Source organism: Rhyacophila brunnea, unplaced genomic scaffold (assembly GCF_057557595.1).
Source record: "Rhyacophila brunnea isolate RB1 unplaced genomic scaffold, BYU_Rbru_1.0 scaffold_4, whole genome shotgun sequence".
Classification (NCBI taxonomy): Eukaryota; Metazoa; Arthropoda; class Insecta; order Trichoptera; family Rhyacophilidae; genus Rhyacophila; species Rhyacophila brunnea.
In genome coordinates, this window is record NW_028233068.1 from 25,841,077 (window position 1) to 25,913,165 (window position 72,089).

Genomic DNA, 72,089 nt, shown 5'->3' on the forward strand with positions numbered 1-72,089 from the left:
TATTCAGAAAAAGGTTCTATCTCAAAGATTTTGAATAAAAAATAGTTGAAGCTTTTCTTATTTTATAACTATTGTGAAGTCACCAACAAATGCGTTGTGTGGCCCATGTCAGCCAAATATTTTCCGTACTTGGACGCAGTGTTGGTGTTTCTGCACCAATAAAATTTGGCGTTCTCTCCCATTGGCCGGCTCAGAATATTATGATCATTGTTGCCATATCTACTGAAATTTCAGTCAGGAAAAGAAGAAAATAATTTTGTTAAAAAAACAAAGGTTAGTGGTTACACGGTCACATGATGCATACCATTGTGAAATGGCTAACATATCAGCCGTACTTCAATACCATGTCACCGTGTCGGGTGTTTTTACATGCATTAAAAGACTAATTTGTTGTGTTCAATAGATTAAATTATTCAACCTGAAAGAGTAACTTCAGAAAAACTTCATTCGGTCTTGCAGAACATTGGCAAGTCATGGGGATTTTATGTTCGAGCGGGGCCCTGTTTGGAAAAATTTCAAGGTTGTTAAGTTCCATTTCTATAGAAGGAGGTTTTCTACAACATCTTTGCTCCATCTCCACAAGTTTTTTCCACATCTAACATTGACGCATTTTAACTATCTGATTTCTTCTGTTGCTGATTTTCATCAAAAAATGCGCTGAAATAAATGGAATACCTTTAAAGTAAAATATGGTTTTTCTTTTAGTACTTGGGTTTCTGTGCGCTGTGTATTTCCATTGGTGCTCTCATTCCCGCAAACCCTGGCATGGGATTATACAAATGGGCCGGAGGTTATTATGCATATTGCTCGCCCGAACACGCTTCACAATTTGGATGCACCCCTGATAGGTCTATATTTTCTATTGAGATTGAATACGAATAATATTGAGAGTAATACTTCATCTTTTGATGTTGGTGTATTCTTGTTTTATAGCACCGTGTGAAAGCAAAATGAGTTTTTTTTTATAATCTACACAACACCAATACATATTAACAAAACATTTCAGGTATGTAAAAGAGACGCTTGAATATGTGAGAAACAATCCTGAGATGATTAATTTTCTTCAAATATATGAAGAGGTTTATGCCGTACGTAACATCACATCTCTAGTTACACGGCTAGTCGATATAGGTAATTATTTTTGGATAAAACAATTCTACAACAAATAATCGATAGAAAATAACGTAAAGGTTGTTACCTCCGAAAGGGGGGGGGGTGTAGGTAAATGCGCTGGACCCCCCTGATGATGAATGTCACGGTGATATCGTCTGCTTATGCTTCGGTCGGCTGCGGTAGTATCCCGGGGGATACCTTTATCTGGTATCAAGGTAATATTATGTAAAAATTTTATCTTGTAACCAGTGGATGCTTAGTGGTCGACCATTAATATCTTTAACGATAAAATGATTGTGACCAAAAAGTGTAAATGTTGCAGTATAATAATATGTAAAGAGGTATTTTTCAAATATCTCCGATAGCTTCACTTATATTATTTGCTAAACTAATAAGAATGATTACTCTTAATTACAATTTGATATCAGGTAAATGCGTAACAGTTTTTTTGTAACTATTGGGCAGTGACGATTTTAGTTTAAAACTTATTCATAACTTTATTTTCCATTTCTTTTTATAAAATCATTGCGGTGATATATTATTACGTATGTTACCAATTATTGCTGAACTAATTTTATCTTCGAATTAAAAAAATTGCTGGGTTGATTTATTTTTTCAGTTTAATATAATTATCATATTAAATTAATCCACTGTTTTTATAGCTAAGACTGAAGAAAAAGAAACACAAACCGAACTGCATCCGATTCCATCGAACATAGACAAGGACTATATATGGAATATTTGGGATTATAAAAAGAAAGCATGTCAACTGGTAAGAACGATTGTTTTCTTATACAAAAATATGTATACAACAGGCCATTAGGCAATGACAGTTAGGGATTGCAATACCGAATGAAAATATCAATACCGGTATTTCCTATTGAATACCGGTATTGTATATTCCAATATATGGAAAAACATATCTACCAATAAATATACCTAGATATAAAGATGTCTTTAAAACAATTAATATTTTATAGCAAAAATATCTAAATATGTAAACCTTTAAAAATAGGTAAAGAGATGTTGATGTTTACAAATACATACCTAGTAGTTGAACTATTGGCACTTTCTTCTTCGAATGATCTTTCAATAAATTTATATTATGTAGTGTTCTTAGATGTATATGTGCCCCACTGGTAATCCCACGTAACGTTTTATTATTTTATTGCACTTAATAATTTCTTTACTTTTATTCCGTAAGAAGTAAAACCAAACACAATATTGCCCACTGCTTTGTTCAAAAAAAATATATTTCTCCATTATTGTATAAGTTACTTCTTCCGTAGAAAACATCAAAAAATTAGATACCTACTTACGCAAGTCCATTATATATTATAGTGTATAATTATTATTTTATAGTGAAACCTCTCTACTTTCAATACCGAATATATCGGTATTGTCTGATTTTTAAAACCGGTATTTCGGTATCGAAAAATACTGGAATACCGGTATTGCAATCCCTAATGACAGTAGTGTCATTAGTAATAGAAGTGAAACAATTACAAATGCCCAGAATTTGAGAAAATCACATAAATATACTGTGACCTCACTGGGGTCGAACCCAGAGACCTCGGATGAAAGGCCAGCGTTTTACGCACTGGACCAAGAGGGCCGCCATATTATGTGAATTACATTAAAATTACTATTCAAAAAGACAGCCAATTGTTCAAGTAGAAAAATGTGCATTGATCAAAACAAAAGCAGTCTCTTGCACTGTTGCATGAATACTGCTAATTTTAGCAATGATTGATTTACAAATAATATGTATAAATATTAAATCTTTTTAGGCGAATATTGTGAACTGTAAAACACACTCAACGCAAACCCATTATAGTATGAACAAGTTGGAATTTGGGTGTCAGACTGACAACATGAGAGACAAGAATTTGCAAACCGTCAAAGACGAAGGGACGTCCATGCCTGCCATACAAAACCTATTCTTGTTTGAAGAGGAATTGCCTGAATAATTAAGTATTAGAAATACCTTCAGTGGCATCTGAATCAATTAACACTTATGAGTATTATCGTGAATTATGTTAAGATGCAGGCTGGGGAATAGAATTATTTTATTTGATGGATGCGAAACCGTAATTTTTGAATAATTTACAATATGGAATTATCAATAATAATCATTAAACGCCCTTCATACAACTGAAAGCATTTATTTTTATTAGTAGGTACCAGTGGCACCACATATCACCGAAAATTTGCATTCTTTCAAACACAAATTTGACCATTTTCCATGCAAAATTCCAAATATTAGCGAAATCCCATGTACCTAAACAACGTCTTTAATGATAGGAAGTACTAACTTCTAACTCCAGCATGATGAAATATTATCTCAAAAAAAAAACAATTACAGTCGAACTTGGTTATTACGAGGAAGATGGGAATGACTGAATTTGCTCATTATAACAGAGAATAGGTATTTTTAAATGAGCGGTCACATAACACAAAAAGTCGCAATTCAAACAAAAATACACGATTAGAATTTTTCCCCAAAACAAGCATGGCATTCATATACTATAAAAGAAGTTGTTTATTGTAATGAACGCTGGTAGGTACCTACTAACACTACCCAATTGGAACGCACTACGATCAGCTAGCTCAAGAAAAAAACTGCACGGCCAAAAAGAAATGTTAATCAATTTGTATAATTTTAATTTTACTTCGTGGGCTTATTTGTTTGGTATAGATCCAGGACTGTAGTGGTAGGTAAGTTGAAGAGAAGAAAAATACTGTCTAGGTTAAGAAGATATAGAATAGTCTTAGTTTTATTTATATTTCTGCACAATTATTATTTTATCTCGTATAAAAAAGTTCAATAGTTGGTTAAAATATCCCTTATAGATTACGTATATTTAGTTCGAGCAGTACTTAATTTAAATTTAGTTATTGTTTAGTTGGACGTTTACAAAATTACTCTTTATTGGTACACTTATCTACCCGTCACTCTTTACATTTTGTTTTCCATAATTATTGTCGAGCAAGCTCTGTTCGGTTTCACAAAAAGGACGCTTCCCCTAGCTACCGGGGTTCCCTTTTTAAAATTCTTCCGAACCCACGCCGACTCACGAAAGAACTCCCGTGATTGGCGAAATCCAATCGGATGATCTTTTGATTTGGCGAATCATGAGGTAACTTCGGCACTGACATGCAACGATTTTAGCATTGCGCGGCAAAATTATAATATTTGAATTTACAATTATAGGCAGTTTCTTCATTTAAACTTATAACCAGTGGTGATCCATTCTTCTGTTTTTCATCGACACAAATTCATTCTTTTTAGGATACTGAGCATATATAATGCCTTCAATCTTGGTTGCGTGATGGTGTTTCTGCTAAAACACTTGATCCGTTTGAGTGTGGAAAAACATCTTTCACTTTCCACTGATGTCATCGGAATAGTGCAAATAATCAGTAAAACCGTTTTCATAAATGTGTCAATAAGATTTTTTTCTATTAAAATCTTTAATAATGCTGAGGCAATATCAGCATTATAAAAAATATCCAAGCTGTAAATAACAGACAATAATTACTAATAATATGAATCCGCTTTCGGGAGGTTTTACTGGGCGTCTTACGTGCCTTGAGCGGCTCGCGCAACTCAAACGTATAAATGTGTGTGAAAATGTTCATAGACAAAGTCTTTTTTTGGTTATACGTTTATGCGGTTAGAGTACGGAACGCGCCTTGGCGACAGTGAGTGGCGCTGAAAGAAGTATTGCTATCTCACGCTATCACATACAGACGAATATTATTGCTGTCGCACTCATTCTCATTACAAGACATGATTGCTTGAGCGATCGACGGAACGCGCTCCTGGCGAGGTATTTGGCAAAGCGAAACCTACACGGGCGATGCCGGCACGTCGCGTAAACATGAACATTGTATGTATTTAAAATAGCCGGTTAAAAATACATACTTATTAGAATTTGTTTTTGTATATGAATTAATGGCTACGGTAATAGATCAGAACACTTTTATAAATGAAATACTTATTTAAAAAAAAAATCTTTTCGCATAAATTGAGTGGGTAGGTGTTCACCGCTCCAGCGCTCTCAAGGGCGCATCGCCACTGCTTATAACTAAGCATTTTATTTCTTAAACTATTGATTGCATACATCATCTTTCATACTTTAATGTTACCTTAGTGTTTACTTTTCATCTTCGTCCGGCATGTTACTTCCATATACCGGACGAAGGACTTTACGTAAGAATAAAATATTAAGCAGTTGAGCAAGGTGTTTTATAAAGCCGTTTCTAGAGGTCAGGGTTACGTTTCAGCTTATAATTACTAAATGATTATTTTACACCGGGAGAAGCCCGCCTGTAACAGGGATGTGTCACTACTGAGTTCACAAACCTTGGATTTTTTACATGCAATTTCAACCATATGTGTGGAAACTTTTTCAATATTGTCGGCATGTAATCAAATCCCGGCGGCATCCTGTCCGGTCGGATTTTATTGCTTAAGGTCGAAATGTTTTTAAACGATCGACACATGAACAGTTTGAAGAAAATTTTTGACGATATTTTAGCTCGGTATATCCAATAAGTAGCTCGTTATAAAAGTGAATAAATGAATGGAGAAAATCATACACTAAAATGTCAACGAATGTTTCCTCATTACATCTGAGATCTCGCTATATTCGTGATCGTAATAACCGAGCTCGACTGTATATTCATCGCACTAGTACAAAATTTAACCAGTTCTACGTAATATACTACGTTTGTTAATACTTACATGGAAATATTTTATTTGTTTTTTGTGTTATTCTTAGTGCCGGCATGTGCAAAACAAATTGAACCTATTGTTTGTTTGTTGCTCTATGAGTAGAATTACCCATGTAAATATGTTAGAGGTTGCTACCTGGCTCGCTGAGCCTAAAAATTTTACCTGGCCCTTTAAAAGTTTCCAGACCCCTGCTCTATAATGACAAATAGCAATAACTATCTTTTAATATATCTTTTAATAACAAAAGACATTAACCCTTTTACTCCCATTCGGCCGATATTTCGGCCACCATACCTATGCGAAAACTCTATCTGGGCCGATCCATTGGCCGAAAGTTTGGAACCAAATTTACGATTTATTCCAAATTTTTTCCTGGCATATTTCGTCTGGTGTAGACAAAGCACTATATTCACTCTGTGTCGGGTGTGACTAATATTTATTTTAGTGTCACACTTGTTTATAATTGTCATACCCTAATAACTCACAAGTCATAATTGCTCTTGCTGGCAAACTCGAGACCAAAGAGGGTCATAAAAATAATAAAACATTATTTTTATGACACATTTTAAATTCTGATATTTCTTTTAGTTGTTTTATGATTCATATATCACATTACAAAATGAATTTTGTAATTTTTATGAACTGACAGAACAAACAATGGAAATTGGTAGATGGTGAAAAAATACATGAATAAATATTATTATAAATGATTTAATGCTTTGAAATTTATTTTTGAAATTACTTCATTCCCATATCAGTTAGTCCTCGATACTGTATCGAATTCTCTTGCGATTTCGTGAATTGAATAATATTCTTGAATACCTTGACACTATACGATTTTTTTTGATTACTTTATAAAAATTCTATTTCATAGAGAAATAATATGTTTATTTTTTTCTGTTACTAGATAAGAATAGATTATATTATAAAATTTGATATATCAATTATAAATAAAAAAATGTTGTCACACTTGTTTTGTAGTTCAAACATAGTTTTATCCGTTCATTTCTAAATAAATATTGATTTTATTGTTTACATTATTTTTTTCTTTTGTTTTATTGATGTAAACTATCAATATTATTACTTATTATTGCTTTATACACCCACCATTGAGAACACAAAAAAAAAGTTTCAAATTTTTAAAACATGTCTAGAATTATTTATTTAAAAAAAACTAAATTAACGATTTTTTTGGCAAAAAACGCTTGGGAGTTTTCACATATATGCTAGGCTAAATCAGCTGGGAGTAAAAGGGTTAAAATGTCTGAGCCCCCCACTCCTTTCTGGCAATAAAAAAAACTAAAACCTAAAATATATTAAACTAGAAAGACCATAAACCCAAAAACAAATATGTAGGTAGGTACGAGGGTGGGTCAATAATTCCTTAGAAAAAAGCATTAAAACAGTTTTTATTTTTGTATTTTTTTTTTATTTCTCAACATAATCTCCTTGGAGCTCAATACACTTGGTTAGACGTTTCTCAATTTTTTTTAAACCGTCAGAAAAATAAGTTTTCGGAAGGTCCTCAAAATAAGCATTTGTCCGATCGATGACTTCTTCATTTGAAAAAAAACGTTGTCCACTTAGCCATTTTTTTAAGTTTGGGAAAAGGAAAAAGTCACTGGGGGCTAAATCTGGCGAATACGGTGGGTGGTCGACCAATTCGAACTTCAATTCTTCAATTTTAGCCATTGATCGTAAACATGTGTGAACACGGGCATTGTCCTGATGAAAGAGGATTTTTTTCCTGTTTAAATGAGGCCGTTTTTCTTCAATTTTGTTTTTTAGCTGGTCCAATAAAGATGCATAATAATCCCGTTATTGTTTTTCCTTTTTCCAAATAGTCAACGAAAATAATTCCACGTGCATCCCAAAATACAGTAGCCATAGCCTTACCAGCTGATTTTACGGTTTTCGCCTTCTTTGGACATGGTTCGCCTTTCGCAATCCACTGCTTTGACTGTTCTTTCGTCTCGGGAGTATAGTGGTGTATCCATGTTTCATCTACAGTCACAAAGCGACGAAAAAATTCATCCGGATTGCGTTGCATGAGCGACAACAGGGCTTTAGAGGCCACCACCCTATTGCGTTTATTGTCGACTGTGAGCAAACGCGGCACCCATCTTGCAGAAACTTTTTTCATGCCCAATTTGTCATGTAAAATAGAAATGACGCTACCTTTTGAGATCCCTGTAACCTCAATTATCTCACTCAACTTTAATCTTCGGTCACTTAACACCATATCGTGGATTTTATTGATCATTTCTGGTGTAGTCACCTCTACAGGACGTCCTGAGCGTGGTTCATCCTTTGTTGATGTACGACCACGTTTAAATTCATTTAACCAGTTATAAATAGTTGCAAGTGAAGGAGCAGATATGCCGTGAACTAAATACAACTCATTTTTTATTTCCTTTGCTGTTAACCCTTTTATATTAAAAATGTTTAATAACAGCTCTAAACTCAATTTTCTCCATTTTTGTAAACAAGCAAATTGTTTTTTTAAATGTACGAAAATAAAAAACAACAACCCGACCAATCTGATTGAAACTTCGCAGCATACTGAATCGGTAGTGCCGCTGCATGAAAACAAACCGCTTACAGTACTAGTCGCGCCACCTGTCGGCTTTTCTAAGGACTTATTGACCCACCCTCGTACCTTAAATCCTATCACATTTTTTTTTTTGTATATTATTTATTATTATTTTTGGTTGGAGGTTCACACCTCCTGTGCTTCAATGGAGTACCACCATTGTGCTGGGTGATAAAAATGAGAATTCTGCAAGTGCCATAATAATTATTAAAATATGTACATAATGTGATTCTTGTATTATTTCACCAAATACCAAAAGAAGTTTTCTTATTTATGACAAAGCTATTTATTATTTGTTAAATAAAATTTTCAATTATGCAGGATGTAGAAGCACAGTTTATTTATCAGATTCAATTGATATATTTTTAAGTTTCAAAAGATCTTTCTTGGCTGTTCTAATCATAGTTATGTTTTCAGCCGTTCCTTTAGCTTGATCTCGCTCCAATTTTAAAGCTGCTAATTCATCGATCAAAACCTTTAATGATTCAGGTGTGATCTCCGGTTTGATATTGAGTCGGGCTAATTTAATCTGCAAAAAAAAATCATTTAAAATAAATTGTGTGAAATCAACATACAGTATCGTGTGCAGTCATTGCCATAAATACCTTTCCTTCCTGAAGGTTCTGTTCGTAACTAGAAATCTTGCTTTGCAGAATAGATATTTCCTTTTGCATCATCTCTGGGCTGGGTAATTTTTCCATTGTGTTTCTCACTAATTTTAGTTCTTCCTTAAATTTCTCCAGTTCCTTAGCATGTTTTACATTCTCTCTATTCCTCTTTTTAATATCTTGGCGCAGCATCAGTATATATTCTTCATATTTCATACTTCTACAAATTTCATCGGCATACCAAAGAGACACACTTCCTTCTTCCATATTTTTCACATCAATAATTTTTTGGTACATTGCCATTTTAGAAAGTAATCTATCAGCCTGAGGGGATAAATCTTCGATGTTGATGCCAAGCTTTGATAGTAGAATGTCAATCCGGTTCACTAAAATGAAATTTCATACATATAACATTATAAGTATGTATTCTACTTGCTTACTTCGTTGCGAGTGGAATATTAGAAATGCAAAATATTTTCATAGGAAAAGATTTACAGCTTGTAAATTAAAACTAAATAACTTCTTTTCTTATTCCATCTGGCATATTTTTGTTTATGAGTATTGGCAACACTGATACCAAAATCCAAATTTAAAACGGTTTTTTGGATTGGTAATATTTTTTTAGAAAATAGCCCGATACTGCATTGGAACAGCCTTTCACCAAGTGCTTTAAAACCAATGACATTAATATATGGACGAATCATGTGGAAAAGAAAATGACACACAGTTTATTGTCGGGTCTGCCGAATGGCATAATCTGTTCTAACGCCATTACAATAAAGGTGATATTGCTATAAATTCCTGATGCTTTTTGTTGGGTCTGCCGAATGGTTCGGTTCGAACAGGTTCGCTAAAATGAACATTGACATTAGAAAGACTGCTCTAACGCCATTACAATAAATGTGATATTGCTATAAATTCCCGATGCGTGATATCGCATAATGGAAATTGCGTCACGCCTACCTAAACATACGAATGCGCGAATTTATTTGCTAGCTACTGTATTGAGTGCGTCGTCCATTAATAATGTCATTGTTTAAAACACTAATCCTGTGAAATTAAGCAACATAGTAACCAAGAAGTTCCTTTATTTTTATCTCCTATTTGACAAAATTTTTCAAGCTCTATTCATTAAAAGCTGATTTATAGGTACACTATAAGTGTCGCTAAATTTCAAAACCCGCTATAACACTTTTTAGAAATAATTAAGATATATATATCGTTGGATTCGTTATTAAAATCTCTACATGAAAATTTCATCGCCTCTTTCAAAATCCGCTACGATTAACTGTCATTTATGAAACAAAATCAATGTGTCTATCAAATTCCGCTATAACACTACTGAAACATTCAAAAACCTTTTTAGTTCAAAAAGTTTTTACTAATTTTCTCAACATAGAGCCGATAAAAAACATTTTCGAAAAGTTTTCACATGCATGTAGCAATATGTACTCACCTGGATCTAATTTAACCGTAGACGAAAGATTAGCTGCCTTTAGAGGTAACTGTTCATTTCGTGTATACATGAAAAGTAAACCTGGAAAGTATGGTATTAAAATATGGACTGTTGCAGATTCGGCTGTTTCATATATTTTAGATATGCAGGTATACACAGGTATGATGAATAACGTAAGGGAGGTAAATCAAGGACAACGAGTAGTAACAGATTTAGTACGGAAATATTACGGTTCAAACCGGGGAGTTACCACTGACAATTTTTTCACGTCGATTCCATTGACGGAAAATTTATTGGAAAATAGCATCACTTTGACAGGAACCTTGAGAAAAAATAAATGGGAAATTCCAGCTAATTTTTTGCCAAATAAATTAAGAGAGGTATTTAGTAGTACTTTTGGATTTACCAGCAGGTTAACTTTAGTTTCGTATGTTCCGAAGAAAAATAAAGCAGTATGTTTATTATCTAGTCAATTTCACGATGCTTCAGTTAGTGCGTCAAATGAAAAAAAACCCGAAATTATACTCCATTATAATAGAACAAAAGGAGCAGTTGATACAGGTGATAAAATGACCGCAGGATATTCTTGTGCGAGACCCACCAGAAGATGGCCATTCAGGCTTTTTATGGAAATGATAGATATAGCGGCTTTAAATGCTTATTATTTGTGGGTTTTAAAATATCCAAATTGGAAGAAAAATGATAGAAGTAGACGAAAACGATTTAACCGAATTTTAGCTGATGAGTTAGCAAGATCTAACGTAGAAAATAGAAAAAACAGTACAATAAAATTTCACATTCAACAGCAGGATGCTATTAATTTTTATTTGTCAGAAATTAGTTCAAGTAGCACAAATTTGGCCCCCACAAACGTAATAGAACCCAATCCTCCTGTGGCACCAAAGTCAGGATGTTGTAGATATTGTACGACCTCTAGAAGAAGTCGAATATTTTGCGAAACATGTGAAAAACCTGTATGTGTGGTACATAGGGTTGAAAGTTTTAATTGCCTTAGCTGTAATGAATCTAATAAAAAACAACATTCAAATTAGAGTAGCATTATGAAAGATTTTTAGATACTGGGGATATTATGTGTGGTGGCGTATTTATATATTTGTATATAATTAATTATTATGAAAAATAGTATGTGCATGGCTTACGTGTATTTTTAGATACCTTTGTATTTTGTTTTAACAATTTACATACTTTCATTACAATAAAATATTAAGAATTCATATCATATCAATTATAAATAAATTTCATAATCTTGTACCTACCCATTCAAATGTTACATGCAAAACCAAAGATGAAATCCATTTATAAGTATTCCACATTGAAATCAGATAGCTACATAAGTAATATTATGTTCTAATGAGTTTTAAACTATGTAACTTATGGTGCACCAAGGCTTTTAGTACGATATTCTAAAATATCCTTTTATGACGATATTAGGGTAAATAATACATACATATTATATTAGTTTTACTAAGAAGAATTAAAAAAAGATTCCAAATATTATTTTATTTAGTTTGTCCGTAATAAATTATATTGTAGTCATAAATAATTACTAATAGTTTTCGCCCGAAAATAATATTGAGTTCGGACGTGCTGACTGCAATGTTAACTGACTTTCCCTAATGGGTATGGAAAAATATGGGATATACTTGAACACATGTTAAATATTATGTTTTTTTCAATAGTTGTCTATGATAATAATATGCCTTAAAGTTTGTCACGTACATTTAAAGTGCATTCAATATTGAGGGCTGTCGGTATGCTTTGTTATATTTGGGTTTTATGGCCATAAAAGTACCCTACTTCAAAAGCTTAACCCATGGTGATGGCTTTTACATTTATATTTATTATTCTGCTCTGTGTATGTGTATACGAACCGCTATGATATCTTTCAGTAGGTCTCGTACAAAGAATAATAATTACTTACTTATATTTATTTTTATCTTTTCATTTTATACCAAATAATATTAAGTAGGTACCTAACTATGTAAATAAATAAATATAGTAAACCTGTTGCATTTATATATATTATGATATAATTTTAACTCCATGTGTCCCTAAAATCGGTGATTTTTAGGTAGGTACGAGTAATACATTTTAATATTACTAATTAATCATGTTGCTTTTAATTTCAGTTAAATAATGTTGTTTTATTTTTAAAATGTTATCATACTATATCTGATGTAGGTATAAACATAATATTATATTATTTCTCTGCACCCATGTCTGTAAAATCAATTCATTTTATGTAGGTTTACCATTTTAAATGGAAATCGTCCATACACAATGGTATTGACTAAATATGTAAATAGCATAAAATATCCTAATCCCCTGCGTAACATGTTTTTATGTACATATTATTATGTAATTTTTTTTTTTCTTAATATTTTTCGTTTAAGAGAATGAGTATTATTCTTAGAAATATAATAGTAGGTAGTTTTATTATTTAGGTTGTTTTATATTATATAAAGTTTTGAGTCTCCAGTTAAAATTTAAGTAGTTACTAATATGTAGATACCTATAGTCATTTTTAGTTTGTATAATATGTTATACTTAGAAGATTGAGTTAAAATTTAGTACTGTGGAATAGGCCTAAAGGGGAAACCACAGATTAAAAAAAACGCGCCATTGTACTGTACCTCCACGGTGGTGTGGAAATTAGTACAATTTTCCGTAAGTACGGGATCTTTCCCACCGTGATCTCCTGATTAAATCTAATGATTGGCTTATTATAATGTTGAGTATCTACGAAAATATATAAGTATTAAATTACGGTACCTATCATATATATAATATGTATAAAAGTAGTTTTTCTGGGGATACAATATTATATTAAATATATGTTTATGTATTTTATTATTGACTATAAAACCTCTTGTTATGAACTTATCTAAAAGTAGGTGTGATATATCTATAGTCTAAGAGGTATAGACTTAATACGTGCATATAAGTTCAAGTAGCGTAGTGATTTAATTTTTTTAATGTGTATTATTTCAACATAATAAACATAATATTAAAATATATTTAGTGGAAACTATACGATCGGAGTATTTTTGTTGTTTAATTATTCATATGTAAGTATATTTTTAATGTGTTTTAAAATCCGATTTTTAAATGATGGTGGTGTGATGAACGTGATGACGCAAGTCCACACAGATGTTATCCTACCTAATAACATCCCTCGTTCGCTTCGGATGAATTAGCCACCCCCACTCTTCGTGAAATGACAGCGTGTGTTGGTTGTTCCATTTAAAACAGATCGAGACATGCCGTGGTTTGGTTATGACGTACATTTATCGATGTTCGATTATTATACACGATTATAAGATAATTGCATGTGATATACACAGAATATCATGTTAAACGATGACTAAATAGTATTTAAAAACATACTTTACCTTTTGAAGCAATCAATTAGCTTTTAAAATGCCTTAAAATGCCAAATTTCTATCGGGACACTGAGTGGACAGCATGGGATCGGGCGTAATTTTTTTACCATGGTAAGGGAAAGGTTAAAATATGGTAGCCGTACTGATAAGCAAGAAGATGGTATTACGTTTCATAGGTAAGTTGATACATGTTCGTGACAATTTATTTGTATATTATTATTTATTTTAATATCAGTGACCTAGTGTTTCTTTAAAATAACTTAAATTATGGATATATTTACCTAATTGGTTGCATTTTGACCGCTTAAAAATACTATATAATGTAAAAAAACAGAAAATTATATTTTAATTCTGAGCGTTTAGTGCGAGCACTTTGGGCGAGCACTAGCGAAATGGTCTATGGTCTCGAACATTTATAGGCGAATGCGTTCGCTCACCCACAAACCAAACGCACGGCACGTAGCTTCATTTAGCAATGCAACGGGTGGCGTCTATATGTATCTATAGTCTATGGGTATACACTATTCTGACCTCAATTATCTACATTTATTTTTGACCATCAGTTTCATGATTATAAGAAAATGGTACAATTTAAGGGGGATCCTATATGCCAACAGAAAACCTAGCGTAAAAAGCTTGCAATTTTAGATTTTTTTTTTGATAATTTACAATTTCAACTGTATTAATTAATAAATATGTATCTGAAAACATTAAAAAGATTTTTTTTTAAGTTAAAGATAAACTTACAATTGTAAAAAAAATTTAAATTTGTCACATATTTGGTACATAGGTTACGTTATTATTACATTATTTTTATGGCTATATTTATTAAGTTTTCAATTTTTTACGGTTTAGATTTTTGACTAATTCATTTAATATTTTTTATATTTATTTTAGAAAACATTGATTTTTATAAAAAATGTAAATGTGTATAACTTGAAATCCTTTAAAAATGGACTCATTCTTTGTCATCAAAGGGGGGGGAGTGCGGGTAAAATTTATGTCAATAAAGCGTCACTTACATTGAGCTTCTTTACGAGCTGTTTGTTGGCGAATTTATAATCTGCCCGTAAAGTCGCCCAGTGTAATCATCGAACAAGCTAACAAGCAGGTTGTAAACACTCTACCGAGAAAAGTTGAAAGCCGGTCAACTTTACACGCTACACGCCGGCTTACTGCGTCTGCGCAGTAGCAACCTCCTGGTAAAAAAACGAACTACATTCTGTCAAAATAGTCGCTGGCTCGTGGCTTCTCAGCGAATGGAAAGTTTTGTGTGTAACCATCAAATCGCAGTAGCTGAATCGCCCGCTTTTAAATTCGCCAACAAACAGCTCGTAAAGAAGCTCAATGTAATTGACGCTTAAAGGGATAGTATCGTGTTGTAAGTTTGTGAAATACTGGGAAAAGAGGTAGTAGTATGTTTCGGAAACACTAGGAAGTTGAAGTGTGAATTCAAAATATTATAATAAAATATACAGCTAAATCAATTTATTTAATTAAAAATTCTGTTCAGTTTTAAATAACAATTTGTTGTCTAGAAAAATCAACCAGTGCTTCGATTTTTTTAGCAACTGAAAACAGTAACTTCTCTGATAAACTGGGTCCCATTAACTGGAGTGATAGCGGAAGATTTCTTTCTGACAACGTGATCGGCAAAGACAATGCCAGCACGCCGGCCATGTTCGCTGGCTGAGTGCAGAAGTCGTGAAACGCGCACTGGTCCCTATTGTTCTTCGTCATAAAATCGCTGTACAACGGAGCATCGCCCAATGTAGTAGGAGTCAAAAGAATGTCAATATTATCAACACTCTGTCTGTCAAAGACTCTTTCAAAATCTTCACTGATTAGCCGTCTAATTTTTAAAGCTTTAATAAAATATTTTTCATAATTCCTTGAGAGTAAGAAGTAATTTCCGGCCAATATCCTATTCCGTACGACTTCATTAAATCCTAGGGAGCGAGCAGTCGCGTACAGTTTATTAGTCGACTCGCAATCGGGTGGTCGAAGTCCATACTCCAGTCCATCGTATCTAGCCATATTGCTGGCCACCTCACATTGGTTTAGGACTGAATACACGGCAATGGAAGCAGACGTATATGGCATTGAAACCTTTTTAATCTCTGCACCCTCTTTTTCAAGCAGATCGGCAACATGCATCCACGTTTTGACAACTTCCTTTGACATATTTTCGCAATGATATTCTTGCGGTATTCCAATTTTAACACCTTTGAGATTAATTTTATCTGCATGTTCAGGAATTTCAATGTTATTAAACTTGTCTTTTATTGTGGTCGAATCTAGATTGTCCGGACCGGCTATACAATTGTATATTTTTAGGCAGTCATCAATGTTTCTGGTGAGTATTCCAGGTACGTCCATAGAATTTACTAAAGGTATGAGACCGTGTCGTGATACTGTTCCGTAGGTAGGCTTAAAGCCAACTAATCCACAAAGAGATGCCGGGTTTCTTGTAGACCCCCCAGTGTCCGAACCGATAGCGGCGAGACAGCTTCCCGAAGCGACTGCGACAGCGCAGCCCCCCGAACTGCCACCGGCGATCCTCCAATCAGAGCGGTTGTCCTTTAACACTTGTTTATCAAAATTTGAGCCCCATATATTTTTAGTAGGCCCATGTATAGAGTCCACAGTACCTGACCCCATTCCGAACTGATCCAAATTGCATTTACCCATTAGAATAGCACCTGATGCTTTTAATTTAGAAACAACAGTGGCGTCGTACGTCGGAATGAAGTTCTCTAGCATTTTGGAGGCGCAGGTTGTCGGAATACCATTCGTACAGAAGTTATCTTTGATTGCTATTGGAATTCCTGTCAGCGATCTCCTGGTTTTGTTTAGAATTTCTTCGTCACTTTGGCGACTAGTTTCCTCTGCAATCGACGAAGTAACAATAGTAAACGCATTAAGGGAATTAGTTTTTTCAATTCTTTTTAATGAAATATTCACGAATTCCGACGGTAAGAGTTTCAAATCATAATAAAGCTTCTGAACTTGTCGAATATTTAACGATATCAATTTATCCATTATTTTACGATCTATTTAAAGAGCATCTATATGCAGACGTTTGACTAAAATTTATTATTATTTTGAATTTGACAGTAAATTAATTTTTTAGGTTAGAGTTTTGGTTTAGTCCAAGCACCGGTAAGGTAAAACAGAAACCTACTATCCGTAAAAATTCAATAGCAATATTATTGTATTTTGAAATACACTCACCATACGCCTTATTTTCTGCTGCTATTGTATTGCTGTAATACTCCATAACTGATTTCGTCGATTCATTTTGTTCCATTTTATCTGTATGAGTATTTTTATTAGGCAAAAAAAACAATTTTTAATTCAATTTAAAAAATATACAAACGTCACACAGTGAAACCGAACCGATGAAATGGCTCCAGGGGGATGAAAGTTCCATACAGCGAACGTGACCACCTAATACTCAGTTTTCAGAATAGATGGTAGCACGGTCACACACGAAGTCGCATGATACAAGGCCATTTCAATGACCAATCAGAGCTCACCCATGGTCCAGCCAATCAACATTCGAGCTTTCGATCAGTCTTTTCAAATTTCATGTCAATTCTACATGATATTTTCAAAACAAAAGCAGTCGTCCAAGTGTCAAGTGTCAGAATAATATTGCTGTTCGGCGTTTTTAAACCATATTGATAAAAAGGTTTTGCAATCTGATAGCTGATAAAATAAGTTAATGGGTAAGTCTACTTTTATTATATTATGTTTATAGGTATATACAATTGTATGCCCCTTGAAATTTCTTTGCAGTCGTGGTATCGAAATAATGATAGTACCTTCCTATTGTAATTTTCACGTTTGCAAATCTACCAAGGCAAACATAAAAAATAGGTAGGTATATAAAGAAGATTATGTTTGAGTAAATTACGTACCTACCTATATAAAATGTCTATATTATATTTGCGCATTCGTACAAAAGTGTAAATGGCGACCATTGTCATTTTATATTTTGAGATTAAGTAGATTTTAAAATTATTGTTTCAGAATCTACATCAATATGTTGTTGATCGTCAAGCGATGAAAATTTATAAAGAAATCTTCAAGCTACACAACATATGAAATAATTAACGAAGTCATCAATCTGACAGGAAGTGCTGACAAATAATTTCCATGGTGGGAGTGCGTTACTATTATTATTATAACATAATTATGTCCTCATAAATTTATATTGTTACTCATAATTTGTCAATATGATTATCATTGCAATAAAGTGTACCTATCTGAATTGAAATATCGAATTTTATTCATTTTTGTCACAATTTCGTTTTTATAATTATAAATACTTTTTTGGGTTCGGATCTATGGTTCTGTCATAGCCAAAACTTCTAGTCACGCCAATAGATGGTGCCAATTATAGGGGGCATCTTCTTGTATGGAACTTACGAATCTATATATATATATATACGTCTGTTATCTATGAATGGCTCGCTCTATTGGTTAGAAATAATAGTTATGCTATTGGTTAATATTTGTATCCATAAAAGCATATATTGCAACATTAAGTACCGATTTAGATCGAAATGAAAATATTATTCATTAATTATTACAAAATCATAAAAAATAGGTTCCATGATTCCAAAGCATGAATCGCAATTTTGTTAATTCTTCAACTATTTTTTAGCCACAGATTTAAATATTATGTAATGCTTATAAATTTATAAATGGTTTAAGTACCTACATAAACATTACAATATATTTCAACACGCAAGCAAATTTAAAATTTTTCTCAATAATAATTTAGTTTAATGATATTTAAAGTAAATCTAGTATGTCATTGATTTGTTTTAATTTTACTAGGTACCTACTGATATTTTCAAATCCATCTTCATGCAATCTAGTTCACAAATTGTAATAAATTTATTGAATCAAAAAATATAGCTCTTGTGAATTTAGATCCAAAAATTTAAAATTGCAATTTTTGGAATACCTACCTACTACCTAGGTACCTACCTACTTGACGTGGCAAATTCATCCGGTTCGATTACCGTTGGCGGTATATAGAACAAAATTGTTGTCTTTGATTAAAAGTATATTAGTCCAGTGTTGCCATGTCTACTGAAATTTGAGTAGATCAATTGATATTTTTTGCCAATATACTGATTTTTTGTTTTTTTTCGTAATTCAAGAAATCTACTGATATTTGTGTTTCTCCATAATTGTAAATTAACTGATGATTCTTTTAATAATAAACTTGAAATGATTTACGCATGACCTTTTTTTTATGTTATACACTTCTAAAATGACATAAAAAGCATTGTAACTCTACCCAAGAGCGCCATTTTACCCATTAATATCATCATTGTTTACAATAAATTAATATTATTAGTTATTGTTATTCTTATTAGTTTTAAATCATATCTAATAAACCACATTTTTCAAAATCTACTAATATTTTATAAAAGAGTGGGAATTAATCGCACAATGCAATAATCAAAATTCACACAAAAAAATTACTTTAACATTTGGAAAGTAGTTTTCACATATATTAAATGATTTCACAAATAAATAGATGAAATCACATAAAATTGTTTGTTTCACAAAACAAAAATCATAAATCACTCATTGTAAATATAAATTCACTCAATTTTGACAACTGCACACATTTGTAAAATTGTTTTCACCGACAAATAATATATCGCACAAAGATAAGGTAGAAATTCACAAATGTCAAACTAATAATTGTAGCAGCAATACAATTTATTAGAAGGCAATCGCAAAAATGATGCTTAGGTGTCAATATAATTAATATTTAACGCAGTAATATAAATATGTGTATATTCGTGCTGCTATCCTTCATATATTATTTGATGTAAATCTACAACCAAATAACACCACCTAGGTATATCTTTTTCGGTTCATCGATATAAATTTTGGTAAATGTGGCGCAGATGCCATCATGAGATTGTATAAGTATCATTTTTGAACTAAACCTAACCTAACCTATTCTAACGTAATCTAACCTAATATAACTTAACCTAACCCAACTTAACTTAACCTAACTCAACCTAACCTAACCTAACCTAGCCCAACCTAATATTAGGTACCTAATAATATAATCTTAGATTGTGATAATGAAGTATCAAAATCTATGAGCATTTCAAATTTTAAATTAACAATTATTGGATCGGAAAACCTATGAGCCGACAGAAAAAGGTATTTATTATAATTGTCTACTGGAATAAACTGTTTTATCTGTCGTAAAAAAATCATAAAAGCTCATGACGGCATCTGCGGCACAATTACCTAAGTTTTAATTAACGTCACTTTCTAAATCGGTATTTATCAAAGAGATTGGTCCAAGAGAGTCCAATCTCTTTGGTATTTATAGTATTATTTGAATCTAAAAGTAGGTACCTAATACATACTTATGTTTTGCCAAAATATTGTTTAAAATCATTAAAACTAATTTTCATAGTGTTTGTATTCTTTTACGATTAATTGGTTATAATAGTATATTGATACGTGAAGACTACTTTTTCCTTAGTGCAAATCGATCATTTGAGTGTTGTAGTTGATTTGTGAATATCATTCATTTCCGATGTGACGAACGTCTTTTTAAATGTTGTCAGCGCTTTGTGAAAACAGTCTATTCAATTGTGCGAATATATTATATTCCCCTTTATGAAATCTACTGAATTTTTTGTCAAAATCTACTGAAATTTTAAATTTTGACTTGGCAACACTGTATTAGTCTATGCGTAAACCTTTGACGTGTCTCGTTTATCTTTTGATGTCTATTGCAACTGAACTGTCAGCTCGCCGATATTTTGTTGGACATTTTAATGTCTGATGGTAAATAATAGTTCATAAGATGTTAACAAAGTTTGAAACGAAGTCAGCCCGCGTGAAAGGCCTTTCCTTTCACCCCAAGAGGCCATGGATACTTTCAAGCTTGCACAATGGTGTAATCCAGTTGTGGGATTATCGTATGTGTACATTGCTGGAGAAATTTGATGAGCACGACGGTCCCGTACGTGGAATCTGTTTTCATAGCCAGCAACCTCTCTTCGTCTCCGGTGGAGATGATTATAAAATAAAAGTAAGAATCATGATTATGCTAACTTACAATGGTATTATACATACCTATATTGCATCATACTTCATATATTTTTTACAAATATTCTGTTATCATCACAAATTTAGGTATGGAACTATAAGCAAAGGAGGTGCATCTTCACTTTGTTGGGGCATTTGGATTACATCAGGACAACTGTATTTCATCATGAATACCCGTGGATCCTGAGTGCATCCGATGATCAGGTGATTTGCTGATTATTTTGACACCATGCAACGTATTTAAACAGATTTTTCGTAGTCATGCCAGATTCTCGGCGCTCCACTGAATGCACCATGTCGATGGTATTTATCAGCCTTCCGGGAAGCCGGTTGGCTTTAATAAAAGGCAGTACCTGTCGAGACTCCTTTGAAGCACCCGTACCAAGTAGCTAAGACAGGTCTAACGTTGTATCTTCACAGAACTTAATTTTGACTAGAGACTATTCAGTCTACTCTCAAATCTCCACATTTCTGACAAAAGTCTGTTCTAATATTTAAAAAAAATACCTATTTATTCATTCCATCAATATAATAATTGACTTGTGTAATATTAAGTATTTAGTAAACATGTAGAAACCAAATGGCGGTGCTTTTTACTGGTTCTCTGTCATCGTAATCTGTCAGTCACCATTTTGGATTTTAGCTATCTTTTTGTCATCGAATTATAGTACGCGGTCCAAGCCATTATAGTATTTCGGCAAAAATTATAGGACGTGTAGAAAATGAAAGTTTTTTGTTTGTCACATAAACATAACAGAGAATTCGAGAAATTCCGATGCCCTGCTTTATTATAACACCTCTTACGACCGAAAAATGCTAACACTGGCCGCCGTCATTAACTGTCATGTTAGTTTTTTAGAGTAGGTATACAACGCAAAACCACGTCCATAGACTAATATCGCACACTGAGATCTTATATTATTTATATTATACACCTAGATTATACTTACTACGTCCCTTGCTTCACGTTATCACGATTTGCTGTGATTGAAGTACGAACATTTTACGGAACTTTAAACATCGCAACATATGAACCCCTAACCTAACCGGCGAATTCAATTAATAAAATTTTTCAAAATTGTGGTATTTTTGACGTACTATACTATTTTAATAGTACGCGGACGAAATATATATTATATTATAAAACGATAATAAATAAAACAGGCTCCAGTTTATGAGCCCACGAAAACATTTCGCTTCCACAAACAAATGGCCCGGTCAAATAGCCTCGATAAAATTGCTCACACTGATTGAAATTAAACGTCACTGGTTTTCACTAAAATGCCACTTTTCCTACTTAAAACTTACCTTTCGGCATAATATACCTATCATAAATATTCATGAAGCGTGTTATCTTTCATATTAAATATTATACCAAACTAACCTCGTATTTTTTTTTAATCTTAATTTTCTCGGTTATGCGTTAATACGGAATACTGACTATGGATATATATTACAATCTTATAAGAACAATCACTAATCAAAGAGTAAATAAAAGCCATCCAAGCCATTTTCACTCGTATTTCTTATTTTATTGATCAAATTTGAGTCGGAATTATCTGAAATTATAACAATGTCGTTTAGTTAACACGGCTCAATTTTATATATAAAATATTGTTGTCTATAACGTTATTTAGAAAAATGTTCTTTATTTTCGCATACCTACCTACCTATTTAGAGGGTTTTTATACGAAGGTTTAAGGCTCGCACAAACTAACGCGAATATTCACCAAGTACCCCGTCAAAATATCCCGAAAAAAGCACCCGCCATCGGTACGGAAGGTCCGGTCAAAAGAGTCTCAAAAAAAGCCAATGCCACTGTAATGCTCCCTACTTACCTGTTGTTAATGAACAAACAACGTAACATTTATTCACGCAGGGGATCAAAAGATACAATTAAAGCCATCAACTTTCATTGTATCTTTTAAAAATATATTTGGCTATTTTTTGAGACTCTTTTGACCGGACCTTCCATATCGATGCGGTTGCTTTTTTCGGGTTATTTTGACGGGGTAAATGTGAATGGATGGCAGTGTCGGAGACAAAATGTATCAATAATAATATAAAATTATTGATATATTATTTGAATGTTCGATAGCAAAACGTCTTGAACATATTGAACTTTGTAAGATAATAACTTAATTCCCTTCCGAAATCTGTGCGTCGCATGCTCTTTCCCGTAAGCCAATACGAGCTTGATTGGCGAATATTCGCTGCGAATAATTCACTTTGGTGTGTAGATCGCACTAAGCACGAATGTCTTATGCTTCAAATACACTCTATGACGATCGGTCATATATATGTCGAAAAACCCGTTTCTTATGTTGGCGTCCTGTGTCACAGGCTGTCACAGAGTGTAAATAGGATGTCATAGCTGTCATACAATATGTATGTATAATATGTCGGAATGGCATAGATTTGATCATAGACACTAAAACGCTCTTAGCATATATGTGCCCGATCGTCATATAGTCTATTTGAACCTTTAGGTTACTTTATAATTATTTAAATTTTATGAAATGCATTCGCGAACTCTATTATGCTATACTAATTTTTGAAAACGGCGAATTTTATTAATTTAAAATGTTTGAATTTTATACATTGTAAATGATTTTTATATTTGTACTTATTGTCTACGCTTATAATAGCGTTTTTGCCATATAATAGCGGTTTTTTCCATAATTGTCTAAACTCAAAAAATGTCGCTTAGATGCTTTCAAGTATTGAAGAAAGAAATCTGATGTTTATCCAGGGTGTACGGTCGTAATATAGAGCCGATTTTTGTATTGAGTATTGCTTGAATTAGACTATCAAATTAATACATTCATATCTCACTTTACAGCTAATATATTTATAAAGTTGGTCATAAAGTGAAATGCCGTATAAAGAATCATTCATATCCATACAATTTCCTTAGGTTCGATTCCAATTTGAGAAACGAAAAGTCTCAAAAGTTTTTAGCTGAAATTGCATTTTATTTATTTCAAAATTCATTAAGTACTAAAATAAATGCATTCTTCATTAGGATCAATTTGAAGTAGGGGCTCTATTTGCTGAGAGCTTACCGCAGAGAAACGTCAGATTTTTCAAGTCTATACCTGAAACCATCCACAAACGCCACTTTTTGAGCATAGACAACCATGGCAAAACCGCTATTATAAACGTAGACAATAAAAAAACCGCTATTATATGCATAGATAATAATGGCTCATAGACTTAATGTCGATTGGTAATATATATGCCGAAAAACCCGTTTCTTATGTTGGCGGCGTCCTGTGTCACAGTGTAAATACGATGTCATAGACTGTTACATTTATGTCAAACGATCTATGACAGCCTTCAATGTCATAGTTTTTCGGCTAAGTGTGAACACCTCGATAATTTTGTGTGACACTCGTTCTTTGTCTGTGACATCTATGCCAAACGTGTTGTCATATATTATTGTTTATGGGTCATAGATCGTGCGGGAAGTGTTTCTTCTGTCTTTTATTTCGAACGTCATCTTGACAGTAGACACAGGTACACGGTAATAATTGTTATATAAACAGTAATGAAATGGATAAAACTGATAAATGAGTTTGCAAAATCGTGGTGAAATGGACCGATGACGTTGAATCTTGGAAACTAGTCCACTATTGTGGGATTGCGCACAATCCGACTGTGAAAACTGAGTTAAAATAAATGCTGCTTGGGTCGAAATAGTTGTGATTTGGAACTCAATGTTATTGCCAATCAATCGCTCACCGGCTGTTATTTTTCGCATACGGGTTTTTTTCGGGGCTCAACCTTACCTCACCCATCGAAATCTTCACACTACAAGCGTAGGTACAAAATGTATATACATGATAACTTCTGAAACCTACACTACCTACCTTCTGTTTCCTACATTCGCTGGCATTATAATACGATCTGGACAAGAACAAAATAGTTAATAAGTACAGGTAGTTTCAAATCTCACTACCTACAACCTAGCAAGCCAACTGATATGCAACTGATGTAGGTATTTCGATTTTCATTTGACAGATTGGCGTTCGCGAATACTCATCTAGACTAATATATTTTTCGAAGACGTACCAACCATAATGTGTGTCAAACGTCATGTTGGTAATATTTATCAGTGGCAAATATGTGACACAATAGATTTTACGGCATCGTGTGTAAACGGATTGGCATATACGGGTGTCATAGATTCTATGCCCACGCCTCTGTCATAATTTTTTTTGACATATATTCGCTTATGTGTAACCGGAATGGCGTAGATATGATCATAGACACTAAAACGCTCTTGAAATATGTGCCCGATCGTCATAGAGTGTATTTGGTCCTTAAGTACGGTCACAGAGAGCAGCGAACAATTAAATTTGCTTTAAAATTTTTTTGTTAGCTGCATATGATTATGTTTAATTATTTAATTTTTTAACACTATTTTTTTTTATTTTTATCTCTATATTAAGCTAAAAATTTGATTTTGAATGGCCGTCAAGTTTTAACACCAAACAATTTTTTTTCCATATTTTTTAAATGCATACCTTTGGGTTATTTAATTGCATGATTTTTCTTCTATTTTTTTTATTGTTTTTCCATTTAAATTACGCGAAAAATTAGCATTTTTCTATTTTCACTAAGCACCCCATCAAAATATCCCGAACCAAAACAACCGCATCCATTTGGAAGGTCCAGTCAAAAGAGTCTCGCAAATTAGCCAACACGGTGTAATGCTCACTAAATATTCCGGTTTTCGCGTAATTTAAATGGAAAAACAAAAAAAAAACACATGAAAAATAATGCAATTAAATTACTCAAAGGTATGCATTTAAAAATATGGAAAAAAAAATGTTTTGTGTTAGAACTTGACGGCCGCTTGAAATAAAATTTCTATAAGAGATAAAAATAAAAAAAAATACTGTTAAAAGTTTAAATAATTATACATAATCGTATGTACCAATCGAAAAAAAAAATCTTGGCATTTTAATGAAAATCAGTGACATTTAATTCAAATCAGTGTGAGTCATTTTATCGAGGCTGTATTATTGACCAGGCTGGTGGATGCGAAATGTTTTCATGGGGCTAATAAACTGGAGCCAGTTTTATTTATTATACATTTAAATTAATACGGATACAGAATACTGACTATGGATATATTATTTTATAAAAAAAATCACTATGTAGGTAATCTAAGAGTAACTAAAAGGCATCCAAGCCATTTTCACTCGTATTTCTTATTTTACTGATTAAATTTGAGTCGGAATTATCTGAAATATTAACAATATCGTATAGTTAACACGGCTAAATTTTATAAAAATATTGTTATCTAGGTAATAGTATAACGTTATTTTGAACAAAATTCCTCATTTTCGCCTGTTTAGAGCGTTTTTATACGAAGGATAAGCACGAGTGTCTTCGTGTCAAAAGTTACATTATTTTTATTTTATGAAATGCATTGGCAAACTCTATTATGCTATACTGATTTTTGAAAACGGGGTATTTTATTAATTTAAAATGTTTGAATCGTATTCATTGTACTTACCTAAACGATTTTTATATTTGTAAGTACTTGTCTATGCTCCAAAAGTGGCGTATGGATGGTTTCAGGTATAGACTTGAAAAATCTGACGTTTCTCCGCGATAAGCTCTCAGTAAATAGAGCCGAAGTAGGAAGTTCATTCCTCGTCCAAAATTAGAAAGCTCTTGACTGTCGGTCGAATAGTTCTTGTCATGTGTCTTATCAAATTTTATGATGTAGGTGTTCATGACTTGCTGTTCCGAATCCAGTCCAAATATTGAAATCTCCAATAATTGTTTATTTGCCCAAAATTGTTATCCATTTACAGGCATAATAATATTTTGTCCCAATATCGAAAATACATCATAAGTATTTTTTTCTTCAGCTGTATATTAAAAAATCGGGTCATAAATCAAAAATGCACCATAATTAGAAAGAGGTTAAGCGAAACGCTGTACAGTGAGGTAATAAGTGTATAGTACATTTTTTTTGTATGCAACTTCTCATTCCAAGAATAATATGTATATTAATTAATGATGACTATTTTCATGTGATAAGACCATCAGAATCTGGAACTGGCAGTCGCGGCAGTGCATTTGTGTCCTCACTGGTCACAATCACTATGTGATGTGCGCCACGTTCCATCCGACCGATGACCTGGTGGTGTCGGCTTCCCTGGACCAGAGCGTCCGCGTGTGGGATGTCTCTGGTCTGAGAAAAAAAAATGTGGCTCCGGGTCCGACTGGCTTGCATGATCATCTCAGAAACCCGCAGGCCACAGACCTCTTTGGACAGGTGAGAACCAAATAAATACCAGCTCTTTGATCAACATTCGATAAATAACAAACATAGGTAAGCATATTCATATGTGGATTCAATAAATCATTAAATGTGTAGATACTGCGAAGGTAAACTCTAAAATTTGAAATAAATGAATGGAAATTGTTTTTTGTTTTAATTACCAACATTATTATATTGACCATCTCAAACACGTTTCAAAGTTGGTAACCTTGATATTTCGCCATTTTGAGATAACCGCAAAAAATCGTCAAGCACATCTGGGACTGCAAATATAATATTTTTTCGTCATAGTAAACAATTAAAAAATACAAATAGTCAAATAATGCCCTTGACGTTGTTAGATTTAAAAAAAAACATGTTTAAAAGTTAGTTAAAATTGGTAGCTAATGAATATAAATGACTTTGCAAACAAATTCTGGTTTAATTCTATTTAACTAATAAACGAAGCTGGTTTTGATATTTAATGATGGGAAAGTACTACAGAATCAAGAAATATATAAAAATAAAAATTACAAATGGAGGTTACCGACTTTGAAACTAATACATAGCTTCACATATTGTACTGAGACGAAAACATTCACATTATAATGCACATGTAGCTATGATTGCCTGTGACATTAACTATTGTGCATCATCAATTATTGTACGTAGATAGACATCCAAATACACCGGGTCATCATTATTCAGAATGCTTTGATGGGCAATCATAAAAATTTTGTACATCATACGTACATATCGTCGGTGTTTTGTAAAAAGGGCGAATCAACCATTTTGGTGAAATCGAGATTTTAATGAAAATACAATATGTACCCTACTAGCTTTGTTGTATAAAAACGGCGAATTTTTATCTCCACAGGAAAGTACTTAAAAACGATAATCGACTAAAATTAAATTAATTAAAATTACGAAATAAAAAGCAGATGTGACATTTAGGCCTTTTAAAATATTATATAATAATACCTATTATAATGACAGTATTCTTTCTAAGCTTTATTATAAAATTGTTTGATATTTATAATCATCTACAGGTAAAAAACAAATAAATGTCAAAAGTTAAAAATCCTCCTCCTGTAAAGTAGCATTTTGGTTAATTCGCCCTTTTTCCAAAACACCGACGATATTACCTACTGTAATGTCAACGTAGCTGCCAAAGCTATCGCTTATACCTGCCACATTTCAATGCTTTTTTTACTGTGGAAGAATTTCCATCAGATATTGTAATATTAAAAGTTTGTAATATTTCTTCTTGTCAATATATAAATGAAGCGTTATTCATACATCGAAAGTGCCTTCTTACTGAAACTTTGTACAAATCATAATATTATGTTTTACAGGCTGACGCTGTTGTCAAACACGTCCTGGAAGGTCACGATCGCGGTGTCAATTGGGCATGTTTCCATCCCGTCCTGCCTCTTATTGTATCTGCTGCTGATGACAGGCAAATTAAATTATGGAGGATGAACGATTCAAAGGTAAATCGATTGTGATAATTATTGTAGTTGTAGTTATTGTCTGATTTATTGGCATGTCTATTTGAACTATTTAAATTATGGATTATTGTGGAATCTAAAAAATGTTGTTAAATTATATTTACTATTGTTTAACTGACATTGATTTTCAGGCATGGGAAGTGGACACATGCCGTGGTCACTACAACAATGTCTCGTGTGTGCTATTCCATGCAAAGCAAGAAGTGATGATCTCCAATTCTGAAGATAAATCTATTCGCGTTTGGGACATGACCAAAAGAACTTGTCTTAACACTTTTAGAAGAGAGAATGACAGGTAAATGATTAAAAATTATACATTATAATATATAGTCGGCTGCTATTCCTCTTTATATAGAACTAAAAAATCATAAATTGAAATGTTCCTATGTAAAGAGAATATATTTTTACTAATTGAATCGATAAGTGCAACCGTGATGTACAAATAAGTGATATCAAGAATACGTCGTAGTCATTGATGAAGGTGTTTTCTTTGCATTAGTGTCGACTAAATATAATATAAAGATGTAGCATTTACATTTAAATTTGAATTTATCAAAAACACCATGGTTACATGGTTTTAATCGCGTCTCTCTGTTAATATTAATTCTATAATGCACATGTTATATTGAACAACTAAATTTAGTTTTTACAAAAATTAATTTACAATATAAAATCAAAAGTGCAACAAAAGCCGACGAGCGTTGATATTGCTATATTCACAGCATGTAGAATATCCAACCATGCGCAACGAGACTATCTCTCGTCCCAACTTACTTCAAGTCCATCGTAGAATCAACTGCATTTTCAATCTCTATTCAAAATAAACTACAAAATGAACTCATTAAAATTTATATTCTAATGTTGTGTATAAAACATTTGCGTGTCTACCTTCAACTAATTAATCTTGCCATTGTTTATATAAAAATTTCAGAATAACTAATAGCACCTGTACACATACGTGGTACTGGCACCATTAGTGTGTATAGTAAAGTTACACTATAAACAGTTATTATCGTGATAGTTTAAAATACACAATATTGGTGCAACTAAATCCATGCATGTTTGCAGGCGCTGTAATGCTAACTTCTATTTCATTCTTAATTTTGAAGTCATTATTGTATGGAAATACACTTTAATTTTTTTCAGATTTTGGGTGCTGACCTCTCACCCTTCGTTAAATTTGTTTGCCGCTGGTCACGACACAGGAATGATTCTGTTCAAGCTGGAACGTGAACGACCTGCGTATGCAGTCCACAATAATTTGCTGTATTACATCAAGGAGAGAGCTCTGAGGCGCCTTGATCTCACCACTTCAGTCGATTCTACCGTCATGCAGATTAAGGGAAGCGGCAAGACACCGCCCTACAGGTATGCTATTTAAATATATTATTTTATACATGACTATTGTATTCACTCTTGCTTAGATACTGTTTATGATTCTGACAAGTTGTCGAGAGAATTCCCAGAAACTAGTAAAACATTGTGTTGCTTAATGGAATATCTCATCACCAACTCAAAGTTGGCATTCCATCAATCGTTAAATTTACACAACCGTTATCATTTTATCTTTCATAACATGTAAAATATGATATTTTATATTTTTCTGTTTTTTGTATCTGCAGCATGTCTTACAACCAGGCAGAGTCCTCAATTTTGTTAACTCACCGTCCACAAGGTGGATCGGAAAAGTATTCCTATGAGTTGTATAGTGTCCCCCGTGGTACCGAATCCAATACGACCGGCTCGGGTAACACTAACCCGGAAGAGCCTAAGAGAGGGTCTGCTGTGACAGCATTGTGGGTGGCCAGGAACCGGTTCGCTACACTGGACAGGAATAATCAGGTAATAAAAACTCCACTATTCAAACATAGCGTTGATGTTAATAAATCATAAAAAAACATTTCTAGATAGGCACTGACTGACCCATATACATTGTACTGAAAACATATATTGATATTTTTAGCTTGTCATCAAGAATTTGAAAAATGAAGTGACTAAGAAAGTTCCAACTCCACCGTGCGACGAAATCTTCTATGCCGGAACAGGCATGCTTCTCCTCAGAGATCCAGATACCCTCACTCTGTTTGACCTTCAGCAGAAACGCACAATTGCCCAAGTACTTAAGAATTTTTTTTATTTCATAGCACCAAAAATTTTTATCATTCATACATACTGTAAATCTAAAAAGCCATGGAATAAAACGCAACCAATCACGCAATAGATGTAGGTTCGAACCGCATTCGGTCTAAGATTTTTACTTTTAAGCAATGAAGATTTTTACTTTTTTAAATCTTGTGTATTCAGTCTTCAATAAAAAATAATACAATTATAAATCTGAGGGTGACATATTAAATTTGTAAATTTCTCTTCGTTCAGGTGAAAATTGCAAAGTGCCGGTATGTTATTTGGTCTGCTGACATGTCGTTGGTTGCCCTACTCGCAAAGAACTCAGTGACAGTTTGCAACAGAAAGTTGGAAACACTTTGCTCCATTCATGAGAGTACTAGAGTTAAGTCGGGCGCGTGGGATGATTCTGGGATGGTGTTTATTTACACTACAAGCAACCACATTAAATATACCTGCTCTAATGGGTGAGTGTCTAATCATATACGAGTACAATAATTACTAATGTATCAACTTTGATAATATTACTGCACCCTGCGGAATACATATCAGGGTTTACTTAACCTGCATTTCAAATAACCAGTCAAACCAAAACTTACTTTCATAGTAAATATTTTATGATCAAGATAGAAAATCATTACAATATGGTGATACATATATTTATTGTTTTAAAACATGCCTCGCTACCGGTGCAATAAATACACATAATATTAGTTGAGTGTTTCTATGAGATATGCATTATCTTGGTTGTAATTTCTAGTGACCATGGCATCATTCGGACCTTGAATCTTCCGGTGTATGTGACTCGGGTGAAAGGTCCTCAGGCATTCTGCCTCGACCGAGAATGTCGGCCGCGTGTGCTGAAGATGGATCCCACCGAGTACAAATTCAAACTGGCGTTGATCGGCCGTCGGTACGATGAAGTTCTCAACATGGTCCGCACTGCTAAGCTGGTCGGACAGTCCATCATTGCATATTTACAGCAAAAGGGTGAGTGGACCCATATTTATATAGCTATTAATAATAATATCCTAATACAATGCCCACGGTGGCCGCGCGGCATAAGTGTTGGACTATCATGCCGTGGGTCCCAGGTTCGAATCCTGGGTCTGGCAAGTACACATATTGTTTTTCAATATGTGTGTGAGTCAGCGTATGGACCTAATAGGTTGAGCAAGTGGCTGACATCCATTTCTCGTAAAAACAAAATCTGTTAATACAAACCTCTACTCTGTGGAGGCCCATATCGTCGCCGTTGATGTCAAGGGAGCCAAGCCACAAATTTGGCGAAAATGAGTAAAGTACACAAAAGCATTTTAAAATCATCAAAGATGCAGTGGTCAATGGATTTAAGCCACAAAACTCTTTTGACTACATTTTTTGTACATTTCAATATTCAGTGGTCAAGAGATATAACACACATAACTTCTAAGATACTATTTTTTTTAGTTATTTTTACAAAATAATAAAAAGATAACACCACAAAGTATATTCTCTGTTGAAAATTTTACCCTTATATCTTTAAAAACAAAAAAGTTCAATAAAAAAATGTTAGTTTTCTTTGTCACACAAAATCTTTAAGTGCCTGTTTCTTAGCAATATGATTTTGTGGACTGGCTCCCTTGACATCTACGGCGACGATATGATCCTATTAGGATCGGACATGGTCGAAGAAGAAGAATACAATGTAAGACTTACTCAAAATTACATTATTTATTTTGTTGTCTTTCAATTAGACAAGTTTATTTGTTACAGATAATACATAATATGTAATAATCATAACTGTATATATAAATAAATTTGTATTTATCTACCAGGTTATCCTGAGGTAGCTCTACATTTTGTGAAAGATGAAAAAACTCGCTTCACATTGGCTCTGCAGTGCGGCAACATAGAAGCCGCATTAGAAGCGGCCAAGTCCATCGACAGCACAGGTTGTTGGGATAGACTCGCCAAGGCAGCGCTCGCTCAAGGAAACCACCAGGTATTTTTCTATCTTGATATAATTTCCGATTCGTATTCTTGAAAATAACTGAGGCTACAAATTCAACAATACTAAAAATGCTTTGATATTATCGCCGTTTGATTAAGATTTCACATGAATGATTTTGGTGTTGTCTAGATTGTGGAAATGTGTTACCAGCGCACGAAGAACTTTGAAAAGCTCTCATTCCTTTACTTGGTGACTGGTAATTTGGACAAATTGAAAAAGATGATGAAGATTGCGGAGATTAGAAAAGATACTTCAGCTCAATTCCAGACTGCGCTGCTACTCGGTGACGCTATGGAGAGAATCAAAATCTTTAAGAATTGCGGACAGGTACCTACTCAATACTTATTATGGGGTCGAAAGAATTTATTTTACTTAATTACATTTATAACTAATGTTTGGTAGTACATATTAATGAACTTGAATGAATATGATAAAAGTCTCAAATACAATACAGTAAAACCTCGTTAATACGAATTCCATGGGACCGAAAATCACAAAAAAATTCGAATTACGAATTATGAAATGTATGGGGAAAAAATATTAAAATTTAAAAAAAATATTTTTTTTTTGATTTTCATCAATATTGTTTACGATCATAGATGTGCCTACCAAATTTCTGGTGCCATGTGTGTTAATGTGTCATAGAATGTCAGGATTACCTTCTTAAAATAAGTAATTTATGATGTTTTACGAAAAGTCTGTCACAATTTTCAATGACTGGCTCATGAAATAGTGTAGTTCATTACGATTTATTGAATATTTTTATATGCCAGGACTCGGAAATAATTTCAAATTACGAAATTTGAATTAAAGGTATGGTTTTATATGAAAATAATGTTCAAGGGACTTTTTTTTCGCGAAATTACGGCTAATTTCGAATTATTCGTGTTCTTATTAACGAGGTTCTATTGTATGTCGGTTTTTAGTGATAATTGGTTATTTTGTATATAAAATTTATAATCGTTTATAGACTATAGAAGTGGAAGATTATCTACTCCTGACATAAAATCATCATAATGTTACGTGTATACCTACTCTAGTCATGATCTGGATCATTATCTTTTGTTCAGAAAACTCTCGCCTATATGACGGCCGTCACTCACGGATTCAATGAGGAAGCTGAGGAAATCAAAGAAACTCTCAAAGTGGATGAAGAGAAACTTCCCCGAGTGAATCCCGCCGCAAAATTCATCAAGCCGAACGTGCCTGTCTATCCGTGCCAACCCAATTGGCCTCTGCTTACCGTCTCAAGGTGTGCGAGTGCTTAAATTTTAAATACATATACTTGTTGAAAAGCCAATATTGTAATATAAACTACATATGTAGTTTTGAGGCAAAGTCTAGTATGAGTTCACTCGTGTCCGGAGATTTGTACGTTTGCAGTCAGCCGTATCATACTTCACCGTGAGATGTTGTGTCTGAAATAAATGGCTGTATAGTATTGACATCAAATTGATGTTTAAATAAAACACTTACTTACTCTTTGCAATACTCGACAAACGACATGTTTTTTTTAAAAATCTTAATGCTATCCAACCATCTCTTTCCGGTAAGACAGCTGACGATGAACTGTGATACAGTGAAATGTAATACGTACAGGTTACAGTAACCAAGTTTACCATGTATTTTTCTTACCATAACAAACTAGTCATTGAAATTATCTGTATCAACTTGTCTATGATAACAGTATATCACAGCACTTTTTAAATAATTCAGAGGGATTGTTGAAAAGAAAATTATGAAAACATAATATTGTTATATTATACTATTTTTGCAATTTAGCTCCATGAAACTAAACAAATCTTTTCTGTTAAAAATGTTTTCAGAGGATTCTTTGATGGGCAAGCTATGGGCAAAGGCAGCGCGGCTGTGCAAGCTGCTCCAGCCGAGGCCGCGGACTCGGGAGAGCCTATAGGAGACGCATGGGGAGACGATGATGATATTCTCGACGGAGAGGAAAAACCAGAGGTAACTCGTTAACCGTTAACACATTTGGAGAACCATTTTTTTATGGTTACAATCTGAGTATATATTTAGTGCCCCACGATGGCCGGGCGGCTTAACACAATCGTGGCGTACCTTTTGATTAACTTTTAATTACCACATTTAAATAACATGTTAATTGGATCGATCGGCCTAACGGGGACACGGCAGCCGTGTCATCCACGTCGAATGAGTTAAGCGTCGGCCTATGGCATCGTGGGTCCCAGGTTCAAATCCTGGGTCTGGCAAGTACACATATTGTTTTTCAATTTGTGTATTGAGTCGGAGAATGGACCTAATAGGTTGAGCAAGTGGCTTACATCCATTTCTCGTAAAAACAAAATCTGTTAATACAAACCTCTACTCTGTGGAGGCCTTTATATTATGATCTTATTAGGATCGGACATGGTCGAATAATAATAATAATATATTTATCTGATTTAAAAAATGGGACAAAGAAGATCAAAGGCACTGACACGGTAGCAAATGAGAAGAAGGAATATATTGTAATATAATTTTCCAATACCAGGGTGAAGCGATGGCATCCGAAGGTGCCGGCTGGGACGTGGGCGATGACGACTTGAACATTCCAGAAGAGCTTCTGGGCGCCGGCGGAATGGCAGGAGGTGTCGGAGCCGACGGGGAAGGTGAAGGATATTATGCTCCACCCACACGAGGAAAGTCACTGCGGTCACTTTGGCCCGATAATTCTCGATTACCAGCTGACCACATTGCCGCCGGCTCTTTTGAGAGTGCTTTCAGGTCAATATTTTTTGCAATCACTTCCACTGTGATATTACACCCATACTGTGCTGTGAATCTTGGTGTAGCGTCATTCTTTCGATTCATATTGTAAATCAGACGCGGGCAACATATTTTCTAATGTAGCCACAAGTGTTGCGAATGAGAAAGAAAATTAGCCGCACCGTAGAAAAGTGAAGAAATCATATTACTTAATATTGCTATTGAAATAGGAAAAATTGTGAAAATATTTCCAAGTGTACAATAAAAATGCTTATTATGAAAGACCACCTATTCAATGTCGGATCTACTCATACTGGAGGCCTCTAGAGGCAAAACGAAGTGTAATAGAGGGGAGGGGATGGGAAGTATTGCATAACAATGTAATATTGTATCAGTGATTCATTCATATAGCGGAATGCTTCCAATGATATGCAGGACGTACACATGTATATAGTTTATTTTAAATTCATAACAATTAATAGTACATAATATGTCAATCGGTCACGCATGCTTATGAACGATTGCGATTATTTATTAAAAACTACATATATACCAAACAGGCAGCTCAAATTTAAAACATAGCAAGGGACATTTTTTCACAAATACATTTTATCGTATTTTTAAATATACAATCTCCCAACACACATACCTGCATTTTTTCAAAATTGCTTAATTTTTGAGATATTCAACATTATAAATCCTAGCAACTACTACTACAAAAAAAAAAATCGAAAGGGAGTGCAACAGTTTCTGGGTTATAATTTTGGATTTTGGCATACTTTTAAATGAAATTAGATTATGGTGTTCTTGTTGGATTATGCCACTCTGTGATTTGAAGTAGACTTCTTTCATTCAGTATAATACTTACATCCAAACATAAATTGGTAAATACAAGAACATTGTTTTCACAAGCACAATAAATGATGTATTTTAATTACCTTTCTAAAAATATTTTTTGATTTATATCGAGTTAATGTAACTCAAATGTATTATTTAACTAACTTTTTTAAGGTGGCATATCTGTGAGTTTTTTTTTTTATTTCCCCGAGGTTCTACACAGTTCTTGGAAATTTATGCCTGAATTAAACAATATTACTTATGACATCCACCCAATATATAATTCATTTGACATCACCAAAATTTTAATAATACTATCAATGTTTTTAATCAAATTTCTGTACATATTGATTCCAATTTGGGAATCCATTAATCCATGTATATTGAATACCATATTGATACCACAAAACCGTGAAAATGTTTAGAAAACCATTTTTTTTATTTGATATGTCAATAGAAAATTTCAAATTTTTTATACATGATACATATATGAATTAAATTATTTTATAATAATTATAGCAATGTGATTCATAAAAACATGTACATCTATTTTTTCTGAAGTCCCTTACTAGGTTTTGAATTTTAACAGCCGAGATAATAATATTATTCTGTTCAGATTGTAGGGGGTGGCTGATCATTACTCATTCCAGTTGTAAAATGTTCCCCATTTTGTTTTTATCTATATCTTGTCTAATATATCCTGACTATGTTCATATTTAACATGATTTAGGACACCTCAGAACCAAACCTATTAGAAAAAATATTAGTTCCGTATTATCACAAGGTTTGTATAAATAATGTAATTCTAAATCTATCCTTTGATTTCAGATTGCTGAATGAGCAAGTAGGCATTGTGAACTTTGCACCGTATGAATCGCTGTTTATGTCATCTTACACTGCGTCTGCCATGACTTTCCCGGGACTCCCGAGTCTGCCCCCGCTATTTTCACATCTTCAGAGAAACTGGAAAGAAGCCACACCAAAGAACGGACTGCCTGCCATATGTGAGTTTTAAACTCAAATAATTCATATTGCCGAATCTAAGACTGATTTTATTGAGATGTCTCAGATCTAGTAATATTCGCTACTATTAAATATTATTTTTGTACTGATTTTTTGTAAATACATCTATTAATGGATTGTTATATTCACATCGATCGACACTGACAATCGTTAAAAAATTTGTCCATCTCAAAAACTATTGTGTTTGCAGTACTGCTTTATATTTGCTTTATAATTCCAATCTAATTGGACGGTTCATGAGAATATTATATTATTTGCAGCCATAAAACTCAACGATCTCGTTCAAAGACTGCAGCAATGTTACCAACTGACCACAGCTGGAAAATTCGCCGAAGCGGTTGAAAAAATGCAGACCATAATGTTAGCAATACCATTGCTTGTGGTTGAAAACAAACAGGAAATAGCAGAAGCTCAGCAGCTTCTTCAAATATGCCGAGAATATGTGCTGGGATTGCAAATGGAGATTCATAGAAGAGGTGAATGAGAATTTCCTTCATTTATTCAATTTTAATACTTTCATGATTAGTATAATATAATGCATTTATTATTGGAAATACATAATATCTTGACTGGATTTCAAATTCAAGACCCTTATCATAAATTATATAATATGAGAATGAAAAGCATTTTTTTATTATTATTTCTGGGTCTTGGCGGGATCTTGGCCAACTCAAATAACCCTTTTTTGATTCTGGACCATCCTTAAATCTGCCGTGGTACGGTACATCTATCTACAAGGTTTTAAATTAAGTCGTAATGGTCAATAATTGTGAATGCGTATAAAACTAGGTACATTTTCTCCGTAAAGTGTCTCCTCTATGATATCTCAATGATTAAATATTTCAATATTATAATAAACACTTTCTTACCAAACTTATTCATAAAATAAGTACATACATAATAATTAAAACTAAACAATGTAAATGTTTAGCCTTTATTGATAATATATTTAATATCTTTTTCAGGTCTACCGAAGGCAACATTAGATGAACAGAAGCGCATCTGCGAGCTGGCAGCTTACTTTACACACTGTCGACTTCAGCCGGTCCATCAAATACTAACCCTAAGAACAGCTCTGAACCTTCTATTCAAGATAAACAATTTCAAAACGGCTTCATCGTTCGCCAGACGACTCCTCGAACTGGGTCCCCGACCGGAAGTGGCTCAGCTGGCGCGGAAAGTCCTTCAAGCGTGCGACGCCAATTCCGCTGATGAGCACAGATTACTGTATGACGAGCACAACCCTTTCAATGTGTGCGGTGTCAGCTACAAACCGATCTACCGTGGTAAACCCGAAGAGAAATGTTCTCTGTGCGCAGCATCTTTCCTTCCCGAGTATAAGGGAACCCTTTGTCCCGTTTGCAATGTGGCAGAGATTGGTAAGGATTGTGTAGGATTGAGAATCTCCGCTATGCAGTTCCAGTCAAGATAAAATAAAACTTTGCGCATCCGGGCTATTCATCGCCTCTATGTTTAACTTGTATGTCTATCGTGTAATAGAATTCTTATATTGTTTTAAATGTCGGTACCTTTAATTAACAGTGTAGATTATTACATTTTTTGGGAAGTGAAATTATATTATTATATATTTTTTCTTTGTCATTATTACGGCTGGTTCTACAATTATTCACATGTGTATCTTGACCGCGTATTTTTTTTTTATAATAATTAATGGATGGTAGTCATTCAAACAAACAGTCTGCCACTCATATCTTTCCTTTTCATTTTAAAAACAATGGTACATTCATTTTCGAATTATAAATTTGTATCAATAATATCCATTTTTCGAAATGTCTGAAAAAAAATCTAAATATTTTCTGCCCTAATTGTTCTTTTAAATTTTAAATAATAATAATTCTTGCTTATACATACTCCACATTATGGCATAATTATTTTTTTTCATAGGTTGGTTATTTTATCAGAAAACTGTTGTTTTTCTTTCCTAAAAATTCCATTATTTGGGTTCTCACTGAAAACAGTTCTCATACAAGTTCTAAACTACCTTTTATATTCAATTAAAAAACAATATGCATTTTTAGGTTACTAGATATAAATATAAATATATTATAGAAAAACAATGTCAATATAATATAAATATAAATATGTAGCCAACAAAATCCATTTATTTAATTGTTGTGTGCGGGCAAAAGTGCTAGCTGGATTTCAATCATAAAATGCATTCTCTGTTAATCAAGTATTATTTTTTAATTGTATCTCGTATATTACTTTTAATTTAAAGCACCTTGATTGTTTTCTGAAATGTAATTGCAGTGGAAAGAAAAGATATTTGTATTATAATAAAGAAAAATGTTTATTATAAATGACTTTTATTGTGATGCATCGACAATCAACAGAAATCATAATATGTAATAAATAGACCATTAGAAAAATTTGTTGCATAAAATTCTTTAAACCACATACAGATTATTGCTTTTAATGTCATATTATTTGTCAATATTCTTTCATTGTATATGGAATATTTAGAATTACAATATTATATTGTTAATACAGGGCACACTAGTAGTGTACCAAGAGCATTTGGGAAGTGTGCTGCAAAGATTTCATTCCACAATAAAAAGTAATATTTTCTTACACTTTTCTTACAAATTTGTTCTACTTATAAGTAGTGAAATAAAAAAGTATTCTGCAGAGAAATTTACGAGTAACCTGTTAGTAAAAATTGTGCTTGCGTGATAATTCATATTTTTGAAGTTTTTTTTGTTTGGTTCTTTTGTTGAAAATTATTCTATAAACTCAATTTGATAACACCGGCTGTAGATGCTGTGCCTCTCCAAGTATATACAGTCGAACACCGATCTACCATTCTCGCATAAATTGTTTTCCCGCATGGATCGTTCATTCCCGCCAAACACCCATAGAACAATGTTAAAAAATCCCGCATTAACCGTTCCCCGATCTATCGTCTAAATATTATGGTCCCGTCACAAATATTATCCCGATTGAACGGTTTTGTTGAATATTTTCCATTTCGTTTTCGTAGAATTGTTTATGATACATACAGACCTTTCAGTCGGTGCTCAGGCTTGCCTCGCATCTCGTATCACGAATTTTTATAAGTCGCAACTGAAATGCCCCCCATGAAGAAAACTAGAACTCTAGCTGAGAAACTGAAAATAATTCAAGACGTAGAAAAAAATCCAGGAGAAAAACGAGTTTTTATATATCCTGCATTTATCGTTTTTTTTAGGGTCCCTTGAAAACCGTAGAATCGGGGTTTCACTGTACTGCATAATATATTAGGCTTATTGATTGAATGATCTGTAAAAATTGCATATCATTTCATTCAGTACATTACAACAAAACGTTACCAAAGATATAAACACAAAATTTGAATGTTCTAACGTACAAAATTTGAATGTTCCAACGTACAGAATATTGATTTTTTTATCACTACCAATATTAAACTAGATACCCATACTAAAAACATTGTGGACTGACATTAAATGGTATATATAAATTTTATATGATGTCTTCTGGTTAAAATCCAAACTCATGATGCGAATATTTTATCAAGTGATCTACTCAAAGCACTTAAGTTTGATTTTTTCACTTACTCATGGAAACGCTCCTACAACCAAAAATCTTACAACAGAATCCGCATTCAGTTTGGGCTCACCTGCATAATACCAATATAATCTCATTGGTTGAAAATAGTTTCTTACTCATCAGTAGAAACCTCATTGGCTGCATACCGCCTAATATCTAACCTGGCTAATACCAATATGCCGACCGATGGACGTCTCCAATTGCCTTAGGGTCCGTAATTGATTTGATGTATATGTTACGCCGAATGTGCGAAATTGACTATTACATGAAACGGGCAAAATTTTGCCTAAATCATGAAAAATGCAAGCCCGTTGCCTTATTCATGAATGAAGGTTCAAATGTGGGCAAAAGGTGGGCAAACTTTTTGGATGGAGGGCCAAATTCAAGAATTCAAAATGAGCGGTGGTCCGCAAGTAAAATACCATTTTAAAATATACACTACTATAACGAAAAATAAACATTACAAAAAAAATAATGAGAAGAATGAAACTGTTGTACATTTTTTTAAATTCAGGTGTTAATTTTGTAGTTGATATTCTCAAAACTGCTTGTAAATGGGCATCATGATCGAAAATGTTTGTTCACATATATAGGTTGATCCAAAAATAACGAACATTTTTCTTGCATAATCTTTAAGTTGGTCGAATTTGTCTGAATTAAGGGTATTGTAAAATTTGGAGATTTCTTCACGATGATGCAATTCTCTTAAGTCAGTGTCACACTGCAGATCAATAATCTCAAGTTGTAGCTCTGTCGGTACACTATAAATATCTATTGAAAATGGATCGCGTACTATTGCTAAACTTGTCTCAATTTTACGGAAGTCACCAAATCACCAAAAAATGAAAAATCGTCATTCAGGGCTTTAATAATTTTACCATATTCTTTAAATTTATATTCTGGTATATTCAGCAACTACAAAGTTGGAAAGTGGTCCACGTTGTTATTCGATATTTGTCAAAGGAATAACTTGAGTTTTAATTGAAATCCATTCAAACTTTTTACCATATCATGGGCATATATTCTTTTTCTTGCAACGCAGAGTTAAAAGTATTTAAATGTGTCACAATGTTCAACGTAGAAAATAGTGGTTACATAGTGTGATACGAGACACAAGGAAGACATACTGAGATAATACATTTACGAAACAACAAATTCTTCAAATTTTAATCTATTGTCAATATTTTTTAAAAAATTATAAAAAAGTTATTCGTAATCAGAAGTACAATTAATGATGGCGGGCCGCTAAAAAATACCCGGCGGGCCGCAGTTTGCCCCCCCCTGAAATAGACTATATGACGATCGGGCACGAAGAGCGATTTAGTGTCTATGATCAAATCTATGCCTTCCGACATATTATTCATACATATTGTATGACAGCTGTGACATCGTATTTACACTCTGTGACACCCTGTGACACAGGACGCCAACATAAGAAACGGGTTTTTCGATATATATATGACCGATCGTCATAGAGTGTATTTGAAGCATTAGACAAAATATCTGCTGAGTGCGTGAATTCGGCAGTAATTTTTCTGCCCAGTTCATGCATTGGATAAATTAGATAGTAGCACTACGGTGGTATTTTTTGCAACTAAACTAAATGTGTCAAATGCTCATGCATTGGTCAAAATTTACGTATATTATCTATGGTCAAAATAGATGGTCGTGCTCCGGTGGTGTTTTTTTGCAACTAATCAAACTAACCAAATGTGTCGAATGTCATTGATTATAATATAAAAATATACCAATCAATAACTACAATGACGTGCATATCCATTTACTATGCGCAAAGAAAATCTAGAACTACAGATAATATGATAACGGAAGAATTTTATTAAAAGGTATTTTCGTGATTTGATTCCCGCTTGGGTTTCAATCGTGCAATGGTCGATTGTGTGTTTGTGATAGTTTGTTGACACTTGTTAGCTAACCTCAAAATGGACATTCAGTTGAATTCAGAATTACAAAACCTAACCTAACCTAATAATAATAATATTATATTATGTCCAATATTAACTAATAAAACCATCCGTATTAAATTTACTTTTTCTACTGTCATGTTGACAGTTTAAGAATTCCATAGCCTGGCGAATTCACGTACTCGGCAGATAATTTACCTAATTCATGAATAAGGCAACGGGCTTGACTATTACATGAATTAGCCAAAATTTTGCCAATTTCATGTAGTAGTCAATTTCGCACATTCGGCGTAACACATATATGCATCAAATATAATATACAAACTTGACTAATCCTATCCTATCCTATATGGTAAATTGGCTCAAAATATGATAATTTAAAAATGTGATAGGTATATATGTTGGAATCACTGTTAACACCTACACCAATCCCTTATTTTAAAGTGGATTAAAAATGCTTCACGGATATAATAAAACATTTTATATCAATGTATTCCATGTAAACTTGTCTTAATCATTGTGAGATATTGAATATAATAAAGCAAATACCCATTAACCGGCAGTATTCATATTGCGACACAAGTGCCAAGGCGTCCTCAAGATATATTTGTCTGTCTCTAGTACATAATTGATTGAATTCATTAGACATATTAATAGTATGATAGGTTATGCAATATTTATGTCATTATGTTAATTTAAAATGTTTCAGGGACACATTGATAATTTGTATAATGGAAAATTACTTCCATTCTTTCCCTTAATGATTATTAATTGGATTAGATTCTACTGTCCTACCACCTCTTCATGTCTTTTTTCAGAAGTCGCTACAGTTGGGTATTAATTAATATTACATATCAATGTTGTAAATATTGTGGGAGAAAAATCCTTAATGACATATGGCAGTCATATATTTTTATGATTATAAAAAGATTTCTAGGATGAAAAAAGATGGGGCATAATAATGACACATTATTTTTTTCTTCAAAGTCAACAGATTGTCCAATAGATACCCCAAATGCTTAAATTTCGAACTTTACATGGCATGACGTGGGCCTTTATCTATTAATATACGCAGATGCAATTTCTACCCGTGTGTAAGATGGCCAATGTTTATGGCTGCTATTGTTGTAGTTTTTGTTACAATTGCGTTTGTTGTATCGTCTTGTCTTGCCTCGTCGTCGTTCCTACTTTTCAAAATTATCAAACATTGCTGCTTATGTGACACGTTTATAGTACGGGTGTAGTATAGTATGTACATGGGTGTTGATACTTCGTAAGTGTTATTATCGATAGTATTCAACGGTTTGATTAGAGATAATATAGATTCATAAAAATATCGGTAATCTCTGAATACAAGGAAATATTTTATAACATGACAACACTGTAACTGTCATCACTGCTGCTGAGTTTGTTGCCTGTTCGTCTTACAATACCTACGTCGAAATCTTCAAAATAGTAGGAACAGTCCTACAAATTTATCTAAAGAACAGTCAAAAATGGAACTATTAACTACATTATGGACACCATTTTGAAAATGTCATTCGAATGTCAGATTCTGTCCAGTTGCGAGTTTCGATTGGGTAGTTTTCGACAGTGGCTCCCCCATCCATTCTTTAGATAAGATTGTAGGTCTGTACTTAATAACGTATGGTGGCGTATGAGGGGATAGATATAATCTTGCCATTATCAACAGCGGTCACTGTAACTACAATAGGTATATCACGTTGCTTTTCCATGTACATATATATTATCCATACCACACTATAAAATATAAACACGTGCTATAAAATCAAAGATGGTTGTAGAATAGTGTATAATTTTGAAACGCATACAAGAAATACTGGTTGGAGAATACTATGGTCATATGTTGAAATAGACGAGTACTAATGTTTACTTGAGACGATATTTCTCCTATAAATTACCGGTGCCTTATTCTGAGGAAATATTTCAAACATACCTTCTCAAATGATGATTTTTAGAAAATTATTTTTCGCCGATAACGTCGTGGAGTCTTTATATCCTTTGTTGGCCATTGCCACTTTTGCCGGTATGACTCCATACTCATACGTTGTCGAAAATGGAAAATCAAAATCAGTTTTCAAATATCCATATTTTCTTCTAATGCTCATTTCTGTCCTTTCATACGTTTGGAGTATAACAATGGTAACAAAAAGAAATGAAACATCGGTCGGAATCTTTGATGATTCCATTTTTGTTGTAGTATCAGACAAAATTAAGGCATTTCTCAGCATACAAAGTATCTGCGCTATTTATTTTGAAGTTCTGAATAAATCTCAGAAACACGCAAAGATTTTGGAATTACTCATGAAAATTGATGTTCTATGGAATAGTATAGGCATCAGGAAAAACTATACACAAAAACGAGTGAAATTTTCTATCATTGCCGTACTGCTTTTCTGTCTTTTGAATATTTGTACATTTTCGAGTATATTCATTTCATCTTCATGGGCAAAAAAACCGTCCATGGAATTGATCGTAGTGATTTTTTCTCCTGGATTTGCCTGCACAGTTGCGTTGTTAATTTTTACATCATTGGTGGAATTGACTTCTGATGATTTTTCACTATTGAACACTCAACTATCAACTATTTGTAGAAAAAGAACTGAAAGTACACGCATACAAATAACGATTGGTTTGTCGCAAGATGACAAGTTAATGCTACTATGGAGAATTTATGATAGAATATGTGACTGTACAAACCATATCAATCAATCGTTCTCGATAACAATCTTGTTGACGATCGGAGTTTCCTTTACGTGGATTGTTTTAAATTTATTTTATGTGCTCAACTCCATCGCTTTAATTTTCGGAGATCACCGATCGAACAACTTGCACATATTTATATATTTTAGTCTCTTTCAATGTTCAGTGCATATAGCAAATTTGACTGTTATCATTAAAAGTTGCAACAAATGCTTAACCAAGGTAAGATTCATAGTGTCATCGCTATTTTATTATAAATAAATTACATAAGCAGGTTTCTAAAACATTAGATTTTATTTAAAATTTTATTGTCAATAATATAATATTATAATCTTATCCAGTTCTATGACTATTTAGGTGCTGGGATTTAGGTATCTATCATTAAATATGCCTACCTACTTTTTGATATTATACATTACGTACCAATGTACTGATATTAATGATAGAGGGTAATTTTTACCCTTTTCAGAATAATTAATATCATCGATCATAATTTTTTAAATTTGAAATTAATACATAGACAGCGATTAAAATGCTCAGGGAATATTATTATCTACTTCCCTAACAATTTAATCTGGAATTGATTAAAGCAATACATACTGCATAACCATCATTATGTTGTTATAATTTACAACGGTTGAGATGAATAAAAATATCAGATGTGTATTTATGACATGATAAGGGTGTGGTAATGGTTCTTACGAACGTCTAAGGTAAAGCTGCCCCTGATCTTATGAGCTTTATGGGAAGGTGTCTTACAAAATTTACCTATTAAAACACTTCATGACACTTGTCCAGGGTTATTCTAACTACACAGTATCACATTTCCGTTATCTTTTGTGATCCAAAGTAACACAGATATTACTCGGGCCAATTTAGTGTACATGGCGGCTATCAGTGGCGAAGGGTGGAGGTAGGCTGTTAAGATCTGCCATAAACAGTGCACATTAAACTTTTTCAGACATACATATTTGTTTTCATTGAAATAAGACTACAATTTACAGATAGTGTTGGTTAGTTTTTAAAATTCAATTAAACCCTGAGAAACCAAGCCATAATAGATAATAGTCGAAAAATACATGTCTATCTATAAAATATCTAAAATTATGCGATTAAATCATACATAACTTTGAATATTTTATAAATAGAACTATATTTTTTATTTATTATAGTTTGGTTTAGGCAGGGCTAAATGAATTTAGAAAAATTAACCAACAATATGTGTAATATGTATTTTTAATCCAACAAAAACAAATAACTATGAATGAAAAAGTGTGTACAATTTTGTCGTATTGCCCAAATTAGACCAAAACTATTATGGTTTCGTTTAGGCATGGTTTAATTGATTTTTAAAAACCAACTAACACCATCTGTAAATTGTAGTCTTAGTTCAATAAAAACAAATACATATGACTAAAAAAGTTTAGTGTGCACTATTTATAGCGAATCTTAACAGCCTACCTCCACCCTTCGCCACTGGCGGCTATCTACAATAATTGGTACCACAGTGCTAAACGAATATATAGAGTCCGATTTCTATAAGCTGGCGTACACGTCATCACGGTTGTTTATGAACTAGTGCAGTGGTCGGCAAACCGTGGCTCGCGAGCCACATGCGGCTCTTTGGCCCCTTGAGTGCGGCTCTGTCACAAATGCCCTTTGCCATATTTGACATGGCTACAAAGAAGAAGCAAAGAAAATCGGATGACGAAAACCGTAAATTTAAAGTTGAATGGACCGAGACTTTCGCGTTTATTCAAAACTACCGACCAGTACTATTTGTCGGGAAAAATTGGTGCATAACACGAAGTCAAATTTGGAGGGACACTTTACAACTAAACACGCGTAATTTAGCACTAAATATCTTATTGGTGATGCAAGGAAGAAAGCAGTTGAGGAACTTTAGAAGAGGCAAGAAAAATCAAGTTCTGTATTTAATTACTGAATACAATCTTCCAACAATGTTAATATTGCATGTTTTGTGGTTAGTAAAGGGATTTCTAAGAGAGGAAATCAAGAGCAAATCGAGAAGTCGTCTTATTGATGAGAACCTGGAATCATCAATAAGACTTAAAATTAAAAACATCTACATACAAACCTGACGTACCCAAACTTTCCAAGGAGAAGCAAGGCCATAATTCACATTGAGTGTTTGTCAGTCTTTGTCATGATTTAATTTTATAGATACCTTGCTTACAATTAAATTTTTATCAATAAATAAGATCATTATTAAGTATGATATCAAGTTTTATTCAGTATACCAATAGTTTAATTATTAAGACTTAAATCATTAACTAAAGTTTATTACGTTAATAAACAGTGTATCTACATAGGTGTATAATTTCGGTTTAAGGAATTTGGCTCTCAAAAGAAATCTCAATCGCTGAATTGTTGATATTTGGCTCTGTTGACTAATGAGTTTGCCGACCACTGAACTAGTGGAACTAGATTCCTAAATTCCCCCTGCTTCAGCGTCTTAACACTGCATTACGTCCGCCCCTCGCCAACACATTGTCAATGTGACGCGATGACCTGTACGCCAGCTTATACAAATCGGAGTCTAAGTTGGTACCCATATTATGTGTACTGCACCTCTTTTTTTGTAGAGTCTAACCAATGTAGATTCCTGTGGAGCTTCGTGCATCTCAATTCCAATATATTATTGGCGAACTCTATCTCACTCTAAACAAGTTAACGCGGTAATCTCGGCCCACGCTAGTAAAGATCACGGCTGACATTTCATATCCCGGGTTAATTAATTGTCGGAATACGACATATCATTTTAATCACTATTTTTATAGATTTTGAAGTCAAGTGATATGTTAGAATAACCCTGCCCTGCGGGTCAGTGCAGCTATGAATAATTTCGTTCCCTACATAAAGTTGTAATTTCATAATAAATATATAATTCCTGCGTTACAAAGTAAAAATATCTTAGGTTTTAATTAACCGAAATACTGATAATTAGGTAATGAAATTAAGCTGTATTTACCGGTTATTATGCTGAAACATTGAACTGTGCTTAATTCGTGAATAATTACAATTCAAGCTCATATTGGCCATTATTTGACGACGCATCAATCATTTCAGAATAGAGTGTATCGCACTTTCACTAATCATCGGGCATATCTCTTTTTGGCAATTTTATGAATAATAATTTATGGAAGTGATAGTTCTGGTGAATCTAAAATTGTATTGAAATTTGGGTACAAGTCTGTTAACTGGAAGCCAGGAGGGTACAGCAGCAATTTTCATAGGCTATTTCGGCAAAATTCATGAATAATTCAGGAATTATAACCTAACCTAACAAATAATCCAGTATTTTCAAATTTTGTTTGCCACTGGCTACCACTAAACTGACAAGAACCGAAATTTGTTTGAAATGCTTTATATTTTTGACAGATGCAGGTCAAAATACTAAATATTGCTACAAATCAATCTGTAGTGTGAAATAAATTGTAGGTACCTTATTTTAGCTCCACTGTCTAAATATTTAGGTTCCCCCAACGTACTTCTTTTTAAGAAAACAGTGCTATCTATAAGTCTCTAATGGACCCCAGACTTACATTCGTTCTTTTAAAATTTATTTCCCACATGAAAGAATGTTTTTAGTCATATCAGTCAATACTCAATACAATATAATTCTTCAAAATTTTCAGGTGGATGATTGTGTAAAATCTGTAAATAAATTAATGCTGGAATCAACAAATGCACTTGACGTCTTGAAAATGTATCCACAATCTGCTGTTGGCTTTGCTGATAAGGTAAACGAGTTACAGTAGAAACTCAATTTATTTACTCGTAATTGGGGGGGGTAACAGAATTGGTGGTAACAGAAAAATAATGTATACTTCTTTTTTAATCCTACTTTACTGATTTTTAACTTACGGAAATATAAAAATTAGAATAATTGATTTTATACTGAATTTCAAATCATAATTTATGGTAGGTACTTTTCTGCCTAGTCTTATGTCTCTAATGTCATTTACCATAATGTTTATTATGCTAAATATGTATCTACATACTTTTATTATTTTTTGGTAATCAACGAGTGTTCAGTAATTTTTGAGATGAACGGGTCGTGGAAAAACTATTCAGATCACTTTGCCTCACCTATCCGCACTGTAATATAATATGCAGAACAGATTTAGTACTGTGTTCCCTTCATGTTCTGATAATATCTGACGAAATGCTCATCTATTTCAGAAATGACCTGTATGCCACAACTAATAATTGCACAAGCTCTACATACATATTTACTTTTTTAACTGCAAATATGAAATCTTTAACAAATAATTTTTTTATTTATTATTTTGATATAATTATTATTTTTTTAGCTGCAGCGGTTTTCGTTGTATATGCTGCACAATAAACCAAAGCTAACAGCTATGGGATTTTTCAACATAGATAACACATTATTCTTTACTGTGAGTAATCACTAATCATTTAGTACATAATATAGGTATTATTAACGTCATATTTTACATGACTTACATTTGGGTAGCTGGGAGGCAAACGAAGAGCTGGTCATCCTCGTCCAAGATGGAAGGATAGAGTCTAGTTGAATTTTCGGGTGTCCAAAACTCGAGAGAAGTGATTTTGGACAGATCTGAATGCAGGTAGATGTTGAAAGAGAGCGAGACCTACATAGGGTTGTAGTACCAGGAAAATGGAGATGCACTTTGTAAATTGTATTATTACCTACTATTAGTAATGTTGTGTGTTCAAAAGGTGCACTTACTAGAATAAGGCCACTCACAGTGGCGGCTCTAGCATCTTTTAGTAAGTGGGGTCAGATGGCGTGAAATATCTAGTAAGTACCTACCTAATCAATATTAATCAAAGCGTAAAAAACATATCTTTTGTAGCTATTACTTCATCTTAATATGCCTCCTGCGTTCAAAAGAATCTTATTGCAACAAGGAAAACAAAATAGTCTTTTCAAGGATACACTCGCCGTCAACCATGTTTTTTGGTAAACCGTTCGGAGTTAAATGCTTTTTTTTGTTTTGATTAGTTCATACACAATAACTAATTCTGTTGGTGACTGGTTGTTTGGTGAGGTCCTAATCGTTTCACTTCTAGTTTGTCTTCAAATGTCAATGTACTAAACTTATATTTCAATAAATGAATCACCTCATTCATCATAATACCTAATATTATTTATCAAAAAAATTTTACTAAGGGCAAATTTTTGGGCAGTTTTAAGTCGCATTTTTAGACCAATCGAGCGAATGTTTGTTCTTTCCCCATTCCAGCGAAATTTTCTTGACTTAAACGCTTTTTGTTGAGCGAGCATAAGAATTTCGCTGGAGTGGGAGAAGAACAAACATTCGCTCGCTTGGTCTAAATGCGGCTTTAGAAAGCCGAGTTCGTTTTTAGTCTCAATTCGTATACAAATTCATTAGGTAAAAACCTACTTTTTTATTACCCACATGCTACCATACATCTTAGATAGACAAATCGCAAACAAAATGACAGGTATACTTGATATCACCTACTGAGGATTGGAGTATGTCCACTAATCCTACTCTCAAAAATAATGGTAGTTTTAGATAGGTACGTAAAGGTTTGTTCGGACATGACGTGTTCCGGATGCCGCCAGAGAGTGCGACATTTGGTACCCTTGTGGCACAGCATCAAGGCCTTCCCTCACGGCGCTACAAAGACAATCTACGCGCTGCAGGTCTGGCATGGAGGGAAGCACGAGAGTTGACGATGGACCGATGAAAGTGGCGCGAGCTTGTGCCTGCCCTATGCCTCAATGCTGGGACAGTGGGACGTGACAGGGTGAAAGAAGAAGAGGTTTGAGGCGCCGTCACGTTTGGAGGCACCCTGATGATTTTTTGAAACTATGATGCGGGCACTTTCTAACGACCGCGTCGTCTGCTTTATGGAAAACCGCTATTGATTTCAACAGAGTTGTAATGATTGCATTCATTCTTTCATTTGTCGCCCTTTGTAATTTGCAAGCCAAGCAATGCATGGCCCGCCTACCTCCACAGGACATCAATGGGTATATATCTTATAATATATGTATTACATTGGTGTTTATGTAGGTACTTTAGGTTGTTTGGTACATAATCATAAAAAGGTTCACTACCCCTGTCATAGGTCATCATACCTAAACAAATTATAATGTAATATAACAATATAGTGGAAGTGTTCATTGGAAATAAATTCTGAATATAATTTTACATCGTCATTAAAAATGTATATTTTTAAGAATTTATGTTTGCTCGTAATTTAGTAAAATTTCGCGATGAATTACATATTACAAAGTTCAATATTTTATTTCTTTCAGATGTTTGGAGCAGCAACAACGTATTTAATAATTTTGATTCAATTATCTTCAGCTGATGTGAAGGTTGAAATGAATAATAATAACTGTAACATAACAGGTTTGCTCATAAATTCTACCGGCAAAGGACATTTTTAACCTACACTTTAGAAAATAATTAATATAACTTGTACTTGAATCAAATATTTTTATGTGATTATTCATAAAATCAGCACAGAAATTCAGTTTCGGTGGTATGTACACATTCATGTAAGTAAGGGCTGAGAATTAATAGTGGAGGCATCCGCATATTAGTATTATCGCGGCCATAACAAGAAAATGTAGGGTAAACATGTATTATCCTGCAGTTGGCAAGACTGCATGCATGAATCAAAAAAGTTTGGATGTTTCTGAATTTTCATGCGACAGTAGGATTTTTTCGATTTACCAAACATTGCAAACAGTTATTGTCACGATATTTTAAAATATGTACTCACTATTGCTGCCAGTAAATCCATGCACGTGTACAGGCGCTATGATATTAATAAATAACAAAATTAAAAATCCCCACGTCATCCTTATTATCTATGCATTCAAAATTAGAACGCGACAATGTTCAAATATTTGTTTTTTACCACGTTTTTATTAGCTCGTATTATTGTTTGCCCAGTACAGATTTTTTCTTGTGTCCAGTACTTACATTTTTTTGTTTATCCAAAATTTGTATTGGACGATTGAAGATTTTTAACTAACTTCCCGACTAGCTAGACATTTGAAACTTTGGAATATATCATCAGAACACCACGACAATGCATTAAGATTTTAATACTTTTAGCCATTTTTAAGCAGAACTGAATTATTCATTTTCAATTAATTCTGTCTTGTATGGAAAGTTATTTTGGAAGAAATTCGTAAAAATTAAAACACTATTATTGGTTGCTAAGGGGGTCCTAACAACTAAATTATTAATATATACGTGCGTTACTATGAAAATCAATATGAAATGTCAAAATGACATTTCAGTATTCTATAATATTTATTCAGTATTTCTATCAAGTACAAAAAAAAGTATTTATTAATACATAGAAATTGTCAAGTTTATATGAATTCAACAGAAAATTTGAAAACGTGGTACTTATTTAAAAAGTTCTTTTTATCTTATAATTATTTATCCTAGTTTATTTTGACATATTTTTTTATTCTAGTATGTTAGGAGTATTATAATTATATATATATAATTATATATATGTATGGAATCAAGGCTTGAAATCTCAAAACCAGAATCACTCGAACAAATTTTATACCCATTTCAATTAGTAAAAACCCACCCAGTTACATTATCTTCGACTCGAGCAACGCCGGATATATCTGCTAGTAATTAGTAATATAAATACTACATAATTAATGAGAGTTTTGTTCTATTCCATATAAATTGTCCATCATCTTTAGAATCTGTAGATTTTTTTTGTTTGTTAGGTATGACTGAAATAACTAACTAAACTAGTCTAAATGAAACATTAGCAGTTCCATAAGGGTAGCAGACCATGTACTGTTTATGAGCATCAGATAATAGTATAACATAAGATTTTTTTAACCTGCGGCGCTGACAATCTTTGTGTAGGTACCCTAATTCTTAGTAGGTATAGATGCATGGCCGAATAGTCCAGTCATTTCATGTAAAAAAGGGGTTTACATAGAAAGTTTCCTGGGAAATCTTATACTTTACATTTTTATGTATTTAGGGGTGGTATTTTCGAATTATCACATTGCCATCTTGAATTTTTTCGGCTCACGCCATTATTGGATAAAAAGTTACTAGATAATACTTTTAAACAGTTTTCTGATTATAATCAATGTTATATTATTATTATTATTATTATATAAAATTATTAATAATAAACAAAAAAAACATTCACAAAAGTAAAATGCAGACGTCATTGTTTTATTTGATATTCTTATTTACATTCATATTAAAATTATAGAAATATGTATCACGACGCATGACTTTATTAATCATCATCATCATCATCATCGATAGAGGACATTGAAAATTGGACCAGGATTATCAAATAAGTCGTTGTAGCTCCAATCATCTGTAAACAATAGAATACAGTTATTATTATAAATTATAATTTTGTAAGATTACATATACGTAGGTACGTCAAATGTCATTGGGGAAGTTTTTTTTATCATACAGTAAAAAAATATTTATATGATAAGATATTCTATTGAAGATAGATTCATAAAACTACGACATTCATATTTATGTTATCGATCGAAAACCAATGGCTCACGCGTTACCTGTGGTACGCAAACAAATATAATATGTAAGTGGGATCGTCCTGGTAAAAACCGAGGCGCAAATTGTCCAGGAATTTTGGAGGATAAAGACTACATTTTTCGTTCGGGACGATACGTTATAATATCTTGTAAAAGAGTGAATTAATTTTGAGAAAGAAAAGCTAAAGAATTGACCAGGACGGGTTTTTTAAAGGCGGATAACCTACGGAATTTTGTTTTTGAGAGAAAAGGCATTCTGGGGTGTAAAAATGGGAAGAAAAGCTAAAAAATAAGTTTTAGACTTGATCCAGAGTGATTTTTCGGGAAAGTCGTCAGCGATCGCTGCCATCTGTGATCAAGTAACCATTTTTTTCAATTTATCATTTGTAGCTGTTGCTATCATTCATTAAGCGCCAATTACATTGAGCTACTTTACGGGCTGTTTGTTGGCAAATTTACAATCTGCCTGTATAGTCGCCCAGTGTAATCATCGAACAAGCTAACAAGCAGATTGTAAACACTCTACCGAGAAAATTTGAAAGCCGGTCAACTTTACACGCTACACGCCGGCGTGTGGGCCTACTGCGTCTGCGCAGTATAGCGTATTAGCAACCTCCCGGTAAAAAAACGAACTACGTTCTGTCAAAATAGTCGCTGGCTTGTGGCTTCTCAGCGAATGGAAAGTTTTAAGTCATCATCATAATCGCAGTAGCTGAATCGCCCGCTATTAAATTCGCCAACAAACAACTCGTAAAGTAGCTCAATGTAATTGACGCTTTACTACTATTGGCAGTTGAAATTTTCTAAATTGCAATATCGAATCAAGAATAAAATTTTCTTGGAAAATATTACTTACCGTGAAAAATAAGGTATTATCCACGCTGAAAAATCCCAAAGCTGTGATTTGTGGTTGTTTCAGTAGCATGTATGTGGAAAACTGGTGGAGCTGAAAATCAAATTAAATCATTAATGATTGCATCATGTTTTTCATAGCTACTATAATATATTGTGCACTTATATGATAACCGAATATAAAAAAGTGATTTAGGTACGCGATGCATGACTTATAGATGAAGCACATATTACCCATCCCCAAATCTGGCGAATGAAAACTGCGAGTAATAGCCTTAACTAAACAATCGTAATGAAACCTAAATTCGACTAGCGTGGCACTTCCTGTGATAGGGTCATGAACCATTATGCTGTTTGCATACATATTTTAGAAAATAAGAAACTTAAAACTTGATTAAATATGTATACATGCTTAATTCTTGTATTATTACAGAATTATAAATTACGATGTTAGTAAATACGTTCGCAACTTGACATTTAAAAGAAGGAAATATTATTAAAACAAATAAATAGATACAGTATTAGAAAAATAGTCAATACAAAAATTATAAAGTAGGTACATTGAAGTACGCTGAAGACGTAGGTAGACCATATTTTTAAGAATTGATAAAACAATGTCCACTTATCCTCATTTAATTTGCGGTCAACGGAGACCGTTATGCACCATGTTGTACATAAAAGCCTTAAATACCTTGTCAGCGACAGCGTCTGTCGAGCTTCTACATTGGTTGACTCTGTCGTATTTCTTCGTCAATACCATCATTAATTTATTAACCAGTACCCCAGTTCTGTTAGCCTAAACATATAAGAAAATGTTGAAAATTATGCTGTATTATAAAAATATATACAAAGAAACATTTACTTGTATTTTACCTATGCATTGATAACCTGCGTTAGATAATATTATATTGTTATACAGTTAAATTACAACGTTGTCTTGATATCTCATGGTCTGTTCAGAAAATTGGATTGAGCACGGAAGTCTAATTCCGTCAGTGTTTTATACTTGACAATAAAAATAGCAGGCATTTCATAAAATCTATCTGACATTCGGAGAGATGTTCTCTACGCGTAACATCATGGCCCCCACAAGGGGTGAGCTGACAGGGCTCTAGCCTGGGGGCCCTAGCTCAGGGGGACCCGGTGTGGCGTGTCGACCAGAAAAGTGAAATAAACAAATATCACAGACTTCCTTTAATAGCAAGAAAAGTCGCCCGCGGCGCTATTTGGTTATAATATGGTAAAATATGTGGTTGTGCGATGATTTTTTTAATTATTGTGTGTTGATACTTAACAACTCTATAATTCAAGTGAATGTATTAAAAACACAAAAAAACGCTAAAAATACACTGAATATCCTTAATTGTATGCGTCACACTGCCTTTACGCTTAGCGATAAGTAGGGGGGGGGGGGCTGCCAACGATCCTAGCCTCTGAACCCGCTTCAGGATGTGGGGGCCATGCCGCATGCGTAACATATTACTCGTACGTATTAATGTAATGTACTACGCTGCTATTATCTACACTCTACGATATGATGATAATTTGTCCAATATAATAGTGAATCACATTTAGTAATATTTTTGATAACAAATGATATTATTGTACTTAAATATATTTTTTTCAGCTTATGTTCGTAAATACGGTTATACTAGTGTTTTATGAAAAACTATGCAAATTTAATTGATATATTTTTTAAGAGTTTCTAAAAATTTTGTTTTATCATTGTAATTATTAATTCATATATTCGATAAATAATTTTGTCTATATATTATGTTCTGTCAGTTGATAACGCCCCGCTTCATTGACGTTGTCAAAACCGGCCATGATTATTATTAAACGAGGGGTGTATTTTCAAAGTGAACTTATTCCACTACTTGACGAAAATAAGTTATGAATGCCAGAATTTAAAGGGAAAATTTTTGAACTAATGTAGTATGAAGTATTTTTTGTATAGAAGAACCTTACAACAGCATTCAATCCAGTAGAAAAATCAACTTCAAAATCGGTATAAGTTACAAAAGTAACTTATTCCAATACAAAAAAAAACATTTATTATGTAACATCAACACCGCAAATAGGTTTTTGGCTTTTGCCGAAAATTTGTTGAATTGGAATAAGTTCACTATGAAAATACACGCCTCAATGTGGAATAAGTACTATAATTATTTAGAGTTTTATTTGAATTAATTATAAATATCACTTACGGCAATTTGACAAGAGTTGCATTTGACGATCGTCAATATAACGTTGATCAAATGTATGGATATCTGAATTAGGCAAAAGTAAAAATACACGTATAGCTTTTCTGGCTTTTTCGTTGAGGATATAAACAAAAGCACGCCCAATATATGAAAAAGGTTTAATACAAATATCATAAATGAAATTCCAAAGAATAGTAATAATTTCAATGAATATGATTTATTAAGGTCGTCCAAGCCATCGCATATTCTGTCATAAATCCTCCAAACTACGGCGATTTTCTCTTCCAACATTATTTGGTCATGTTCGCTTTTTATCGGTGTATTGTAAATGAAAGAATTTATTTTGAATCGATGTATCGGCTTGGATGAGTAATTGATCATTTTCGTGAGCTCCACATTCAATTTCGTAAAATTATCAATGAATATAACCACAAACCACACGAGTTTCATCACTATTATGGAGCAAAAATATCCCGGCGAAGATATTATAAGAATCAAATCAGGCGAAGGCTTCTTTGTCCATGATGAAATAATTAAATTTGAAGATACGGTGTTTGCAATATTAAACATATATACGAACACTGCAGCAAAGATTATCTGACATTTTGTTTTAGTATAGTTTTTCTTTACTCCAAACATATAAAACAGTTCGTCCACTTCTCCCAAAAACTTCAACATACGAACATTCCTTTCGCGTTTCAAAAATTGTTCAAACACGATAACTATGATGCAAAAAGCTCCCATGTATATACACAGCTTATCAAATATATTCAATACGGCAGAATCGTAGAAATATCCTACCAATGTTTCGTCTGTCATAATCACTTTAGATAAACAAAACAAGTAATAATACCACGTCAGTATTGAATATATAAGACTAGGATAGCTCACGACTGTTTTAGATTTTCCATTTTTGATAATATGAGTATAAGGCATGACTCCTGTAATTTGGGAAAATAGTGTCAAGGGATATACTGCTCTATGTATGTTATCAGCGTAGAAAATTCTTCTTATGATTTTTAACATTTTGCCGCTAAGTAATCCGTCAAATACGGAATTTGATTCTAATAAAATATGATTTACGTGCGTAATATTCTCAATCTTGTTTGATTCAATTTATAATTATTGCAATAATGAATTTTATGAAATTGCGTATAACTTGTCACATGAACGACGAAGACATGCAATACTAAATATTTCAAGTCAATCTTAATAAAGTATTAATGTAGGCAGGTAACAACGTGTCGACAGGCTAATCATTAATCAGGTTAAGTGATGAACATTAATGTTTGCTATTCTATTTATTCGTTTTGTTAATGCGATTTTGTATAGATTAGTAAACACTGTTTTGCACTACGAAGTTTTTTTTTTAGTTAGAATTACGTCGTTGTATTCGGAAGCATAGGTCGCCAACCATAAAACGTGACATTAGAATCACTTCATATTATAACTTTTGCAGAAACACAGCGAAACAGCTGTAGGTACATAAAGAAGTCCCCTGGAGGCAAATTATCAGATTTAAACCAATCAGATTGACTCCCAAGGTCAGTGAGACGGGTGGGGTAAACAATCGCCGATAACTGCATTTCGGCGACCATTTTATATCGTCACCTCAATCAACACTACAACTAGATAACTGATTTGGTCATTGTTGGGAAATGAAAATTAAATTTTACTTGATTAACATAAATCTAGGCTAGGGCCTGCCCATATTTAATTTGATCACTGAATCTCCGCTGGATCGATGAGATATTCAAGTTTAGCAGGAGTTTACTTTGTGGATCTCTTACTAAGAAGTACAATAGACAAATTCAAATGAGACATCATTTCTAATTGCTCTGCGCTCACGGTTAGAGGAGTGGAAACGTGTCACTTGTAAAAGATTTATACGTGACGACCAGGGAACACAAAATTAATGGAACTGGCTTACCTTACTGGTTGTAGCATAAATAACAGGCTACGGATTCGAGTGTGAAGAAATATCGGATAAACTTAAACACGTGCTTAAATATATATCATAATAATATGCATTATAGTTTAGCACGTAAATGTAACGCACATTCAATATTTGAGGACAGTCGGCGCGCTTTGTTTAATTTGTGTTTTATTGCCTGACCGTCATAAAGTACCCTGCTTCAAAATGTTGATCCATAGTGATGACTTTTACATTTCCATTTTATTCATAATCTGTTCTGTGGTGGCGACGAAAGATTAACCCATTGTGATAATCGTCGCCAATTTGGCGCCACTGTTACAGGGTGCAGGACATGGTGAAAATAAAATATTTTTAATCATAAGTACCGATAATAGCGACAACACGGAAAGGATTTCATTACGCAGTATAAATAGGGGCTGAGACATGTTATTTTTTTTTTAAATGTGTCCGTTTAGAAAAAGATTTGTTTGTTCGTGATAATAATTTATTAATATGTAGGTACTTACATAGGTAAACATATTTTGAACTAATGTATAAAGATGGGCAAACAGTAATTTTATATTAACTAGAATCTATACATAGTTTATATAGTAATATGAAGGACGGTACCTACCGAGAAAAATGGCAGGAATGTGTAAGAATGGAAAAGGAGCGAAGAAGGTTAAGCTTTAAATTCATTTATCGAACAAAATGAATAGCTTTATGAGCATAGTCAGGACAATTAGAAATAATAAGAAATGCAAGAAAGATGTAAGATATTTACAACAACGTTTCATCAATAGGTGACATAGAAAATTGCACTAAGATGATCAAATACGTAGTTGCAGCCCCACACATCTAAAAAAAAGGTGAAACACATTAAATACCAACGGAAAAAATATGGTGTCGATGATAGCATACTGATGTTGCTTTTTTAAAATCAATACTATTCCCGTGTATTAGGAATAGAAGTGTTGCTAGCTGTTATTCATAAAAATATATGCCAGACAGCTATCATAGATTTTCGCAAAATTTAAAAAAGTGTTTGGAAACCAGCATTTCAATAAGATACGCCATGATTAATACTAATAAAATAAAAATAAAATATGTCATAAAATGAATGCACATAAGAAGTTTAGCTAATTTTATTTATAAGATACGTTTAAAGTAAACCTTGTAGAATATACTAGCTTTATTAACGCAGACGATGGTGGAGCGGTTACGCGTTAGACTTATAATGTCGATGGTCCCGGGTTCGAATTCACATGTTGTTTTTCAATATGTGTTTGGAATATATTGAGCAAGTAGTTAACATCCATTTTTTGTAAAAACAAAAATTTGTTAATACAGCCTTCACTCTATGGAGGACCGTATGATCTCCTTAGGATCAAACATTGTAATATATATATATATATGAGAAGTTTTAAATTGTTTGAGATGTCGAAAAATCCTAGATTTAACGGCACACGCCAAATGTGAAATTTACAACCTATATTCCTATTAAAAAATGCTAGATCTGGCAATAGACACGACAATGACCACATCATAATATAGCAACTATTTGAGCAAATACCTACCTACCAAACAACTAATCCTTTCAAAAAGTCTGATATAATACTTCCACAAAATATGGGAGTTCAAATGTCATATTGTCATGGTGTGGAAATGGTGAATGCAATTTTTTGCTAGACATGTAGAAGATGTCTTGAGGAACAAACTAAATATCTATCACATTGACTTGAATAAAGCAGTTGAGTCAGTCGCTCCGTTATAATGAATCATCATTAGTTAATTGAATTTAAAAATCTAGCAACATAACATTATTAACGTTTTTAAGACATCAATTGAGGTACATACTTCTTTACTTTCATTTACATAGTTTTAACGCTAATCATAAATGGGGTATTCTAAGCATTGACGATTTTCGAAAGGAATATTAATTGTATGTAATATTATATTGATCTGGTATTAATTACTTAATGAATATTCCAGACCAACACCAAAATGATAAAAACCAACTACACAATATTTTCCATCCTCGGCGGAATACAAAAAAATAACACTTTTTTATCAGAACATTTTAAACTTTCCTATGGAAATGTAAGTATGTAAATAGTTTTTATTCAACTTTTGAATATTATTTATACAATGTACATTTGATCACGCGCATTGACGTAATTAGTGTTTTAACATTGCACAATAATAATAAACGTATTAATACGATATACATACGGTAAAAAACAGTGTATTGTCCACAGTGAAAAATCCCATGGCTGTTATTCTAGGTCTTTTCATTAAAGTATATGTAGAAAACTTGTGCAACTGAAAAAATAACCAATAATAGAAAATTTGTTGACGAGACAAAGATTTTTAGGTATAGTACGAAAACATCTTCTTGGCTACGTGTTAATACTGTGAACTCACTTGCTCCGCCCATTTTAACCGCATCTCCATTATAATCTAACAAACTCCTCCCATTTAGTAAACAACAGCGCCTGGAAGCGTAGCCAAGAAGATGTTTTCGTACAGTAGGTATGCATTTTTTTTAAATCAGAAAATATTTTCCTAATTTCAAAAATGTTTGATAATTTTGTTACCTACCTTATTAGCAATGCAATATATTAAATATTTATCCACACTTAATTTTTCATATTCATCGTTTGAAGCAAGCATTAGTTTGTTGACAAGAACTGATGTTTTTTCACCCTGTTAGAAATAAAAGAAAAAAACTTATTTAATAAATTGTAAAATATTGTTTTTTTTTAATAAATTAATACTATTACAATAAAATTATTGTAGTTTTATTTTTCTATTTAAAGATAAAGATCATTAAGGCCCGCCTCAGGTACCATGTTAACGCCGAGAATTAAGATTCTGGGGTAGATTTTGTGAGCAGGGGCGTGCCAAAGTGAGGGTGTTACGGGTGGGAAACACCTGAACGGCAGAATTAAGAGGGCGACAAATGTCCGAAAAAACACATTTCTAATGATATTAACAAAAATATTTTATTCAATTACATAAAATGTACTGTATGATGATAAAAACTCGCATGCGGCGAAATTTTCTTCCATATCATCAAAAAATATTCATTTATAAATTTTGATTCCGTGCTTCATTCGATACATATAATAAAATATATCGATTTAAAACGGTCTACATTACAATTTAGAATGTTATATTAGTATTCAATATGTCAAATATTTAATCATTTTCGTTACACATTTTGATAACAATATAATAATGATTTCAACATTTTTATTGCCACTAAAATAATATTTTTTTTTTGGGGCTAAAATTTAGGGCTGGTACCCGAGCGGCAGCCACCCTCGATGCGTCCCTGTTTGTCGCTAAGTCTTAGACTTTGTTGGAAAGATGTACGAATATATCTAAAATTATTGCTATTCTTACCTCGTCTTGTAATTGATTGCATTTCCAAATAGTAGCAGAAACATTGACTAACTGCACGGCACATTTCAGCAGACAGAAATAAAGATAAGTGTATAATTTGATTTCATATTGCCTTTTAAATAACCAAGATACTGTACTCATAGAATAGAATAAATTTAACACAATCGTCATAAAGCATGTCAACAGAAGTACCAGTGTCTTAATCGATGAAAGCGAATTTATCACGTCCATTGAGTCGCAAATTTTATCGTAAATCTTCCAAATAAATACTATCCTTTTCTCAAATATACTGTTTTCTGTTGTTATGGCACTCGGATTTATCGGACACCCAATAGTCTTCATTATTGAAAAATTCGAGACAGGCTTTTCTATTATTTGTTTAAGCTCTTTATTCAACTGAACAAAATTACCGATGCATACTTCGACAATGCATATGAATATTGTTAGTACAACTGAGCAGAAAAATCCTGGTAAAAAATTTACCACCATCACCATAAAAGAAGGTTTCGAGTGCCAAGAATAAATTAGCGCAATACATATTATATGCGCAATTATATTAAAAACGTATGTAATGACTGTTGCAATTGTCAATTTCACACGCAATGCTGTGTAGTCCTTCCTTGTTCCAAATTGTCCAAATAGTGCATCGATTTCGAGTAATATCTTACCGAATAGGATAATTTTTTCTCGCTTGTAAAACACTTCTATTGCAACCACAATAACACAAAAAAAACCTTCAAATATAGAAACTTTATCAAACACTGTGTAAAGAAGTGAATCGTTAAAAAATCCGACCATTGTTTCATTGTTAATTGTAACATATATGAGACTCCAAAAGCAAGTAATTGACGTGACTAGTAACACTATTAAGCTTTTAAAATGGAATCGTAGTTTATACTTTCCATTTTCTTCGATATAGTTGAATGGAGCGACTCCAGTGACTTTTGCGAAAACTAATATTGGACGGACACCTTCAATTAAACTATCAGCTTGGCAGAACTTTCTCATTGCGTTCATCATCTTGTTAAATTGACGATACAACGTATTTTAATTACTAATTAAAAATTAAGTAAATTAATTATAAATTAATAAGTGTCCGATAGTTAGGCTTCGTTTCCTTTAAACAGATTTTATTATTGAGTAATATTAACGCTATATTGAGTTATAACCGTTAGTCGGTATATATTATTATGTATACACGATGATGCTATTTCAATTAATAACTAATAACTATAGAAAAAAACATCTTAACTTTAAAAAATATGAACACGAAAAACTGTCAACACAATAATATGACAACGTGTGTTTGAATCTACAGAATTGGTCTAATAAAACCATTATTTTAGTAAATCGATAGTTGTATTGGTACAGAGCTAATAAATAGTTGGCGTGTCATCGGATATTTTTACATTTAAATTTCATAATATATGATTATCGTCATTAAATTGTTTCAAGTAGGAAGTGAATATGTTTTTGATGTTACACCTTGTAATTATAATGCGTATAACACGAAACGTGAATTTTTAATTTACATTAATTATTACTAGTAATTTAGTATAATTATGATAAATAGTATATATTTTGTCATTTTTATTTCCAATATTTTTTGGTTATATTAATAGGCAAGAAAATAATATAAGGAATTAATTAATACGTTCAGTGATGCATGCACATATTGTATTTAAAAATGTTTAAATTGGTAATTAACTATTTATTTTATTCAAACGAATAATTCACAAGATTTAAGAATATATCATTCTGATTATTGAACATTATATAATTTAGAAAAACACTAACTGAGAGAGTATATCACAACCAATAGAAAAAACTTTTTTTTTTTTTGAAAAAAGTAAGCCAACCGGTCGGCAATCGAACCTGGCATCTCCAACGGGTAAGCGCCCCAAACTCGTCGCATTCAGCCATTATGCTACGGAAGATATACTAATGACGACAAATATTTTAAGCTATTGGCTATTAAATACCTACCACTCAGCGCTCTTCGAAATCATGTTAAATCATGAAGAGCGCTGAGTGGTAGGTATTTAATAGCCAATAGCTTAAAATATTTGTCGTCATTAGTATGTCTTCCGTAGCATAATGGCTGAATGCGACGAGTTTGGGGCGTTTACCCGTTGGAGATGCCGGGTTCGATTCCCGACCGGTTGGCTTACTTTTTTCAAAAAAGTTTTTTCTATTGGTTGTGATATACTCTCTCAGTTAGTGTTTTTCTAAATTATATAATGTTTAAATTGGTGTTTATGAATAATATTAAAATATACAATTTGGTACACATATTATTATAAATGCATTTAATTACAAAAACACTATATTTGTATACATTACTCTCACCGCCATAATGTGTCCCCCCTTAAAAAGCCTGGAAAAATTATTTATCAAGGAATAGAAGTGATACAACCGAAGCCATCGATAATTACCCCAATATTTGATCAAAAAACGGTATTACATACTAAATATATTACGTGTATTAATGTATTATGTAATAAGAATTTAGATGTTTACGTATATACTTGGATGGACTTTCCATCTATTAAAATAATAGTTATGCAATTGGCGTGAAATAATAATAATTCTTTCAATATTTTGTGTAATGTAGATCTTCGCTACGCCGCTACGAATCATTGCTTTAAAGTTAGAACGGCTCTACGCAGTGGCGCTATATAATTCGGCGCAATTGTAAAATAATGATGTCAATACATTATTTTGTAACGTATTGATTTTTATATGGGTAAAACAATATAATCACAGTTCATACGTAAATGTATCGTTTTATTATCTACAGTATTTTATTTGTAATCTGCTACGCCGTGCTACGGAATATAATATACTTAATATCATTCACTTTCAGGGAAAACTACACAGCCGTCCTCTTGGTATCTCTCTATTCCGAACTCTCTTGCTCTCTCGCCATTAGGTCACATTCATCCTCATACTCTGTGTCTGAGTATTCGCGCCCTCAAGACATTGACTATATTGAGACAGCATTCGTAAGTACTGATGCGCCACGATTGGTTTTCTTTAACCGGTTCAAGTAATCTAAGGAGAAAACATAGATAGCCTTCTCTTATATGTATATATTAAACGTATATTAAATCATTATCATAATAATACGATATATGGTATAGATAAAATGAATATTAACAATGTAAAATTAAACAATGGAATAGAAGAGAATTTCGTATTTTTTCTGCTTCTTCAACTTTGGTTCTGTCAACCTTTAGGGGATAAATAAATAAAACAGTTCCTTTAAAAACCGTTAGTCAACTTTCCATCTTTATTGAATTTAATATAGAAATTTAGCACCTGTTCGTTCACACATTATTTATATAATAATATATACTTCTCCTACCAACTTAGCTTCGACATTAACTATACGTATTATGTAACTAAAATCAAAAGTAAAATTATTACTTTTACTTCACAAAATTTACTATGCTGCTAAAACCCGTGTCGTATAATATGTATTTTATATAATATGTTGAATACGACGTAGCAGACATTTTTTTATAAAATGATTATTAAAAATAATTTTACGAGTAAAAGTAAACCATGGTGATTTTTATAACAAATCAATGTTTACATTATTTTAGATGTAATGAAATTAGATATTTTTCTATATAGAAAAATATGGAACTTATATAAGACGTAATTGCTTAAGTTGAATATATTATATTAATCCCAGCCGTCTCCTGGTGCAAAACGATCATTTTTTGTTCTTAATCTTATGAGTAGGTATTAGTAGTATGTATTATTGTTGAAATCATCAAAATCTGCCGGCGACGTTGTAAACTGAATCAATATTATCAAATATGTAGTTGTAGCTCCGACTATCTGAAATAATATTATTAAATTATAATTTTTATTATTAAACTACGTTCAACTTTTAGATACTTATCTATAATGATAGTGTTTAAGAGATATTAGGGAGTATACAAATACTATTTTATATTATTTTAATCTCTAAAAATACACAAATATTAAATTTAATGTATTGGTTTCTTGCTCTTAATCAAAGACAGGCTTAAAACAGCATTGTCTCGTTGGAGCGTAATTTATTTTCGATCAATTTAATATTAAATAAAAATATATTTTACAACAAAGATTCTAGATAAAATAACGTAATTATGGATGAACTTTTTTAATAACTATGAACAAAACTAAAAATATCCAATATTTTCCTCTTTCAAAAAAATCTTACAGTGAAAAACAGCGTATTATCAACATTGAAAAATCCAAATGCTGTTAATTTTGGACGTTTCAGAAGTGTATAAGTAGACAATTTGTGTAACTGGAAATAATAAAAAATACATTATTATTATTTTACTAATTCAACAATACAACTACGTTTCATGTCATTGTTACAACATCTCAAATTAATTAAGACACGTTACATATTATAAATAATACTATACATAAATCTGATTATGAAATATGAATATACCGAGATAATGTTTTATTCTATGAGACGAACTAATTATTATATTTAGAATTGTTTTATTATGATCATTAATTTGTTAAATACTTCTTCGTGGGATCATAATTTTCATATTCCCACCAAAATCACCCGTAACTCTGCGGTCTTCATGATACCCCGTCGCAGAACGGACGTGATGTATCGTGCGATTAACCTTTATGATTGAAGGTTCATTTTTTTAAAACTATATGTAAAATGTTTGTGGACGTTGTTGCAAGGGATGGTGTGATGAGGGGTAGGTAATGAATAGAATCAGAAGGTTTTGATGCGTATAAAAGTAATTCCCCAAATTTATTATCCCTTAACACAAATTACAAATTCAATTTACAGCTTGTACAATACAAAGTTTATAAATTAGATTTACGACGATAGTGTTTGTAATAAAAATTGTTTTAACGTTGAAGCGAGAAGCGTGTGATTAAGACGAACGGATTTAAGGTACTGATTTCTTGTTGGATTGCCACGTCTGTTTTTATATTGAAAGTAGACAAAGAAAATGCTATCCACGGCGTGGGTAAATTATTATTGCTTTCGTTCCCACACCGCGGATTGATTCCTGGAATTTTGTCTGCGAAATTTGATTAAGGTACAAACGTTATCAATCCAACAATGGATTTCTCACGACACAAAGACAGGAATGCACTGTTTACTCGTTCATTCCTGTGATGCGACAAATGACACCCGACACGCAAGTATTTCTTCGGCCGGCGGAAGACTATCATATGTCCGTTCGCACGGCAGCGTTTTGCTGATTATTAAAATATTGAATAAAATATATTAAAATATTGTGATTATTAACATGTTGTAATTTTTAGGTTTTAACTGCTATCTACACATTGCACTGTCTGCGGACTACTTCCACCCTCAACGTGTTTAATAGATTAAGTTTATAATTGTTTTTATCTAACTTTAATATTTACAAAAAATTATTATTTCTCTTTTACTTTATTGTTATATTGGTTGTTATTAGTAATTAAGTCACACTCATAATTTGTAATTAGTATGTTTTATGGCGCACTGGCCAATCGCTATAATGCCATAATACTATTTTTTCCAAATAAAGAAACTTCGATTTTTAGATTCCTACTTTATTAAGATACAAATCCATAGAAATCACGGAAATATTTAAATAAATGCTATTTATTTCTTACCTTATCGGTTATACTGTACTCGACAGAATTTTTGTTATATATTATTTTATCAAATTCACTGGTTGAACGAAGCATCATTTTGTGGATTAGAACCGCAGTTTCATTTGCCTAGAAAATATTTGAAAAAATACCTACAACCATGTTAAACGGCAAATATGTTAAAAATATGTTTTTAAACCTAAAGGAAATAATAATATCAGGAAAAAAACGTTTAGTAAGGCAGGTGTATTAGTAAATGTTTTAATTCAGATATTATTGCACTAACTTAATATATAAGGGATAATTCTTCTAACGTTAAGATTATTTGTAGTTTATATACCTAATAAAAAGAAACGTTTACTTACTGCAGTATAACATCCATGACACTTTGTAATCAATGTGATTGTATTGGTTAGCATGAGCCCTCCTTGATATAAGCAAAATAGAAGGAAAACGTACAGTCTGTCCATATGGTTACCCTGTGGCAGCCATGTAATGATACTCATCGTATAAAATAAATTTGACACAATGGCCATAAAATTCCACGCAATTATCAGTAATATTTTCAATGACGACGATGCGTTTACCTGATCAATAAAATCACACAGCCCATCGTAGATTTTCCAAATCACGAGTATTTTTTCATCTAATAAAAACTTTGTTATATTCTTTGGAGAGTCATAAATTTGTACGATTTCTGTGGTTTTTTTTGAACTGTTGAAGGCTGTCAGAATTATTTTTGATATCTCTTTGTTCAACGATGAGAAGTTGCGGATGCCAAACGTCACAAAAAATGCATATACTATAGAAATCGATGCACAATATAAAGTAGGACTAAAATAAACTACTAACATGATCGTTGAAGGCTTCACACTCCATGACGACATAAGATAACTGCTCAAAGAATAATTTGAAGCATTTAAAACAAAAATGAAAGCAGTGTGAACGAAAGATGTAATCCTCATTTTAGTGTATTTTTTTTCAACCCCTATACTTTTAAATAAGTCATCTATAGTTAGTAAGAGTTTCAACATGATTGCTATTCTTTCCCGCCTGTGGTAGATTTCGAATGCTATTCCAGATACGCAAAACATTCCACAGAATAATGATAGTTTATCAAATACTTTCAATACAAACGACCGGTCGAAGTACTGAACCATCGTCTCTCCAGATAGGATTACAATGACAAACCCAGAATAATAAGCTGTCGCTAGTATTATGAAATAAATAAGGCCAAAATAACTGACGGTCGTTCTTGTTTTATTTTTCTCTATGATGACGTTAAATGGAATTCCTCCGGAGATTTTAGAAAAAAATAACAAAGGACCGATCGCCCCCAAAACGTCACTGGCATAGAACAGACTTATCACCTTTTGTTTCAACATTTTTAATGAAAACAATAAAGGTAGTTTGCACATTATCTTGCGTCAAGAAGAACCAATAAGCAAATAACTGACTAAAATAACATTTTTGTTATCTAATATTGATTGATAAAATTTGATGACAAGGCATGAAAGAATACGTAACTATGTATTTTTTATCTGATGGGAGTTTTATTAAAACATATTGTAATTCTTTTTGTCACTTAATATAATCATTTTTATTGTATGGCAAACTTGGAGTAATTATAATGAATAATGTGTTATTAATACAAATACTCCCTGTTCAATTTTTATGATGAGATATTATTTAAATAATTGAGTGACATTTAAACATAAAACGTACTGCAAGGTCATTTGACATAATTATTTATCAATGAGACGTATAAAATTTTACGAATCAATACAAATTAAAATCAAATTAAAAGCATTGAAAATATATATAAATTTTTAAATAATTTGAAAATAATGACTTGAAAAAATCAATTGATATAGACATCGATTCAGAAGTACAAAATAAAGGGATAATTATTTCCACTTGTGAGCATTTAAATAAGACAAATTTGTAACCAAAATAGACGACATCATACAACCAAATTTGTTTTATTATTGCTCATATTTTATGATGTAGATAGTAAATACATAGAGATTGTAATTCTTCCGCGTCATTACTATTGACGTTAATACTGACGATCACTCTGCAATAGGTATTAAGTAATTATGGATCAGCTCTCTCCAACTTCTCTTATCTACAACAAGCCTTGCGGCGAATAGTATAGATTTCCCAATGAATTCCTTCATCCGGTCACTCCACCTCTTCAGTGTTCACTCTTTGCTCTTTTCAAAGTAGCTAAGTATATATTTTAGTCCTGGTATCTAGATATTTTTAGAAACAAATGAGTTTTCGACAATCTGTGGCTTCGGTGAGCGACCGGGGGTGTGAAGAAATTACTCAAATCAATTTGTAAGGTACGCCCGGGTGTAAGGTTATCTTTGAATGAAAAACAGTGTTAATATTTATCCTTTTAATGCTTTAAATACGTATTTATGATTTGAAAACACTTTAAAATATTTACATTCAATGAATTATATTGTCGATATAATATGCACCTATTAGAATTACTGCAGCACTGTACTTAACAAAATAACATAATGTTCATGGATTACAGTCGCGGTGAGTTTGCGTGTGCGAAGCCACTAAGAGACACATTGTTTTGTTACCGCATAATACGTATACACTAGCGCCAGAAGCGTTCCTAAAATTGCTTTCGGCAATATTGCTTACTACCGTTTGTCTTATTGTTATCCACGTTATCTCAAAGCTTTAACCTCGATGCCTGTTTATTTTCTTTTTGTCTTGGTATAGATATTTTCTATTTATATGTCAATATTGATATTACGATGCTGTATAATTTTTATGGTATATCGCAGTGTTGTTGTTCTTGGGTGAAATGTCTTCTCCCAATGATGTCATAGAAAATTGTATCAATATAATTAAATACGTCGTCGCAGCTCCAAGCATCTAAGACAAACAAAAAAATATCTTTAAATATTAACGCAGTGATTTCTAAAATCGTGTACCGACCCCTTAAGCAGCGATTGCCAAACTGGGAGGCACGGAGTGTTAAAGCGCAAAAAGTTTAACATAATTAATTAATGTAGCCACAGGGTTGCAGTTTGCAAATGCATATTTTATAAGACGGCAGCTAGTTATAAATTACATACAAAACAGTCCTATAAAAGGTTGTTCACAAACCTGTCTAAAAAATTGAGACTAATTTTATAATACCTCGCGTCTATACTATTGTGAAGCGCGCTGGCTATCTAGTGAAAAAAAAATAAAAGGGTCAAATCATAATGTTGAAATTTGAGGCAAATTTGTTTAGGAACGATAATTTTCTTGTTAAACTTGTCGATTTGGTTGAAATTAAAAAAAAAATAGTGAATAAATCAATGCAAGGACCACAAATGCATTTGCTGATTTAAAAAGACAAAGTGAACAAAGGCATTCATAAAAAATTGGAGCTTTGGAAATCAAAATTACAAAAAAAAAATATAAGTTTGCCATGTTTTATTCTATTCTATTTTAAAAAACATCGATTTTTATAAAAAATATAAATGTGTATAACTTGAAATCCTTTTTATTTATATCAAATTTTATTTATGTACGGTCCCGATATTGAAGCTTGATTTGATATAAATAAAAAGGATTTCAAGCTATGCACATTTATATTTTTTATAAAATCGATGTTATTCATTAATACACTTGAAATTGTCATTTATCAAAAAAATGTCTCAAATTGCAAGCTTTGTATTTTTTTGCTAGGTACCTCTTTAAAAAAGGCTCAGTAAAGACTTCACCTTATGATTTCTGCGCCAGCTATATTGAAGCAAACAAAAATCTATTTACTGAGTT

General features: G+C 32.7%; 4 protein-coding genes across 4 annotated transcripts in view; 2 read left to right on the forward strand and 2 right to left on the reverse strand.

Moving 5' to 3' along the window:
- LOC147067149 (cilia- and flagella-associated protein 206) overlaps positions 1-3,083 on the forward strand; it is a 6,804-nt gene extending 3,721 nt beyond the window's left edge. Inside the window, exons 5-8 of the mRNA XM_085954850.1 lie at positions 706-848; positions 1,007-1,131; positions 1,776-1,885; positions 2,904-3,083. Of these exons, the coding sequence (XP_085810976.1) occupies positions 706-848; positions 1,007-1,131; positions 1,776-1,885; positions 2,904-3,083 (558 nt within the window). The remainder of the gene's footprint in view (positions 1-705; positions 849-1,006; positions 1,132-1,775; positions 1,886-2,903) is intronic.
- A 5,218-nt stretch (positions 3,084-8,301) lies between these two features.
- LOC147067150 (uncharacterized) lies at positions 8,302-17,322 on the reverse strand. Its single transcript, XM_085954265.1, has 3 exons — positions 17,150-17,322; positions 9,053-9,441; positions 8,302-8,976 (listed from the first exon to the last, which is right to left on the reverse strand). Exons 1-3 carry the CDS (start codon positions 17,223-17,225, stop codon positions 8,785-8,787), a joined length of 657 nt encoding a protein of 218 aa, XP_085810391.1. The 5' UTR covers positions 17,226-17,322; the 3' UTR covers positions 8,302-8,784.
- On the reverse strand, positions 15,303-17,087 carry GatA (glutamyl-tRNA(Gln) amidotransferase subunit A, mitochondrial). Its single transcript, XM_085954264.1, has one exon. The coding sequence runs from the start codon at positions 16,955-16,957 to the stop codon at positions 15,431-15,433; it is 1,527 nt and encodes a 508-aa protein (XP_085810390.1). The 5' UTR covers positions 16,958-17,087; the 3' UTR covers positions 15,303-15,430.
- Positions 17,323-20,672: 3,350 nt separating the features above from the next.
- On the forward strand, positions 20,673-39,830 carry alphaCOP (coatomer subunit alpha). The gene is made up of 18 exons (XM_085955022.1): positions 20,673-21,005; positions 21,110-21,226; positions 27,084-27,320; positions 28,661-28,798; positions 28,948-29,111; positions 29,963-30,184; positions 30,439-30,658; positions 30,780-30,932; positions 31,193-31,407; positions 31,701-31,930; positions 32,758-32,924; positions 33,063-33,260; positions 34,004-34,185; positions 34,760-34,901; positions 35,446-35,678; positions 37,326-37,501; positions 37,781-37,996; positions 38,486-39,830. The coding sequence occupies exons 1-18, from the start codon at positions 20,778-20,780 to the stop codon at positions 38,950-38,952; spliced, it is 3,705 nt and encodes a 1,234-aa protein (XP_085811148.1). The 5' UTR covers positions 20,673-20,777; the 3' UTR covers positions 38,953-39,830.
- Positions 39,831-72,089: the final 32,259 nt, after the last annotated feature.

Excerpts from the sequence above, each read along its gene's own strand:
- GatA (XM_085954264.1), bottom strand. The coding sequence starts at position 16,957 with ATGGATAAATTGATATCGTTAAATATTCGACAAGTTCAGAAGCTTTAT.
- LOC147067150 (XM_085954265.1), bottom strand. The coding sequence starts at position 17,225 with ATGGAACAAAATGAATCGACGAAATCAGTTATGGAGTATTACAGCAAT. Across the intron at positions 9,442-17,149 it reads AGCAGAAAATAAGGCGTATG|TGAACCGGATTGACATTCTA; the intron begins GTGAGTGTATTT and ends ATTTCATTTTAG. Across the intron at positions 8,977-9,052 it reads AGAACCTTCAGGAAGGAAAG|ATTAAATTAGCCCGACTCAA; the intron begins GTATTTATGGCA and ends TTTTTTTTGCAG.
- alphaCOP (XM_085955022.1), top strand. The coding sequence starts at position 20,778 with ATGTTAACAAAGTTTGAAACGAAGTCAGCCCGCGTGAAAGGCCTTTCC. Across the intron at positions 30,185-30,438 it reads GGCAAGACACCGCCCTACAG|CATGTCTTACAACCAGGCAG; the intron begins GTATGCTATTTA and ends TTGTATCTGCAG. Across the intron at positions 32,925-33,062 it reads TCGCTCAAGGAAACCACCAG|ATTGTGGAAATGTGTTACCA; the intron begins GTATTTTTCTAT and ends GGTGTTGTCTAG.